Source organism: Xyrauchen texanus, chromosome 11 (assembly GCF_025860055.1).
Source record: "Xyrauchen texanus isolate HMW12.3.18 chromosome 11, RBS_HiC_50CHRs, whole genome shotgun sequence".
Classification (NCBI taxonomy): domain Eukaryota; kingdom Metazoa; phylum Chordata; class Actinopteri; order Cypriniformes; family Catostomidae; genus Xyrauchen; species Xyrauchen texanus.
This window is the reverse complement of record NC_068286.1, coordinates 18,466,248-18,538,336: the sequence shown is the minus strand read 5'-3', so window position 1 is coordinate 18,538,336 and position 72,089 is coordinate 18,466,248. Positions and strand designations below refer to the sequence as shown.

At 40.0% G+C, this 72,089-nt stretch overlaps 1 protein-coding gene across 1 annotated transcript; it reads right to left on the bottom strand.

Moving 5' to 3' along the window:
* Positions 1-44,498: 44,498 nt before the first annotated feature.
* On the bottom strand, positions 44,499-56,536 carry LOC127651190 (F-box only protein 8-like). The gene is made up of 6 exons (XM_052136903.1): positions 56,339-56,536; positions 49,257-49,605; positions 48,153-48,279; positions 47,474-47,592; positions 47,106-47,302; positions 44,499-46,294 (listed from the first exon to the last, which is right to left on the bottom strand). The coding sequence occupies exons 2-6, from the start codon at positions 49,595-49,597 to the stop codon at positions 46,107-46,109; spliced, it is 972 nt and encodes a 323-aa protein (XP_051992863.1). The 5' UTR covers positions 49,598-49,605; positions 56,339-56,536; the 3' UTR covers positions 44,499-46,106.
* Between the last annotated feature and the right edge of the window lie 15,553 nt (positions 56,537-72,089).

Here is a 72,089-nt window from a genome sequence, read left to right as displayed (position 1 = left end):
CAGGACCTCACAGAAATGCTCAGCAAATCTGCAAACCTGTTTCTGGGGGTCGGAGATTGGATCACCGTTCTTTCCCCTAATGATGGTAATAGGTGTGGCGCTGCAAGTAACTTTTTTGATAGAATTAAAGAGCGATTTGTGATTGTGGGCCACTGAGGCAGACTCCATCTCCTCAGCAACCCGCGACCACCAACCATCCTTGCAGCGCCTCATGGCTCTCCGAACCTCCGAGCGAAGGCTGCGGTAAGCCTCCTCATTCTCTGACGTGGGATGCGGTAGACCAGGGGTGTCAAACTCAGTTCCTGGAGGGCCACAGTCCAGCAGAGTTTAGCTCCAACCCTAATTAAACACACCTGAAGCAGCTAATCAAGGTCTTCGGGAGTACTTGAAGATTACAAGGAGGCATTTTGGAGCAGGGCTGGAACTAAACTCTGGATGGCTTCGGCCCTACAGGAATTGAGTTTGACACCCCTGCTGTAGACTATGAGAGTGGGCCTGTTGCTTTTTCTCAGCCAGCCTGAACACCTCCTCCGTCAGCCAGGGTTTCTGAGGAGGTCTGGACCGTGTGCCCAAAACTGCCATTGCAGTTACATGAGCCACAGTCCTAAACCTCGCCCATTTCCCCTCGACATCCAGAGGAGTGGGGGATGATGCCAACCCCAGCTGCAAGCGATGCTGAAATTCTCGCTTGCAACTTTCATCAGCCAGCCTAGACCAGGCCACTATGGGTTTGAAAGGGGTCCTGGGTTTACACTCACCACCGGAGTGGAAGAATGGCAGGCGCATCTTACAGATGACAAGTCGATGGTCAGTGGGCAGATCAGCTCCACGGTAGGTCCTGGTGTCAAGGACATGGGCTCGCATCCGCTGTTCAGTCACTATGTAGTCCAGCAGATGTTCTTGCTTGGACCCGGCATGCATCCATGATGTTGTGTGGATGCGCCGATGCTGGAACAGTGTGTTGGTAATTACAAGCCCATGGGCTGCACAAAAATCTAGCAGCCTCTTGCCATTGTTATTGAGCTGATCAGGCCCATGTCTTCCAATCACTCCTGCCCAGGTGCTAGCATCATGACCAACTCGGGCATTGAAATCACCCAACATGATGATTCTATCCTGAGGGGCCACTTTAGCCAACACCTGTGACAGGAGGTCATAGAAGGCATCTGACTCATTGGACTTTCCCGCATCCCTCCACGGATGTTCGTCTTCGGTGGGGGCATAAATAACCACGACCACCACTCCTCGCCTCTGGTTGATGGGAAGGCGAACCCAAAGTAACCTGGGGCTCACAGCTTCCCACACCTCACCGCCAAGCTCCCACGCTGCCTTCATTCTTTTGTTCAGAAGAAGAGCCACTCCCTGTTGTTTGGCAGTCGCCTGCCCCGAGTAGAGGACAGTTCACCCCTCATAGTGGCAAGAGCCAGAGCCGGTCCACCGGACCTCCTGAACACCACAAAGATCCAGGCGGTACCGGTCCAGCTACCGATAGAGTAGTGGCAGCCTCTCCTCCGCTGTGAGTGTTCGAACATTCCACGTGGCCATCCGTAGCGGCTTTTTGTTGTTTCTGGAGGAGCCCCGAGGGTGAGGATTCAGTCTCCTGGCTCTGCCTGAAGGAGTTTGGCCAGGAGACGTCATAGATGCCTGTCCCCCCAGGGCCTCCGGCTCTAGCTTAATTATAGCTTTACTTCGTGGTTTAGTGGTAATTAGTTGAAGGTAGAGGGGCTACCAGCCCCTCGCACCCGTCCAGACCCCCCATTTGGCCGCTGTAAAGCATCATGACAGAGAGGAGAGGGAACAGTCTTTATTGGCCCTCCCCCCATGGCACTGACCACAACGTTGACCGTCCGGCACCACACAGAGGTAGGGGGTTGTTTAGCCAGACCAGTGCACACACACACACACACACACACACAAACAAAACCCCCTTTCCACCATGCTGCTCATGCAAGAGTGACAACTGACAACATTACAACATAACCAGCCCACAAACGCACACAGCGCATCGCGGCCTTTGTTTACAACGAGGCTGGAGCCGTTGTGCAAGTCAATTGCAGATGAATGAGAAGCAAGTAGGTAAACAATCACAATATTTCAATATTTTGAATCACAATACACTAAAAATAACGAACACTTACTTGTTCTTGAGGATTACAATGACCAAAGAATGGAAAACACTAATATGCATGGATGAATCATTCATAATAAGAGCAGTTACGTGCATTGAGAAAATAAATAGGGTCAATGTTAAATATATGTTGACTTTAAACACACATAAAGTGACACTGTGTGAAAAGTTATATGTGAAACATCTTAATCAACTAAAGGATTAAATTAAGCCTTAATTTAACTAATTAGGCTCTTTTTTAGTATTTATTCAACTGTTTGAACAGAGTGCTCTCTGAAAAACTAAACTATAATAAGAAATATATACAGTGAAGATAAGACAAAGATATTTTACATGAAAATCAGTTTGGGGTATTTTGTCAAATTTTTTATCGGGGCAGGTTGTCACTTGTGTTTTAAATGTCATAAATGTATAAAAAAATGTATAACAATATTTTGTTGGAAAAGCAATGTTTTGATTTTGTTCACATAAAACGTCTAGGTTACGTATGTAACCTCCGTTCCCCCATGGAGGGAACGAGACGTTGTGTCGGAGAAGCGACACTAGGGGTCTCTCTTGAGCGTCGATATATACCTCTGTTCTATGAAAAAAGCTCAATAAGAAGTTGGCAGACGGTATTTGCATATCCCTCCTCCAGACATACGGGCATTTAAGCGGGGCAAATACGGGAGTTCATTCAGGATTTTTCTGAGGAGCAAGAAAAGGTCCGGCCACAACAGTGGCTCGGCTCAGTGACGTGGCGGGGAAGACACAACGTCTCGTTCCCTCCATCGGGGAATGGAGGTTACATACGTAACCTAGACGTTCCCCTTCTGTCGCTCTCTCCACGTTGTGTCGGAGAAGCGACACTAGGGCTCCCACTTCAATCATGCCATGCTCTGAGCCGTGTACGTGAACTGCTGATACAGGAGCGGGCAGGTATTCTTACGTGCAAAGGCGACCAGCTGTATCAGGCTGCACGTACCCTTCCCCAATGCCCCATTAAAGTCATCAGAATACTGGGAGACAATGAGGGGAACAAGGTGAGGGGAACAAGGTGATGCTTGCCAACCTGGGAATGGGCCAAGCCTGGCTGGGCCTCTTTTCTCTCTATTTTTCTCGCATAGAGCAACTACGGCCGGGGCCCTTACATGCATTAAGGGAAGGGGGGTCTTACCCCATTTCCTATTCTTTCAGGGGGAGAAGACCCTGTGGAGAACACACCTACCCTGCAGGGGAGACAAAGAGTGGCGAATACATCACATGGCCGCTTAGGTCCTATGTGGGAAAGTTGGCGTGGTGGCAGATCCAGCCTCGTGGAGGGGGGAAGCTACAGCACGGCAACCGAGGCAGCTGGAACTGCCTAAGGGAGACACGGGAGTCCGCTCGTGAGGGGATAGTACCACGGAATTACACACAGGGGGAGTCTGAACAGGAGGCTTTAACCTGTGGAGCACCTATTCCAGTACAGGGTAGATTGAGTACCCGTAGTGGCTTGGGTCGGCGAGTTCCTCCGTTGAACTGCAGACCCAAAAGGGCTAGGGAGGAATCAACCAGGGATCCGAAAGATGGGGTCTCCTGGGAACAAAGGCGCACTATTTTACCTTGGCTGAGGGAAAGGGCGCTAGGCACAAACGATTCACCCGGCCAGATTGTCAGCATGTTACCGAGTTCTACGGGCTCGGACCTGAGAGAACACGGGATGATACTGACTCAATTCGGAGATTGTAGAATCTCGTGAAAGTGTTAGGTGTTGCCCACCCTGCTGCTCTGCAGATGTCTGCAAGGGAGGTGCCCCTGGCCAGTGCCCATGAGGACACAACACTCCTGGTTGAGTGAGCTCGGACCCGCAAGGTGGGGGCACGGCCTGGGTGTGATAAGCCAGTGAAATGGCATCAACAACCCAGTGGGCGAGCCTCTGTTTGGAGACAGCGTTCCCTTTCTGCTGTCCCCCGAAGCATCTAGAGCTCTGCGTGCGGTCCAGATAGATAGGCAAAGCACGTATCGGACACAACAACGAAAGGACGCTTGTCGTGACAGCGCGTCCGCTATCACATTGAGGTTGCCGGGGATGTGAGTGGCAACCCACGGCTGCGTGCCCGTAGCACACGGCGCCCCAACCCGATTTGGAGGCGTCGGTCATGACCAGGACGCGTCGGGACACCTCCTGCAAGGGTACTCCTGCCCGTACAAAGCAGAGGTCTGTCCAGGGTTTGAAGGTTTGGTGGAAGGCGGTGGTGATTCTCACACGGTGCATGCCGCGGCGCCATGCTCGTCTCGGGACTCGAGTCTGAGGCCAGTGCTGAGGTGGTCTCATATGCATCAACCACAGTGGCGCGGCCGCCGCGGAGGATGCCATATGCCCCAGGAGCCTCTGGAAACGTTAAAGGGACCACGATGCCTGGCTTGATGGAAGCGAGGCATTTCAGCACCGATTGTGCACGCTCATTGGAGCGGCATGCTGACATTGAGACTGAGTCTAACTCCATGCTGAGGAAAGAGATGCTCTGAACTGGGGCGAGCTTGCTCTTTTCCCAGTTGACCTGAAGCCCCAAACGGCTGAGGTGCCTGAGCACCTGGTCTCTGACCAGGCAATTTCCTCACGCAGGGACTTGACATGTTCGCGTATACTACGGAAAAATGGATGCCCGCAAAGGGGGGCGGAGGCCTGGCAAACTGAATTGCGTAACCGAGTCGAATGGTCCGGTGCAGCCAGCGTGATGGGTTGGGCAGCGAAAGCTACGCCTCTAAAGTACATGCTAGGGGCACAAAGGGGACGAATATTTTGGACGTACCCGGTGGGGCTTCGCCGCCGGTGCAGAACAAGTAATATGGCGTCGGGAGGCAGTGAAGCGTCCCGAGGCTCTGGTGTTGAGAACAGACTCAAAGCACTCCGCGCACCCGACAGGGGGCAGGTTTGTGACTGAGGAGGAGGTCTGATGTTGACATTCTCTGGACTCGTCTGAACTGGCCGGCCGGGGAACAGTCGTGTGGCTGAGGGCAGTGGTCCCGCTTTCAGGAAGCCGGGACTGTTGAGATCTGGAACCAAAGTGTTGTGAGAATGGCATTTGCGGGCCAGGTGACCCAGAGACAAAAGGAAATAGCTCTATTATTGAGAATGTAATGAATTTAACAAAAGATTCTCCTCCCGGCCCTCCACCGGGGAACGGAGCGGTCTTACCAGCTCCGGAGCTACCATCTCGGTCTCTGGGTCGGTCATCTCAGGAGCGCCTGGGAGCCTTCTGGGTCCTCGAAGGGGTCCGTGAGACGAGGGGCGTCCAACTTCTGCGGGGAGCTCGACGCTGGGGCTGAGAGCTGGGCCCACTCTCTTTTGTTAGTTGTGGCGGAGCACCACTTTCTTTCTTTCTTGAAAGCCGAAGGAGGACGCCCTCGGCGAGCAGACAGGGCATGGCCCCTGGTGGCAGGTTTGCGGCAGGGCAAGATGTGTGAAATAGCCTCCGTCTGTTTCTTCACCACTGAGGACTGCTGGGCGGAGTCGTCAAGTGGTGTCGCCGAATGGACGGAGCAGGAAGATTTTTGAGAAAGTGTGCTTTGTCTGCCTCCTGTACTGCGACCAGGTCCTGTCCATGTGTGGCATTTCTGGACCACGGGGGGTGGCCATCGCCTGTTCGAGTGCAGTTCCTGCGGCATGTCAAGAACAGGACTACCCAAGTGCAGATTTTTAAGTGCCTTGGCCCGGTGGACTTGCAGGAGGGGGCCATGGCGTGCAGGGGGGAGCGGTCTGGGACCGTTCTACCACCGAGGGTAGCGAGAGCAGAGGAGCGAGGAAGCTGGGCTTGCTCAGCTCGTCATGCACGTCCAGGAAGGAACCGGGGGGGGGCGCAGCTGTTAGCGGCGCACATGCCCGCGGAACCAATTAAGCCCGGGGAAGCATAACGGACCTCAGTTCGTCAGGCTCAGACTGGGCGGCAGACCCGAAGGTGGCGGCCCAGGCGAGTTATCCGCGTCAGACGCCGCTGTTACGCTCTCCGACGCAGCTGTGATGTCGTCATCCAATGCCGGGGAGCTCGAGGGACCGGACGGTAGGCCGTTAAGTGGACCGCACTAATCCCGAGCTCGGGGGAAGCAGGCAAGCGTGCCGGGGAGGCGTGAGGTTTCGAGGGGATTTACCCGGCGAAAGCGTCCCGTTATTCTCCCCAGATCGTCTTTCATCGCCCGCGGCGCCTGCCCTAATCCCGGAGGAAGGAGGCGAGGTGCGGGGGGCGGCTGAAGTGACTTTGTCTCACTACAAGAAAAAGCTGTTACCGCAATGCTGTCATGGATATGTTCTCGTACTGAAAACATAGACCATTCATAAAAACGCTGCCTGCGTGTGATCGCAACCCAGGCAGTTTTTATGACCGTCAGAGGTGGGGAAAAATCAACCGCATCCAGAAACTACACAGGGGCGGAAAAATCGTATTTAAAAAGACGCGTCCTGAGAAGGACGTTCAACGCCGCTGTGTTTTGCTCTTTTTAGAGCGAAATTACTCTTTTAGAATAACTCTTTTGAGTTGTCTGCGCTGTCGAAGCGCCCAGGGGCAACACATGCACAGCCGTGCAAGGAAGGAGAAAGCCGCCGTTATGTGCCGTCAGCTCCAACAGCATGCAGAGCGTCAGAGGATTAAACAGGAACTGGTGTGTGACTCGCAGCAGACTGCATGCACGACCATCGGCTCCGAAGACATTTTCTGAATGTACTCCCATATTCGCCCCGCTTAAATGCCCATATGTCCGGGGGCGGGATATGCAAATACCGTCTGCCAACTTCTCATTGGCCTTTTTTCATAGAACAGAGGTATATATCGGCGCTCAAGAGAGACCCCTAGTGTCGCTTCTCCGACACAACGTTGAGAGAGCGACAGAAAGGGAACAGAGGTTCTCAACCTATTTTTTATGAATGCCCTCTACTTCATTCCCTTACCCAAAATTGTATTTATATTCCCTCACTCCCCTAATGTACCCTCTGACAAATTTGATATAGCTGAAGTAGTGATTTGATAATATTTATTATCAGTATATTTCTGCCTAAAGTATAGTTAGTGTGTATTGTAAATTCAAGGGTGGTGATGCAGAATTCTGTGTCGAATTCAAATGGTTTCCGCTTCTCGTGCCTTGCTTCTCACTGATTCTCTCAAAGCTGCGAGTTAAAGAGCTCGAGCATTAAGAGCTTTGCGCTTGCGCTGCTCTGTCCATTGAGCCTTATCCATCTACAGACCCATGAAGGTTGCGCCTCCACCTGTATATTTGACGCTGATAAACCGGATTCTTCAGATGTGTCTCTAGACTTAAATTCAGATTAACCATGGAACAATTGTGTACCAACCTGTATAATTGAGAACCAACTGATAAACTCCAAGTCTAGATAAACGTTTGAATGCAAAGATGTACTTGACGATAGATTTGATTATTATGAATTTGTAACCTAATACCCCACTCTCTACTAATTTGCTCTCAACGCCCCTTGGCATCCTTTGAACGTCCCCTGGGTACCGCCCCCATTGAGAACCTATATACATACATAATATTCAACTTTGGCCAATTTCATGTCTTAGGGGTTGATTTTCATGGTCACATTAAATATTATTTTTTACCATGCCTTCGTTATATATGTTTTGGTACTTTTAATATACCTTTTATGTATAGATTAAATTTGTTTTTTCTTGTCCCAGACCCAGTTAACCAAGTTGATAAAAGTGTCATTGAAAAGCATGCAGGAGATGAAATATGAGACAAGGGATTTTTGAAGAAAACAAAGAAAAATCAAGGAAAATATCTCTTGTTAGCAGAATATTAATTTCCAATGAAGTTTTAACTTTGACAAGTTATACAAAAAGAGTAAAATATAATTTCAATTTGTGTATTTGGGTTAAATAAAATCCTAGCTATGAAAGTAGCCTAAGGAAGACAAAGGAGTCAGACATTATATTTTTAAATCTTTACAAAATGTCATCTCCATCACCATCATTTCCACCACAAAGTATTATTTAACATAATATAGAATTTGAGATGTGGTAGAAAAGAGAGTATGGTGGGAATTTTGATGACTTTCATGAAAAACTTTCCAAAAATTACTAGAATCTCCTGCGATGCATGTACATATACTTGTAGCTGTTGGGTTGCAAAGAAACAGCATGGATACAAAAATATATTTTGTGTTTTTCTTCTGACAGCTGTTGGCAAAAGTGAAAAACATCTGTCGATGGGGTCCATATATTATATATATATGGACCCCATCTATATATAAAATACGAAATACAGAATTGAAATGCGAAAATGAAATACAGTAGAGGCAAATGTTAAATGAAAACTCAAACAGGGCATTATTCTACCCATATGCCTCAACATATACTTAATACATTATATGCATTTAACACATGCTTAAATGCTGGAGTGGTGGTAGTGTAGTGGACTAAAGCACATAACTGGTAATCAGAAGGTCGCTGGTTCGATCCCCACAAGCCACCACCATTGTGTCCTTGAGCAAGACACTTAATCCACTCTAAAGCATCCTATGCATTTTTTAACCAGACTTTAAGGACATGTATAACAGTTTAATTACTAGAATTCTCATTACACACGTTTTCACATATGTATTACACTTATTCACTAAACTGAAAAACACTCAACACTCACTAAATCATTAAATAAGATATGAGTAATACTACATTTACATACCCAGTCCTCACATGTATGGTCAAACTCCACACATGCATCCTTCAAAAATAACCCATAACATTCAATCAATTTGAACATACAACTACTGAACACATATTTAATCCAATTTCTGAGCATTTTATGTTAAGTTTGGTATTTATCCAAAGAATTATCAAACGGTGAACAAAACCAGGAGCTATCTTGCACAATGTATGTTCTCACAGTGCTGAAAGTGCCCAAAGTTTACTTTTACCTTTTTATCCCATCAGGTGATATTATTATTTTATTAAATTTTATATAGGCCTATTACACGTTATATTGCAGTGTTCGTAAGATGTTTATGCATTTTCCACTGAAATCTAAGTGACATGATTTTGTAGTGAGAAACAAAACAATGAGATTTAAAAAAAAAATCTCAGTTAAAATCCACAGTAATCTCAACAATGCTCATTTATCCAAATAAAGCTAAAAAGCATTGTAATGAGTTGTGATGGTCTGTAATGGCACAGGATATCTTAAAGCAGATGTTTGGATTACTCAGCTGTCCTCACTCCTTGCCAGACTGGCACATTGTATACTCTCTTTGGGTAATACAGAGGCTCGAGCAGGGCCATTATACCTAGCAGAGCTGACAACTAACTGAGCCATTGCAGCCTTACTGGCATATTGCCCCTCTCCCTATTTGAACAACACAAGTGTAAACATTTCCTTAGTTACCTTGCTTGTTGATCTGTGGACTATTTCCATATTTATACTGCTCTCAAAACATTTATTGGAGACAATGTGAATGGACTGAGGTGTTGTTTCATTAACATTAACAAAATTATTTGCCCACAACTGCAAATAGGTTTCCATCCTGCAAAGAAAAATACATTTGTCCTGTAATTTACAGTAATTTAGATATATATCTGCATAGATATACTGTAGATATTTTACATTTGCACATAACCTTTCATTTTTGTTTGAGTAATTTTTGTATATGTTGTCCTTCTAAACCTTCGAAATGAAAAAAAAGAAATTCCGTGTTCTGCATTCCGTGGACCTTGTTTCCTGTTTTGACTTCATGACACGATACACAGTCCAGACCAAAGTCAGTTTAATCAGCAGCTCTATGTAATACAAACACTGTTCCTCTAATGACTCAATCCTACACAGAAAGAACTGACAATACAAATAAAAAAATATGATAAAATGTATCATATAACATCAATAAACATAAAAGATTTGTCAGAAAGATATATTCAACTTTTAAAATGTGTGTCTGTGTGTCTGAATTAGATTGTAAATTATGTGGATAAACACAAAAATACAGAATTTGTACCTTACAATCAAAAATGTTAAGATAATTTCATGGCACATATTTCAAATGTAAATCAAAGCAAAATTAAAAAAACAAATTGCCCAAATATAAATTTCCTCTGTCTCTGGACTGATGGTTCCAGAATACACAGAGCTTGGTGGCTCCTTCTTATCAGAGCCTTGCTGATCCCATCATCACTTTTAGGAACTACAAGGTGACCTTTGACCTCAGATCACTCATTTCTCAAAGATATGGATAAGTAACCTAGTTCTCCCAACACTACTGATAAATACAAACTTTTAAGAGCATACATTGACAGAAGCAGTGGGGTCTGGGAATTGGGGACTTATGTCTTCTCTTAAAAGTCAACAGATGCATTAGCCTAAATGAGACAACTCCACCTGCAACCCAGAATTTTAAGTATGGGGATTTGGATCGTACTATTTAAATAAAGGATTTAAAAAAAATAAAAACATTCTGAGATTGGAAAAAGCAACAATAGGCCATTAATTCAATAAATTACAGGCAGACCACATCACATGATGTGGAATCGACAAATAACAAAGTCAGCTATGACATTGTGTCTGTTTAACATTACGATTAATCATTGTATATACAATATAACTACATTATCTATTCTCTCTCCTCTCCTGTTCCAAGAACAACCATATACACTGGCATCAATTACCCATCCCAAAATTTGGTTAAATCGTCTTTGCACAAAGCCGAAACAAAGGCCGATGGCTACACAGAACCACACTGGGGCTGAGGCTAAACAGATTAGCACCAGGCCTGCTGGGTATCTGGTGTGTGTCAGCGGCTGCCTGGCCATGGTTTGAGTTTGTGAGTATGTGTTCACTGGACCGGCTGTGTATGTCCTCTTTCAAGTCCCGAGCCTCCATTCGCAGATGCATTGTTTTGTGGAGCTAGTTTTGAAATCGTGTTAGGGTGACAGGGAGAATATTCGAGCATTTGCTTGCTGATTTGATTTAGCGGGGGCAATCAGTCAGTCAGTTTCTCTGATTTATAGCTTCCTGCTTCCCTTGTGCTCTTCACGTTGCCCTATCACATACTGTATCATGCTGCTAGTGGAAGAGGGCACTCGTTCTGACCAAAAAACCCAAACACACACTACTTATCTGTGGTCATTAAACAGTGGGTCAGTGCTTACTGTATTTATTTAAACATGAAAAAATGCTTCCCCCACAGCAATTAGGGAAATCCTCAGTTACTTTATGGCTTAAGTCTGCTGCTGGGTCAAAGAAAAAAAAAGAAAAATGGTATGTGGGACTTCTCGACACAACAATATCATTTATTTCTAGCCAGGCAGTCATTTAGCCACATAATGGCGGCCTTTGAGCAGTGCCACCCGCAGACTCTACAGTGGAGATGAAAGCTGGCACGCGGCTAACCTTTGTATTTCAGAGAGATGATTCTCCTAATTGCTTGTGACTGCACGAAAAGTCATGGAGATGGCTGCAGTCACAGACAATATTATGGTGTGCCCAATATCTGTAAGCCCACACACACAGTCCTAAACAAAAGGCCTTCAGAGCAGGTGAATCCAGAGTGAATATTGTGTAGAACCACTCAGATGTACACATGGAAACATGCAGCCCCCCAAGCATCTTCCAAGAATGATTTTCAATGATTGCATTTCATATCCACAGAGACCACATCATGGCCAACAACTCCAGTATTCTGAGTTTTTTTATCATGACTATATCCATAATGCACTCTAATTTCGAGTGTACATTTGATGTACACTCGACAACGGTTAATTGCAGATAATCCACTGGGGAAGACGTACCAGCTGGGAGTTTACTGCTCCCTTCAATCCTGCAATATTTTATTTTAATGCTGAATGTTGTAAATTACTTTTTGACAAATCATTATTTGATTAAAATTACATAATAACATATAGAGAGGCAAAACATCCAGATACATTTTTAAATGTACTCTTTAATTGATCAAATGTGTTTACTCTTTATATAAAAACACAGTATATATTAAAAATGGCAATCAGAATTAAGATTTATTGTATTAATATATTATTTAATAAGAATAACAAGTAAGGCCGAGTTTTTTATCATGATTTTTTTAGTTATTTTGTAAATTTCTTATACAAAAAACTAAACAAAAACAAAAAACAGAACAAAGCATTTGATGTATGAATTAAATACATTTTTAGAAGGCATGTTTTAATTGTAAACACTTTAATAAGCTGTTTTTAAACAGATTATGATCACTTAACCAAGTAAACATGGTTAAAAATTATATATATTCGGTTCATATGTAATGCTTGTTAATTATGTATTGTATTATGCAAGAAACGTATTAACTAATACTGTATATTAAAAATTGATTACACTTAATTACATGCTATATACAGTATATAATATAATGTAATACAATATAATAATAATGTTTATACTGATATAGGAAAACACAATAGACATTGAAGATCCAGGCCACAAACACCAAAAACTGTGCGTAAATATTGTGGAAAGTTGAGTTACTTGGCTATATTCAGATCAATTGTAAATTGTACTGTTTTACTTAAAATCATTGATAATTTTATATTTTTTATTAATTAACACACATTATAATTATTTCTTCATTATTAGCAGTGAGAATACAGTATGAAGGTTATCTGTTCAGTGTTACCTACAAGCAAAAGAGCAATGGGTAGTCCAGTTATGACCCTTTAAGTGCCCTCTTATTACCCTTCACAGCTGTCCTCACCCCAGCCTGTTGTCCAGAATCAAGCCACCGATCAACCAGCTGGCCTTCACTGCCACTAAAGCCTCTGGTTTGGGGATATGTGACATCAAGGCAGCGGTGCAAATGCTTAATCATGTTACGTCCACAACCAGATGCTCCACTCATCTGAATAATCAAAGAGAAGAGCTCATTCAGAGAGAGGAGAGGCACTGTATGAGGTACTTCCTATCTATTTTTCTTATCTGTTCAGTCCTGTACAGCACCTATGCAGCATGCACTTAATGTGGCCTGGACTCACTCATTAGCCTCCACATGATACCTGGAATTTGCAGTGGGGGTGGTTTACAAGGCCTATGTTGATGGTTTTTCTAAAGGCAATAGGAAAACACAATTTGTTGAATGTATTATAAATATTATTAGGTTTTCAGTGATGTCTTATGTAGAAATTACATAAGTCTAGAAACCTGTTTTACTAAGAGTATAATATTTGTCACTGTTTACAGCCAAACCATTGTGCCCAAATGGAAATGCCTATTAGTAAATAATAACAATAAAAACTGAATTTAAAATGTTCTCAGTAGCTTTTGATTAGAGAGATTTGACAATCATCCAGTAATTATAATAGCAATGATGGTGTATCTATAAAATAAGGGTATCACTTTGCATTAATATTCCCTTTGTTAAGGGCTTATAAATGGTTAATTAATGACTAATAAGTCATTTACAAATGCATAATAACTCATGTGGGAGCTAGCTGGTAGATAGCTGTGCAGTATGTAAACCTCACTCCATTTCATATGTGATGTTTCTGCACCAGCCCCAGAGCTCCGACACTCTGTGTATACATCAGCATCACTCACTCATCTCGTTCACTCTTTGCTGAGATATAATGCTGGAGTGTTGGTGGCGTAGTGGCTAAAGCACAGGGCTGTTAATCAGAAGGTTGCTGGTTCGAACCCCACGGCCACCACCATTGTGCCCTTGAGCAAGGCACTTAACTCCAGGTTGTTCCCGTGGGATTGTCCCTGTAATAATTGCACTGTAAGTCGCTTTGGATAAAAGCGTCTGCCAAATGCATAAATGTAAATGTAAATGTAATGCACTAACTGACATTCACTATATATGAAATAGAAAATGAGTGAATGATTTCGGACACAGCCACGTTCTTCACCATACAATCGCCTCATGACCGCACATCTCAAACGCGCGCGCCCCGCGTACATCACTGTGCACGTGCAGAAATACTGTCTGTTCGTGCTCCAGTTGTCGATCACACGAATGGCAGAGCAAAATTAATTTATTCACTCTCAACTTGGATGTTTACATAGATTTATACAGTTAATCCACCTGTAGCAGCGATAGTTTCCAGTACCACCATGAGGGCGTGGGGTAAATGTGTAAATACTGCTCATGGCTTGCGGGACGCGGTACTGATTTAAAAATATACACTTAAAAATTTAATAAGAGGCTAGTTACATTATCACACTGAAAATGACCATCTCGTTACACAGAAAATCTCGTGTTAGGATTAGAGCCAAAATTTACCTCAGCGTGATGCCTGAAGTTGGAGCTGTTATTTTAATCTTGAAAGATCTGCTTGTCTTGGTGTTAAATGAAGACATAGCATGAGGAAACTATTCTTTTTTTCACTGTGCAGAGCGTGTTTCACTTTGAAGTGTTTGATTCAGCAGCAGTGATTGAGTGACACTCTCTCTGCATTTGTAAAAGTAATTATTTGTCATTGAGTAACACTTTTATAAACTCTTAACAATGGGAAGATTAATGTAAAGTGTTACCAAAATTAGTGCAGCGTTACCAAAATGTAAGAATTAAAATGACTTTTTTCCTTATCTTCAGTCATCAGTTTCGCAGCGTGGACAGCATTCCAGCATCAACAGTTATCAGAAACTTTTCACCAGGACTCATTTCTGCACAGAAAGAAGATTGCCCCTATCCTGGTGGTGAATGATGTCTATAATGTTAAGCACAACAAATGACAAAACCTTCTAGGCATGCAGATCAACACAGGGGTCAGGGAAGGTAAGGAAAAAGAGGCCCTCCATGACATCTACTGTGGGAAACGGGCTGTGGAGATAACCAAGCTTTCGTGTTTCATCTCTACTTCATCCCATACACATTATCACTGACCTTTCACCCCGCAATAAGAAATGCTATGTAACCCAGAGAAATGCACAGCCGTAAATCTCTTTGCCCAGAGCTATAAAAGTGCAGGATATTCAAATTATGTGAATTGTGTAGAAAAGGAAAAGAAAGAAAAGAAAACATTTGCTTTTTGACGAAAGGCATTTCTTCTTTCTCAATTCACAGTAAACTGTGTGCTAGCTCACTTTTTATGTATCGGCTGACAGTTCTACCCTGCAAAGCAAAAATGTGCCAGTGCTGAAGCTTCAAATGTACTTTTTGTTGGAATTTTTTATCCGTTTTCTCTGAATCTGAGCCAAACCTGTCTGTCACAGTACAGATATAAAGTCAAGACTTGATTTTGATCATAACTTGATTTTGACAAAACAGTATTTTGTCTTTGCACAGAAGAGTTTCGTCCTCGTTCGAGAATGTCCTAATGCTGAAAACATGTCCTTCTCTCTCTTTTACTGTCGCTCTCCCTGTCCCTCTTTTTCCTGCCTGCTGATAAGAAAGAATACTGGAGACAAAGGAGTGCATGATTAATCTTTGTTAGAAGGGACAACACAGTTAAAACCGTCAAGACGCACAACCACCATTTTCCTACAGGAAATCACAAACTCCACTGCATATACAAAACGCTTGCATACATACCCTACAGAGATAAAGAACAAAAATTTGTTGCCGGATTGTTTTGGTCCTTAGCCTAATGAGACAGTTTTCCATGAGAAATTATCCCAGCGTGAGAGAGGCTTAAAAAAAACGGACAGTTCTTTAGTGCACAATTACTGCAGCTGAAATGAAATACTTTCATAATTCACTATTTATAGGTTGTACAAATCTACATTACTGTATCACATGTCTAAAAAGCCAGTCAATACATAACACTAACCTATATGACAATATCATGGGCCTCTTTACAAATCTGAGGGGTTTCATTGAACTCCCTCATTTACTTGAGTTTGTCAAAGTGCAAATAGGAATCTTAAAAAATCTATCATAAACATTTATACTGTTTCTACTTATATGTAAACCACAAATCCAAACAGAAGTAAATCATGCCACTTTGTTCTAAAACACACTTTAATAAATTTCAATAAAACAAAAATTAAGCATGTACTTTTAAATGTCAAGAAGCCAGGACATAAACATGTATTACACAAAACATGCTTGTTTTACTTGTTACAAAGGCAGGTAAAAGTGCTCTGGCCTCACTCATTCAAATGTTTGGATGGGTTTTATTTCAGCTAATGAGGTGTGAAGCCTTACCCTGAGTGTGTGTGTGTGGTGCTGCTCATAAACCAAAAGTGAGAAACGGCTTGTTTGGTAGGAATTAGGGGGTTTACATTTTCATTTTTCCACTTACTGAATGGTTGTCCATGTCGCCCTCTTCAGAAGAATGATGCAACTTTGTGGAATCGCTTTGACATTCTAATGGTTTTTCAAACACAACATTCCAGTTTTGTGTAAATGTTATATCAATCATAGTAAAACAAACTGTAATGGAACTTTAATTTTTGCTAAATAATTTTTAAACAGCAGAAGTCTTGTAGTGGATCTTTGCCAAAGCTTGTCTTTACCATGTCTACTTTGAGACATTATTGCTCTTAGTGGCTGATTAGTTGCCTTTCCTCTGCACCTTATGGAACTTTTACACTGCACGGTTTGACTTGACTCTACTCACTTTACTTTTCTGAGCTTGCTTTTCCACTGCAGTTTAGTGCCGTCTAAACGTGGGTGGGATTATAGGCTGATCGTCATAGTTGCGCCACCTCTACCTTCGTGACATCATCTTAAATGCAACACAAAATAATAAACAATAACAAGACCGCTAGCTGGTTTTTTGTAGACCATTTCCACATTTCCTTGATGGTTCTGTAGTTATTTTTAAGTTTATTTTTTACTTTTCCCTACACTGTTGGTAGGTCCGGTGGTAGCCGTGTCTCATCTGTGCAGCCAATGGCTGAGACACTTACAGAAAGACATTTTCATTTCATTCGTCGCTAACGAGAGGAACGTCTGCACCTCATTTATTGACTACAGCAAGGTTTTGCCCATAGCCATTTCTTTTTACATTCGAAAGTCATGTGAAAAAATTATACTGCTATCACTGTAGCTAAATTTAAATCTAGGGGGTTGATGTCCCGTGTCGAAAATTCCGTGACGCTGGTAGTGACGATTCTCTCTGACCAATCAGTGATCTGCAAGGTTTTCAAGTCCCATTTAGCATCGACTCGGCTCGCTTGGAACCTCGACCGAGGTGGTACTAAAAAAAGTACCAGGTACCAGGTACTATCCACAGTGGAAAACCCTCAAAAAGTGAGCAGAGTTCAGTTGTACCGTGCAGTGGAAAAGCCCCATTATTGTCATCTTAAGCCTGTCTGTGTCTTGCAGACATGGGGCCCCTTAGCAATGCAGCCATTAAGCAAGGTCATTACAGAGAGAGACTTTGTCATTAATACCACATGGGTTATCCACGAGTCATGCCAAAGACTATGTTTTTTAATTATATTTTTTATTCGATTTATCTTTTTTCATTATTTATAGGCGAGACCAGGGCTAGTTGTCAGTCCAGAAATACTCTCAGGGTAGGTTTATTTTTTAAAGTCAACTTCTGCATACCTTATAGCCTTGGCTGCAAAACAGTTATTGAACATTTTCACTCTCATTGCTCAGGAACAGAGATACACAATTTTACCTTTTGTGACAACTTGCCCCAATAGTGGGACATGTTATCAAACTATATCACACTGTAAGTTGTCACAACGGAACCAGCCATTATATGAGTAGCGTAGAGTTCTTGTGAACATTTGAGGGAACACTTCTCTCCTTCTTCACAACCAACAACAAAAAAATCTATGCCTCTTTTTAAAACTACAGTATCCCAGCATTAATAGCCTATTATAAGCTTTTCAGCTACATGTATAAAGGAAACCAATTTGAAGGCACAAAACAATTAATGACACAACAAATAGAAAAGGTAAAAATCTATAAAAATATGACAACATGGCCCTACCTGATTTTCATAAAAAAAATACCTTTGTCCTAAGAACACATTTAAAAATGTTGGTAAAAATCTGTCTTCATGGTTTAGTTTACCCTTGCCTTAATGTATACCAGTGTGGTTTGATTTTGTGTGCTTGTTTACAAAAGTGCTAATGAAAACATATATTGATAGTGAACTTTTGCTTTGGAGGATTGAATTTACAAAAAATTACTCTAATTTAAGAGTGTTTTGACCTATAGATCTCTGAATACAACACAAAACCTCTCATTTGCACATTTGGACTTTTGATTTAAAATCTAAACATTACTGAATTGTAACCCTGTGTTAAAACAAGCCCCAGTCACCCCTATCCCTCTCACTTTTAAGATTTTCATATTTATGAACTTAGACTAATTTGAAGTAACATAGTATCACCGTCAAGTGTCTAGAGAGGTGTCTAGGTCAATGTCATCCACTCAGAAAAACATCCTTTTAGCAGCTCTTTGAATAAAGCACTGCTATTGTTCTGCTGTGACAGCACACACTTAGAACTGTCCATCAAATTGTCATGAAGGGCTGTATCGACAAATGCTGAGATGTCATTATCACTGCTAGTAATAAATCCAATGCAGTCTAATGTTTGCATTGCAAGTCTTTTTACAGCTATGTAATCGGTGTGACAGAAACTGCCAAAGCTGTTATGACATGGGAAAGTTGCCTTACCACCCAGGTGCTAACACCCTTTTGAGCAGCTCTGCTTAGCATTGGCGTCTCCTCAGCAGCTTTCAACAGGGCTGGTACTCAGACTCGCAAAGACCTCTGGTAGATGCAGTTTTTACAGCCTTTAAGAAACCAACAAGATATGAATTTCAATAATTATGCAAAGCTCCTCCTCAGAGTCTGATGTACTGCTATCATATTCAGATCATAGTCTTGAGGAAAATCACATGCTAAAATAAAAAAACGGATTCCTCTCCCTCACTGTTATTGAGCTGGTAAACCCTTTTTTTTTTTTCTCCCCAATGAATTCCAAAAGTAACCCAAGGGGATGGGCGAAGTCTGTGATTGGGTCAGCACCCTGTTGCTTCGAAGGACTGGTCTTTGTATCAAACAACTGCATGGTGGAGGAAAGACCCATGGCACTGGGGATGCTGTCATGGAAGCACTGACCTGGATGCGTGCCAGTAGGGAGTGTGTTTTATCTCTTCTCTACTTGTCATTTGCTCCTTTCCTTTTTCTATCCCTTCTCCCCTCCACTGTTTCAAAATTGCTTTCCTCTTTTACTTCTTCTCGTCCAACTGTTTTTCTATGAACTCATTCCTCTGTCACCAGATCCTGGCCATGGTACACACTTAAATTGTCTCAGAGGAGGTCACACAATGGAGAGTTTGAGCAATATGCCCTCTACCAAGCTCCTTGTCTTTTTAATCCTGTTGTCTTTGCATTATGGCCAAATACAAAAGTGACAGGTCTTTTAAACATGCCTTGAACTCAATTTGTTTTATCTCTGCCCTTTATTTCAGTCCGAATTGAAAGTCGACCTGTGTAACATTCATGTTGCAGTGTACCATAAAAAAGCCTCATAGACTCTCGGATTTACAACTCATGGTGTTCTCCCAGGGCATAAGCAGCCATGTTATACCTGTCTTAACAAAAAAGAAAGAAAAAAGAAAAAAATAGAACTCCACGTATTCCAAGCCAATAAGCGGTTAAGGCCCATAAAACGCCTAACAGTCTCTGCTGTGGCTGTTGGTGGTCTGTCTTGTTCCTTGGCCTTTCGATGGCAAAAAGGCTGTTTTTTTGACTGTCTGTGTGTGTGTGGGGGGGGTGGCTTTTGCATGGGACATCTGAGAGAGAGAAACATCAAAAGGCAACATAATCCAGGTATAGGGATTCACTTTTAACATTTCAGCAGCTAGTGTCTGAAGCAGCTATAAAATAAAACTGTGGCCAATGGGGTGGGAAAAGTGATTGATGCTGAGCATGGTTTGATCACTAAGAGATTTAGCTGCCTGTTCACAACATACCGAAATGGATCGCACTGTAATAAAATATATTAGGGGCTCTGGTCAGTTTTGCATTAGGTGACTGAAACTCGTTCGCAGATGTCCATAACTCTCAAATAGATATACGGTGATTGTATGTTGTGTATATAGAGACAGAAATATAGAATGATCATTCAAGAGTTCGCTAAAACTTTATTTTTAGAGTCCATGTTGCACGTATTACATGTTAAGTAAGATACATAACTATTATAGTAATGTAATCTAAAATTAGCTAATTCATTATAAATGTCATTTCTAAATTTAGTAATTAATTTGGTAATTTATAATTCATTGTGCTGTAGTGTTTTATTTCACACAAGTAGTAGCAATACTTAAAACGGTTACAAATGTTTTACAATATGTTTTCCCTTGTTGTATTTGCCTTACAGTGAGTATTTGTGTATGCAAGTTATTTGTTCAGTGTCCCTTTAATTCGGGATGCATTTCCCCTGTGGAGGGAAAAAGGTTGGAAGTGGAACGGCGCTTACGCGAGAGTCAGGCTCTCTTCTTGAATGTGCACCGAGTGCACAGGTGCTGCTGTTATTGCTGTTTGGGCGGTACTTCTAATAAAGAAGATAGGTTGAACTACACTGTTGTAACCCGTGTTTATTTTATGTCATTCACGCCTACGGGGACTGGAGTGTTCACGGACGCAGAGTCGCAAAATAAGGGTTACAGGCTGGTGGCAGCAGTGTCAAGTTCATGTATTTCGAAAAGTTTATAGGCCAATGCATCCAACTATGACAGCGCATTTTTTAATGCACCGCGAAGCAACGTGGTGAGTGAACTTTGACTAGATAACAATTTCGTCAAAAGAAACTCTTTCATCGCTCGCTTCGTTCTACGTTGAACAGTAATCAAATCAGTTAAAATGGACGCCGCAGGTGCTTGGTCTTCAGACGAGAGGGACGCTGTTGAGTGTGACGATTCAGAACAACGTGCAGAGTGCGCGGTATACCACACTACAAAAGTGTTACACTTCGAAGTGGATTTGCCACCGTGTTTTCATGGAGACGGTAGGGATAAAGACAGTTTTTCATTATGGAAAGCACGTTTGGAACTTGCTGTTAATGCATGTGCTGATACACACAGACAAGATTTAGCTGCCATTTTGCCTACCAGGTTGAGTGGAGATGCATTAGCATACTGGCTCTCCCTGTCTCCTGAAACACAGCAGGACTATGAACTGTGTGTTGCTGCTTTAAATGATGTTTTTGGAAAGAAACAATTTTTACTGCACTTTCAAACTTTTGTGAATGCCAGGCAGCGCATGCCCAAAGAGCCGCTGGAGGTATTTGCTGCAGAGATTACAAGACTTGTTTTTGAGGCATTTCCAAATTATGGTGAGTCAGCCATTGCGATGGAAAGTGTAGCAGCCCTTCAATTTGGAATAAACAGGCTTGGGAGTGTTTCCATACGGGTGTACTTTAATGGACGAGCGTGCTTTGCACCAACACTGTGCTCAGCGTCAACACCAACACCGTGAAAACTTAAAGGGAAAATAACAAAAGCAGTTTAGTCAGATACAAAATAATCCTTTGACAAATGCACTTTAGCAAGATAGCATCCATTGATAACAGCATAGCAGGTAACAACCATCATAAAATAGTACATTACAATGAACCACATACCTCGCTCCGCATATCAAAGGGTGCTAAAAAGTGGTGATCCAGGAAGCTGCCGCCATTAACTTAACTTGGACGTTAGAGAGCTAGCTAGCAACTTCGTAAACTATTCTCAAACTATTTCTGCCAAACAAATAAGTACAGAGGAGTAACACTTCAATGTAAAAACACTTTAGTTGAAGGTTACAGTAACATTTTTCTCTAAACTCTAAACATGCATTGTTATATCGTGCCTTCTTGTGTTTACCCTTTTACGAGTGAGCACGTGAGCATAGAGAAAATAGTCCCCCCTACAGATAGCATGATGTCAAAATAAAAGTCACATGAAATAAAAATATAAAAAACAGGATAATCATAATAAAACACTGCTAGTGGTCATCTATACTCCCACCACTCATGTTATGAAGAGTGAAGACAAGGATCAACCTGACTGAACGGCTCATACTTGAGGCTTATGTTTGTATCAGTGTTTCTAGATATGTGCAGGTTAGTACTACTTAATAACTGAGAGTAATCTATGTCATAAGAGGATAAAGGAGTCGACAATTAGACTGATCACTCACTCTCAAGGAGGAGAGCTAGTTTCTGAATAGGCCTTTCTATAGTCAAAGGTTTGGTAGGACAATCTTGTTTCACTGACGTCCTTTCTCCTACTAACACCTTGACGCGACGCACTAGTCCATCGCTCTCCTTTGTGGTTTCAACCACTCGTCCCAGGTGCCACTGATTTCTAGGAGTATCTTCCTTTATAATGACTAAGTCATCTACCTTAAGGTTACGTCGAGTCGTATGCCACTTTTGGCGTGTGGAGATGTTCATGAGATATTCTCTCTTCCACCGGCTCCAGAACTGTTCGACGAGGTACTGGACTCTTCTCCACCTTTTAGTTGCATAGACATCCTCCTTCTCAAATTTGCCAGGTGGTGGAAGGGCAGTCTTGGCCTTCATCAGTATGAGATGGTTCGGAGTTAATGGCTCGAGCGAGGTAGGATCATTTACCCCGTTTACGGTTAACGGACGGCTGTTCACAATGGCCATTGCCTCATAGAACAGAGTTTGAAGGGAAGAGTCGTCGAGTCTGCCTGAGTATTGACGGAGTGTGACGTTTAGGACATTACGGACAGTCCGAATCTGGCGCTCCCAGACGCCTCCAGCGTGGCTTGCTGAGGGAGCATTGAGAATGAACTCACATTGCCTTTCTGCTAGGAAGCTCTCGATTGTTTTGGTGTCGCATTGCTTCAATGCTTCTTTGAACTCATTTTTAGCTCCCACAAAATTGGTTCCTTGATCGCAATGGAGCTGACGAACGGCTCCTCTGAGACTGATGAAGCATCTTAAGGCGTTGATAAATGCATCTGTGGATAAGTCCTCAAGCATCTCAATGTGAACGGATCGAGAGGCAAGGCAAGTGAAGATCAAGCCATAGCGCTTTTGCTCTTTGCGGGCTTTCTTAGTGATGAATGGGCCGAAGCAATCGATGCCGCAGTATGTGAAGGGAGCAGAGACTTCTACACGCTCCTTAGGAAGCTCCGCCATGCGTTGTTCTTCTGCAGGTCGTCTGAGTCTTGTACACTTCACACATCTGTGTATCAGCTTAGCAACTGACTTACTTCCACCGATGACCCAAAACCCATTGGCTCGAAGTTCTATTAGAGTTTGATTCTGTCCTTGGTGACAGATCCTCTCGTGGCAGTGGGTCAAGATCAGCTTGGTAATATGTCCTCCTTTGGGTAGAATCAAAGGGTGTTTGACTTCTAGGCTTAAGGATGACTGACCTAGTCTCCCACCGACACGAAGTGCTCCTCCTTCTAAGATGGGATCCAAGTGAAACAGAGGGCTGGAATTTTGAAGACCCTTTCCCTTTTGAAGTATCTTCATCTCTTGGGAGAATGCTGCTTCTTGTACAAGCCTCATTACTGATTCGGCAACTCTCTCGCGCTCTTCCACACTCACAGGTTCGCCAGGACGGGTTTGCTTTGAATTCAGCCTCTTGATTCTTGCGATGACCTTTAGGAGTTTTGACCAGGAGGAGAATCGATTTAGACGGGTAAGAATGTCTGACTTGGAAGGTTCTACTTTAGTTGTAAATGCCTGCATTGACCTGACCTCAGGATCACCAACAAGCAACTCAGGAGTGAGGTGAGACTCTGGATGTATTTCTTGTTCCCACAGGAATTTGGGTCCAGTTTGTTGAGGAGATGTCTACTGCATTGAGACCCCTCGACGCATGGTCAGCAGGGTTTTCTGTTGTGTCTATGTAGTGCCACTGGCTGGGGCTGGTGTGTTCTCTGATAATTTGCACACGATTGGCAACGAAGACATGGAACCTTCTGGCTTCATTGTTAATATAAGCCAGGACAACTTGTGAGTCAGACCAGAAAAATTCTGCATTGATTGGCATTTCAAGCTCGTTTCTCAGCATGACACTTGATCTTGCAGCGACCACTGCTGCTGAAAGTTCCAATCTTGGAATGCTTGTGAGTTTTGTAGGCGCAACTCTAGCCTTTGCCATCACGAGGCTGCAGTGAACTTCACCATCTTCATTCTTGCTCCTCAGATAGGAACACGAGCCATATCCTATATTGCTGGCATCCGAGAAGTGGTGTAGCTCCCTCGTGACAGTTTTGCAGAAGCCTTGCGGTTGGTAGCACCTTGGTATTGAGACTTTGTAGGTCGCTCTTCCATCTCTCCCACCGTGGACTTAAGTCTTCGGGAAGTGGGTCATCCCATCCAATGCCTCGACGGCACAGCTCCTGGAGGATGCACTTTCCGGTTAAGATAAACGGAGCCACGAATCCAACTGGATCGTACATAGAAGCAATGACGGATAGGATGCCGCGACGTGTGGGGGGCCTGGTCTGTGGATTTACATTGAAGCTGAAGGTGTCATGTTTAAGGGACCACTGGATACCAAGAGCACGTTCTGCTGAAGCTGCATTTATGTCCAGATCGAGGGGTTCAGATGTGACTGCTCTCTCAGTTGGGTCCACAGAGTCCAGAACTGACCTTTCGTTTGAATTGAACTTATGTAGACGCAAACCTCCTCTCTTGCACAGCTCTCGTGTTTCAGTGATCAACTCCTTTGCTTCTTCTACGGAGGGGACGCTGATAAGCCCATCATCGACGTAGAAGTTCTTTTCAATGAAGGCTGACGCTGATGGATACTCTTCCCTGTGTTGGCGTGCTATGTACTTCAGACCAAAGTTGGCACATCCGGGTGACGAAGCGGCGCCGAATAGGTGCACAGCCATTTGATACTCTTGAGGCTCTGTTTCGAGGTCTCCATCCTCCCACCAGTGAAACCATAAGTAGTTCCGTAGTTCAGGAGAAACGTAAAACTGATGGAACATTTTCTCGATGTCGCATATGATGGCTACAGCCTCTTTCATGAAACGACAGAGCACTCCAAGGAGAGAGTTGATCAGGTCAGGACCTGCACTGCAAAAAATGATTTTCTAGACAAGTATTTTTGTCTTGTATTCCTGTCAAATTATCTAAACTTTCTTAAAACACGATTTATTTACTTGTCAAGCAAAATGGGATAAGATATTAAGTCTTGTTTTAAGATAAATCTGACTAAATTTAGTGAACTTTAGACTCAAAACAAGAAAAAAAATCTGCCAATGGGATAAGCAAAATAAACTTGTTTTCCTTTTAAATTAAGTTTATTTTGCTTACCACATTGGCAGATTTTTTTTCTAGCTAGCAACTTCGTAAACTATTCTCAAACTATTACTGCCAAACAAATAAGTACAGAGGAATAACACTTCAATGTAAAAACACTTTAGTTGAAGGTTACAGTAACATTTTTCTCTAAACTCTAAACATGCATTGTTATATCGTGCCTTCTTGTGTTTACCCTTTTACGAGTGAGCGCGTGAGCATAGAGAAAATAGTCCCCCCTACAGATAGCATGATGTCAAAATAAAAGTCACATGAAATAAAAATATAAAAAACAGGATAATCATAATAAAACACTGCTAGTGGTCATCTATAGAAAGGTTCAGACGGTTCATAGCTGGCCTTGACCCTGTTCTTCAAGCAAAATGTCATGAACATGGTGCTACAAGCCTAGAGGAAGCATTAGCTATTGCCTGTAAATGGGAACGAGCACAGGAAGTTCTCAGGCTTGCTCCCCTTTCCCTCTCTAATCAACACACTACTCAAATACCGCAATTATCTACAACTACAAACTCATCCAACATTGAGTCGCTTTCAGCGATGGTGTCCACAAAGACTGTGTCGACCCCAGCGGACTCCTCTGAACTTATGTCAGTGCTTAAACAGCTAACTTCTGATGTTAAGACTCTCCGAATAGAGGTCAGTCAATTAAAGAGACAGCATGAGCATTCACCACATGGTTTTCAACGTGATTTTTCTAGACCGAGATGTTACTCACCTGAGCGTGGTAGAGATAAACACCGCCATTCTCCACACTCATCCCCAAGGAGGTATGCACACTCGTCTACATCTCCTTGGCATTGCTCCTCCTCCCGTACTGGCTATTCTGTCGGCGGTCCTCCACCTGATTATACTAGACGACGCAACTCACCCTCACCTGCTTCCTCTCCACATCGTATAGATGACCACTATTCGTCCATCCATTGGGATGCCGACAGATATCGGAGCTATGAAAACCGTCATGTCAGCCCAGCTCCCCATCATCATGAAGGACACATCAGCCGAGCTCTTCATCATCGACATCGTCACATTAGCCCGACCTCCAATCAGCAAGATCATCGCTGCAGTTCCAATCAGGGGGATCATCACAAGGCAGGCTGGCACTCCAACAGGTTATCCAGAGAGACGCACAACCTACAGCTTTCCAGCAATCATTCGCCATCACCCAGTGATCGTCATCACGTCAGTTTTGACGATGACGACATCGATCGTCAGGGAAACGGCTGGTAGCAGGTACTACGGGCCAAGTGTCTGCTGAGCCTGATTGTGGGCCCAAACAAACTGAACTGGTAATGTCTGACCTTCCCACACCTTATGTTTTTGCTGTCATTGAGAACACTGCCATACAAGCCTTTGTAGACACAGGTTCAGAAATTTCATTGATTAGCGAATCACTGAGAATGTCCATCCCTTCTCTCATGAAAAAGCCAATTCAAAAGTCCTTTCTCTTGGCAAAATTAGTGACTGGTGACTGTCTGGACACCACTGGTATGCTGCCTATTACCATTAGGCTGGGTGAGGGAGTTTTCATTCATAATGTCCAGGTAGTCAGAAATGCTACACAGTCAGTTATCCTTGGATGGGATTTTCTTCAAAAACATCATGCTGCAATTGATCTCAGAGAGAACCAGTTAAAACTGTGGAACTGGACTGTCCCTCTTTTATTTTCACAGCACATTGCCCCTCTTAAGTGTAATGCTATAACATTATCATCTGTACTTATCCCTGCCATGTCACAAATGAACATTCTGGTGAAAATTCAACCCCCTACGGGTGAGCCAGAACGCCAATGCAATTAAACAGGACTTTTGGACCCTGAAACTCATACAGTACCAGGTCTTTTTGTAGCACGTACCGTAACCCCTGTCAAAGCTGGTGTAACTTCTGTTCGAATCATGAATCCAACATGTGAGGATTGTCATGTCCCCAGTGGCACTAGGTTAGGTGAGTTTCATTCCTTAGTCAGTCAGACAGGGGAAGAATACGCAGTGTTTGAACCTACTGTAGCTCAAGTACAGACTGAAATTGAGCCCTACCTGAAATCAAAGCTAGACTTCAGTCAGTCGGCAGTGGACCGAGAGCAACAAAATCAGCTGGAGGCTCTGGTTTCAAAATATTCTGATGTTTTTAGTATGCACGACAATGATTATGGCCGCACTGATTTGGTTTCCTTACTGGGGATGCGCAGCCCATCCGGCAGAGGGCATACAGGACATCGCCACACATTCGAGCTGAAATAGACCGGCAAGTTCAGCAGCTCCTTTCTCAGGATGTCACTGAAGAAAGTTGTAGTCCCTGAGCTTTTCCTGTCGTTTTAGTTAAAAAGAAAGATGGCAGTTACAGATTTTGCATAGATTTTAGAAAACTAAACGCACTCACTGTTAAAGATTCTTACCCCTTACCACGGCCAGCAGATGCTTTAGACAGCTTGTCAGGTGCATGCTGGTTCAGTACTATGGATTTGTCAAGTGGCTACTGGCAAGTTGAGCTAAACCCAGACGATAGGGAGAAAACTGCATTCAATACAGGGCGTGCTTTATATCAGTTCAAAATGATGCCCATGGGTCTTACGAATGCCCCTCCAACGTTTCAACGACTCATGGAGCTGGTGCTTCGTGGACTCCATTGGAAAGTTTGTCTTGTCTACCTTGATGATGTTCTTGTATTCAGTCAGATGTTCAGTGAACATCTTAGCAGCCTAGAGGAAGTGTTTAGTCGTTTCCGGTCTGCAGGTCTTAAGCTGAAGGTCAGTAAATGTCATTTTGCTTGCAGTCGAGTGTCTTACTTGGGTCATGTTGTGTCCAGTCAGGGTCTCCTGCCAGATGAAAAGAACCTGGATAACCTCTTAAGAACCTTGCCATTTTTGGGGATTTCCGCCTGGATTTGGCCTACCCAAATTAAAAAGCTTCCCATTCCCACATACTTTGGCCTAAATACACAGTTTTGGTGTCATTTTACAGGAAACCCTTTGAAGTTGCATAAAACACTGCTAAAAATAAAAAAAATTAAATATATGTTGTCTGAACAGTAATAACCCTCCTAAAAAAGAGAGGCTTTTTGATTTTTTTATATAAATTCATTTTTGAAAGTGTATAACTCAAGCCCTGTAAACCCTAGCAGCAAGCAGACAGTTTTGGCTGTTTCCACATGTCAGCAAATACCTGAAAAAGGAATTTTGTCTGTATCATGTTTTATTTAATATCTATTTCAATTTATTTGAAGGGAGGAATATTACCTTTTTTGGTGTACTTTCCGCCTACCCAAATCTAAAGTCTCCCCATACCCATATACAGTGCTATAAATGCAAAATCCCAGTGTAATTTTACAGAAAACCCTTTGTCATTACATAAAACACTGTTGAAAGTGGTAAATATGCGCTGTGGTGTCTGGTGAGACAGCGTCTGTGTGTTTTGGGCACGTAACCTACCCAGTGATCACTTCACAGTCTGGATGCAATATCACAGCCCCTGATTGGTCTATTTGATCTTGAGAGACATTGCCGGAAGCGGAGGGTCTAAGCTTTACGGCAATATATGCTTTATCCGGATCGGATGTTTACATATTTTCCTGGATTGTTGAATATCATATAACATTACTTTGTGGTGTTTCTGCACTCGTGTGACATATCGAGGGATTACTTGGGCACACAACCACAGAAAACACTGAAAAATGGCTCATTTTGCAGAGAATAACCTAAGGTAAAGGATTATGTAGCATTTGTGGCTAACTGTGCTGTCTAGTGCGAGTAGCACGGCAAATATTCAATAATTTCACTTGTATGATTGTATACTTCATGATTCATTCGAAGTGTATTAGATATGTGATTATACCTCAATAAAAAGACTTATTGGAACTTCTTACTGGCAATGAGAGCTTTCATTTGATACATGGTTTGTACACGTGCGTCATATTTGAGTGATATGAGACATGTATTCAAAAACGCACATAATTATGACATGACTTTTGAAGGGTGGAACTATGTAATTTATTGTAAATAAGTTACTTAGTGTAAAACAAATGCCAAAGTGATGCATATCTCAAGAAAGTAGACATTCTAAGCTTTCAAATGGTACCAGATATGAGCTCATAACTCCTCCGCATACATTTAAAATTGGAAGTACATTATTACAGACGTAATTTTAAATCCCGGAACCGGGATCGTGGATTTTAAGATAAAGTCCGGTCTTGGCCTACTCCCAGAACTTTCACCGAAGTGAGAGCCTTTGTTGGTCTCTGCTCCTATTATAAGATGTTTGTAAGAAATTTTGCCATCATTGCCATTCCCCTACATGCACTCACACAGAAAGGTGCTGTTTTCCAGTGGTCGAGTGATTGTGAGGATGCTTTCCAATCATTGAAGCACTCCCTCACTAGTCCCCCATTGTGGCTCATCCTATATTTACACAGCCTTTTCTGTTGTACACAGATGCCTCTCAGGACTGTATAGGTTCAGTGCTGGCTCAGGTTCAGGATAAGAAGGAGCGTGTCATTGCATACGCAAGTCACACTCTCACTCCTTCGGAAAGGAAATGGTCAACTTATGACCGTGAGCTTTGGGCTGTGGTATGGTCAGTCAGACATTTCAGACATTTCTTGTCAGGAGCTCCGTTCAAAGGTGTCACTGACCACAAACCCTTGTTGAATTTGAAGAAGGCCCCAGTTGATAATGATCCAACAGGTAGAAGAGCTCGTTGGATACTTGAACTGGATGTGCACGACTTCACCATCATTCACAGAGAAGGAAAGCAGCATAGTAATGCTGATTCCATGTCCAGGCATCCTAGCTCATCTGTGAAAAAATCAAAAGCAGTTCAGTGTGTAATTTCAAGCCCCAACATCGCTGTAGAAGTCCCCTCTTCTGACAAAATTCAGAACATTAGTGATGTTCTTCCTGATACTGGTCTGACACTATTGGTTGACTTAAAAGAGTTGCAAGCTCAGCAAAGGGCTGATTTTTGTCTAAATATGGTCATAGACTGGAAAGAGAAAAGTAATCAAAGGCCACCATTAGGCAGACTTAAGCATTCCTCTGCCACCTTGAGAAAGCTCTGGCATGAATTTCCCAAATTGTCAGTGCAAGACGGAATTTTGTGTCGTAAAGTGAAACCCTCTCCTCATAGCTCACATGCTTACCAAATAGTCTTACCTGCTGTACTCATTCCAACTGCTCTTAAGTGTTTCCATGGAAAGAAGTTTAGTGGACATTTAGGTGCTGAGCGCACTTTACTGAGAGCCAGGAAAATCTGTTACTGGCCTTACATGTCTCGAGATATCCAGAAACACTGTGCTGGATGTTTGTCCTGTCAGTCCTGTAGTGCTACCACTCCTCATGAAAGGGCCCCAATGCAGTCCATTCACGCAGAGAGACCATTCCAAAAGATTGCTGCCGATATCACAGAGTTGCCTGTTTCTTCACAAGGGAATAGGTATGTGTTGGTTGTGATGGACTATTTCACTCGCTTTGTTAACCTTTATCCTCTGAGAGATCAGCGAGCTACAACTGTTGCACAGTGCATTTTCGAGGATTACATCAAACAGCATGGGATCCCTGAGTCAATCCATACTGACCAAGGTAGACAGTTTGAGTCTGATTTGATTAATCATTTATGCAATCAACTCGGAATCAAGAAAACACGCACCTCTCCCTACCACGCACAATGTGATGGTATGGTCGAAAGGCTAAATCGCACATTGAAAGATCAACTTTCTAAGTATATCTATGAGAGTGGAGGTGAATGGGATAAATATCTGCCTCAAGTGGAGTTGGCTTATAACTCAAGTGTTCATTCAAGTACTGGGTTTTCTCCTTTCTTTCTGGCACATGGAAGGCACGTTTACCTGTTGACATCCTCTTGAACTGTAGTCCTGCAGTGACCTCCTGTACACCAGGCACACCAGCAGAATATGCCCGTGCTTTGACCACACATTTGTCATTTGCCTTCAGAGATGCGGCTGCACAGTGCATAGCGGTTAAGCTGAATCAGAAACAAAAGTATGACAAAAGGACATTTTTCCACCCACATAAAGAAGGTGAACTTGTGCTTTTGGATGATCCAGCTCAGAGGCAGAATAAGCTGGCTCCAAAATGGAAAGGGCCATATATAGTTCTGAGACGTATGGATAAAGAAAACAGCCCAGGTGTAACTTATGAGATCACTGACCCAAAGAATCCCCAGTCAAAGAACTGGGTAGTTCATCACAATCGCTTGAAGCCTTACAAGGGTTCTTTGTTGAACATGCCTGCCAGTTCCTCACAAGTATCGGTGCCTTCTGAGGTTTGCGGTACAAATGCCCCTCAGCATTCTTTTCCCCTCAATGCCCTGTCAGGAGCTTTGCCTTTTCGACCTCCTACTCCACCTTATGTGCCTAAGCGAACTGTAAAGCACACAGCTTCTGCTGCAGGAACTGAAAATTCAGCTCAAACTGTTTCTCTGTCTCAGCCTGTGCCAATGCCACGTCTACATCCAAGCACCTTGCTGTCCCCTGGTACGGCCCCTTCCCCATCAGTAGATTCATCTCAGTTTATCCGTAGTGGCCGCACAGTGAGGAAACCTGAAAGGTTCAAAGAATTTGTTTATTAATGCCTATTGATTCTTCTTTGTACTTGTACATTGGAACAGTATATGCTCACAGTGGAGTTAGTTATAAAGTGTTGTGTTTAAAGAATGTGATGCTTAAAATCTGCAATAATTGTTGTTCCAGATTATTTGACTCTGATAATTGTGTATTGCACACATATTACTGCTTACATGTTCATGTTATGTTCTATGATAATGTGGTGAAAGGTATTAAGTATAATATGCCAGAAACGAGGACGTTTCTTTTGTAAGCAGGGGAAGACTGTAATCTAAAATTAGCTAATTAATTATAAATGACATTTCTAAATTTAGTAATTAATTTGGTAATTTATAATTCATTGTGCTATAGTGTTTTATTTCACACAAGTAGTAGCAATACTTAAACGGTTACAAATGTTTTACAATATGTTTTCCCTTGTTGTGTTTGCCTTACAGTGAGTATTTGTGTATGCAAGTTATTTGTTCAGTGTCCCTTTAATTCGGGATGCATTTCCCCTGTGGAGGGAAAAAGGTTGGAAGTGGAACGGCGCTTGCTCGAGAGTCAGGCTCTCTTCTTGAATGTGCACCGAGTGCACAGGTGCTGCTGTTATTGCTTTTTGGGCGGTACTTCTAATAAAGAAGATAAGTTGAACTACACCGTTGTAACCCGTGTTTATTTTATGTCATTCACGCCTACGGGGACTGGAGTGTTCACGGACGCAGACTCGTAAAATAAGGGTTACAGTAATAACAATAGCAATATGTATGTACAAGGAACTCTATAAAATAATAACATAAGTACACGTTCATTAGTTTTACTCTGTAATAATGTAATACATTATATCACGTAATAATACAGTGTAAAAAGAACACTGTAATTAAGGGTTTAAATATTATTGTGTTGCTTTTATAGTTTCTTGTTACAAGAAAATGCCATCTATTTATTTCCTTTTTATTTCCTTTTTTAATTATTTTCATGTCCTTTTGGCAGTTGTATATTGAACAGGGGGCGTCAATGAGGGAATGGGCTGGGATGATCAAATAGCATTCATGTGGCTACCATTGTTCCTCTCAGATCCTACCAGTTCACGCACAGTGCACTGGGTGAGTGAGGCGGCTCCTTGGGATAACTCTCCCTGCATGTGGTTATTGCAAGAGACATGGAGAGAAAGCTCTTTTGAGGACAAATGTAAAAGAATGGAGAGATTGTGCCATGAACTAAGATGAGTGAGGGGGTAGAATAGTGAAGAATAGCTTATACTTTGGGGGCTTCTGCATGACCTGAGGAGAAATTTATTGCTCTGGATTATTGAGAATGAAATTCCAGGTGAAGAGCATGCAATTCTTTGTATTGATGGTTGCTTAACATTCGTTTTTCAATGTAATTTTTATGCATGTGGTTTTGTGTGGTGACCCCCATACAAATGTTTTTTCATCGCCACCTAGTGGTTGGAAAGCCTTAATGCTACAGGTGAATTCTTCGCAGTGAACCTGAGTTAGACAGGCCTTCCTTTGTTTATGTCTTTGTGTTTTTAAACAGCAGTTGTGAAAGTTAGTGTAGCAGTTAAAATAAGATCACTTATCTACTATAAAGCAAAGTGGCTTGAGTATTTTAACTTGTAAACTATAAATAATATGACAAAAAAAAAAGAAAAAAAAAAATTATACCAACTATTTATATCGTGTTTTTCCTATCAATAATTAATTAAGAATGTGACATAGGCTATTGTAATAAATCAATAGAATGCAATTTGTACTAATACTGCGTATTTCATTTTCAAGTGATTCGAGAATTGCTTTAAAAGAAACTAAATGTAACCTGTGAGTGAAAAATGTCAAAATCCTTTGTCAACAGAATGCCAATATTTGGTGTACTTAGTAGCCTACACTTATTATGTTGCTATAAGTCAGTATTCTATTTTATGAAGAATTCGGCACAAATTTGTAGGCATGAATACATTTACACGATATTTCTTGTTTAGACGTGGACTCGATTACCTTTGAGTAATTAATATGGGTATTTTATAATCTTAACATAATCCGGACAAGGTGCTGGGAGGCAACCAAAGTAAAGGGCAATGATCTTGTAATTTCCATTAATGGCCCGTTCAGCCTTATAATATCTCAATGTTCCAGTAATATTGCATATCTTTTTCTGGTTCGATTTTTATTAAGTACAGTAAAAAGTACGATTTTGTATGAGATACAGAAATTCGTGTTTTATGAAAAGATTGTCTAAATCGTTTGATAAATAATGCGCAAACTGTGACTTCTCCGTCTTAGAACAAAGAAAGAAAGAAAGAAAGATTAGACTAACATATCTCTTTATAGGCCCAATGCATTTTTGTTCATTAAAACTTAATAATAATAATACAAAATGTGTTTATCAATATACCGAATGTTAAATTAAATAAATGGTCAATGTTAATTTACCCGTAGGGCCTATAATATTCGTTAAGTAGGTTATTATGGCAATTTTAATCTTAACAAAATATAGTCACCTGCAGCACTCTTATTAAAATGTAAAAACAAAAAAGAAAAAACTTTAGTGTCTTTAACCCCAATGCTCAAAGTAATTAGTTGTATTGAGTAGGGAATTTTTTAATAATTCAAATTAGATCAAATAAATTAATCTCGATGAGTATTTAGAACCCTCTTTCTTTTGAGTTCACGAAACTGGCACCTTTTAAGTAACCTGAACTGTATTATTGTTTTGAGTTTTATTTTATTATTATTATATTTTTTTTTGTAAACTCAGGCAGGGGATTTCTTGTTCCCAGAATGCTTTGCATGGGACTCGATAGGGAATGTAAATGTTAAAATGTTAGTGTTATTTTATGTGTTTTTGCTACATTAGTGCAAAGGGGGGAAACTTGTTAGTGTTTAATGTGTTGTTGTGTTCCATTTAGAAGAGTTTCTGTTATGTTGGAGTTTTGAGGGTTACCATATGGTGAAGAGTGGAGCATGAGCTTTGGTTAAGGATTTAAGTTGTATCTTACTTCCTGCTTTATCCAATATTAATCAAGCCACTAGTCAAACTTAACATGGGTGAATAAAGTGATTGAAATAACTGATTTGTATTGCATTAAATAAAATGAATAGAATTCTGGTGGTTTGCTCAAAATGTAAAGTTGTGTCATCAAAATGTGTGAGATCATTTTTAAAGTTAAGAGCAATTAGCATGCATAACGATTATAAAATCAAAACCTGACAGTTCAACTTACAAAAAATATGATTTTATCAACTTAAAAAAATTACCTCACATTTTTCTACTTTGGGTTTACATTGTTCCCTGTCAGGACAAATTTGTCCTTTAGTCGTTTTAATTCAGTTTGTTCTCTCATAATTTGCAGTCTACACTACGGCATCATTGGCGATTACGGAATGATCTTGCAGTCTTCATCTTTGGTGATAAATGTTTTAGACAAGCCACTCTTGACATTCTTACTTAATATCCTCGATGAAGCCATGAGGAGTGAGCTGGAGCTGCAGCCGAACCTGTTCTTTCTCAATACACATTGAGGCTCCTTAACTGTAGAATGATGGATCCCCAATCCAAATTTACAAATTATAAAATACAGGTTTACAGGTGTCATTCATAAATGTTGATTAACAGTTGAAGAAAACACGAATAGCAATGATTTGTTCGTTTTTGCCGAAATGACAAGCAGCAGATCTTCGTAGATCCACACCTTGTATTTCCTTTTAGCTTGCTGTGTCATGTTATAGACAAAGACAAAAAATAAAAAAATAAAAAAAAGGCTGATAGTATTTTCAACAAATAATATGATTATAACCTTCTAAAGCCTATATATTTAAAATAATGTATAAATTACGGTCATAATCGTGATCAAAATGGTTAAGAGAAGAGCCATTCTTCATCATTGGCGCTCTGTTCTAGTGGCGTTGTATGAATGCGTTTTTCTGCACTCACACCACAAGAGTTTTATTATCTAGTTTTCTTTTCTTCTTCTTCTTTTTTTTTACAACGTAGTAACGGGTGAAAATAAGGAGAGCCCATTCATTTAAGGCTAGACTCAAATCTCCATAGTGTTTCGTCAACTGACACAGAGAAAACTCATTATAAAAGAAAAAAAAAGAAAATCAATAGCAAATACAAAATGCACAAAAATACAAATAAAACCAAAATTCCAATGACATCGAAACGCTGAACTGAATTGTCATTGTCGAGCTGCTATTGGCAGATTAGATAAGCATAATTGCAATCATCGGCGTGATGAGGAAATGGGTTAGGCTATTAAATTAAATCTGTTATAAGTAGCTACAAAGTTAAAGAGGCTGAGATTGAGTACATAAAATATAGCAAGACAAACAATAACATTGCAGTAGTAGTCATAGGATGTGAAGTCCTCAGGATCATAACAAAATAAGTGAATACAAAACAAATAGCAAAAACGTGCAATTATGGCAAAAATAGTACGATTTCAGGGATTCGGGGCGACACGACAATGGCTGTGGCTGTTTTCCAAACTGTGAATTTTGAATGCGAATATACGGCTGTGTTTCTCCAGTAGTGTTGCCACCAGAGATCAAACAGTTTGACACCGGCTCATTTAGCGCGGCTTACGAAGGGGATCCGAGTGCTGTGCTGGGTGCTGGCTTGGGAAATGTTATTATCTTGTAACTGGGTATTGGACAGATGCATTATCCAGGCTCAGCGTTGGAGCCACTGGATATTATTGTAGCCAGAGAGCCGGAGGGCCAGACACCTACCATTGGAGTGAGGGGATGACCCTGCTGGCCCTGCGCTGCCATATTGCACATTTAAGCAGGGTTTTCCCGAGTTCACTGGTGCTGTTCATGAACAGACTAACTTTAAAGGGATAGTTCACCCAAAAATGAAACTTCTGTCATCATTTACTCACCCTCAAGTTGTTCCAAAATAAGATATTTGGAAGAATATTTGTAACCAAACATTTGTGGGGCACCATTGACTTCCATAGTTAAAAAAAAAAAATACTATGGAAGCCAATGTTGCCCCACAACTTTTTGGTTACAAACATTCTTCAAAATATCTTTCGTTGTGTTCAGCAGAACAAAGAAATTTGTACAGGTTTGGAACACTTGAGGGTGAGTAAATGATGACATAATTTTCATTTTTGGGTGAACTATCCCTTTCAAAATTGCTTAAGCAACACTATTATTTAAACAAACTGAGTTACTCTCAAGTGAGTGTAAGCAAATTAAAAGGTTTTATGGTCTGGTTTAGCGGCAGCATACATATGAACTAATTTCACTGTACTGCCATTTAAAGTGTTTATGGATCATTCTGTGGACAAAACATAGATGCGCTTGCATGAATAAGGTCTATTTCATTGCCCACAAAGCAGGTATTTGGCTACATTTTGAGGTACAGAGCAAGCCCCTTAAGAGTCATGAAAAATAAAGGCAAAAATAGGCTTTATATAGTCTGCACATCCTTATGTACATTGAGGAGTTACCAACGTCAGAAAGTGTAGCACACCTAAAGTTCAGAATGGTTTAATGGTCATCAGGCTTTATTATATATTTGCTGTAAATTAGCATTAAGTCCTGAAAAACGTTTTTGCAGAGGACTTTGTGCAACTATAGGCATCTTTACACAGCCGAATTAAGGCTACTCTGTGCCTGCTCAAAATTCTGTGTAGAGATGCAATGCCGCATAATAGCCAGACTAAACTAAGCCGGCTCTGGCCCACCTCAGCCCCTAGTACCAAAGGCAGTTTTGATGCTGCTTTAGCTCTGTATACATGAAATGCAGCACCAGAGCAGCCTTAACTACTTTGTTGTTGTCATGATAGAGCATATATGTCATAATTCAGTTAAAAGTATAATTAAAAGCTTAATTTCTTATTTTTATTCATTTCACATTTCTATATTTATCATTTTGTTAAAATAATTAATCTCATTACAATATCAATGCAATTGTAATTGCTTTGTAAATACATTTATGTGTGTTCTGAACAGCATAAAACAGTCTGTTTAAATACAACATTTTAAAACACTTAAATAATGCTTCAAATGCAGTTTCTGTGCCACCTCTGCAGTGTAAAGATGTCTTAAAGGCAAAACCATTCTTTTGATATCAATGTAACAAGAAAAGAAACAACACAAGTGAGTCAAGACTATTACAGTATTCATCTAAACACAAAGCAAACTGTAAAAAAAATGGCATAATCCCTTAGTCTCACTACAATAATCTATATTTTCTACATGTAACAAATCATGAATTAGGGCATTTCATGTTTTTTTTATTAAAATAAGTACGAATGACTGTGTTTATTAAGCATTTATAACATATAATAGCTAAAATCCTCGATATTTTGGAAGTATTAGATGAAACTTTCCATTTTTAGAAATGTTGCAATTCAAAGATAATTTATAATGCATTTGTAAATGAGTAAATGTTAAACCATCAACAAAGGAAATATTAATGTATAGTGTTACTAAAATAAGATGAGTTATGAATTTGATCATATTTCTTTGTTTTAATCATTTATCCTACTTATTTTCATCTTTGCCTATTTGATGCAGAGAATGATTGGATAGGAAATTGTAAAGCTACTTAGAATTATAAAGAATTCACGTGAAGCAGTTTAGTAGTCAGTGCAGTGGTTGGCCACGTCTATGACATGCTCTATGCATTAATGACTTATAGCATTCTGTATGGCATAATGTGACAGTGGACAGCTGCTCTCAAAGCAAGGTCTCATGCATATACAAACCATAAAACATATTTCTGCAATCACAACCTCAGGGATATTTAAGATGGTTTACAATAACTCTGCTCAATTGTGGAAAGTGTTTGAGGAATGGTGTCTCACATGAAAAACTCACCTTGTACAGGTAAAGTATCAGCCTTCAGGAGTGTTTGATGCTCATTGGATTTGGCACTAGCTTGCAGCTGTGGCACACCTGTGGAGAACTGTGAGATGGACAGATTGTGAAAGCCGTTTCTAGTGTGAATGACAGAAGACTCTATCTGAGCATCACGGTCATGGAGACATCTGCAGATAATTATAGAAGCCCATCTTACACTTGGGGTTTAATTTGAGCTAAAACAAAAAATTTTACCCCAAAAATCTAAATAGGCTACATTACTGTGAATTTTCCCCATTAACAGATAAACATACAAATTGATATAGGAATATTCCGGCAGAATTTGTGGCATGATGTTGATTACCATAAAAGATAATTTCATCTCGTCTCTCTCCTTTTCCTTAAAAACAGTTGGCTAAACGATGACACTTACAAGGAAAGTGAATGGGGCCAATTTTTGTAAGGATTAAAAGCAGAAATGTGAAGATTAATTTGATAAAAGCACTTATATTAATTCTTCGGTTAAAATTTGAGTATTATTTTTGCTGTAAATTTGTTTAAATTGTTGTTTTTATAGTAGTTTTAAGGTTTTAAAGTCGTCATAGCAACACAGTTGTAAAATTGGATATAACTTTACACAGAAAAGGTTAGCAAGTGATTTTATAGCATTAAAATCAAGTTAACAAACAAATTGTTTACATGCTGTAAATATATCCTACTTTTGAAACAGTGAGTAGGCTATTTCAGCATTTACGGATTTAAATTTGTATTTAACGGATTTGTTTTATAATGAAATAAATTAATATTAATAATATTTTTTGTCTACAAAACTAATTTTAAACATTTAAGCACATGCCTTCAGATGAAAAGATTTTGAAGATCATGAGAAACATTTCAGTCAAGTGTTTCAAAACTTTCAAAACAGTAGTGTGTGTGTGTGTGTGTGTGTATATATATATATATATATATATGAAAAAAAAAATAAGAGACCACTGCAAAATTATCAGTTTCTCTGGAGTTAATTTTTATAGGTATGTGTTTGAGAACAATTTAAAAAAAAAATGATTCTATAAAGTACTGACAACATTTCTCCCAAAATCCAAATAAAAATATTGTCATTTAGTGCATTTATTTGCAGAAAATGTCAACTGGTCAAAATAACAAAACTGATGCAGTGTTTTCAGACCTCGATTAATGCAAAGAAAGCAAGTTCATATTAATTTTTTTTAACAACACAATACTAATGTTTTAACTTAGGAAGAGTTCAGAAATCGATATTTGGTGCAATAAACCTGATTTTCAATCACAGCTTTCATGTGTCTTGGCATGCTCTCAGTCTTTCATATTGCTGTTGGGAGACTTTATGCCACTCCTGGTGCAAACATTCAAGCAGCTTGGCTTTGTCTGATGGCTTGTGGCCAACCATCCTCCTGATCACATTTCACCCACAGTCCGATGATATAAAAAAGCTGCCCAAAAATATCTGTGCCACCATAGACTGATCGCTTGCCCCTGCCTGGCCACCCTTTTGAAAAACTCCTGGCTCCACCCCTGAATGGAGATCTGGAGAGGCCTTCAAGCCACAGTGTCCCGCTGTGAAATTTAGTGGAGGATTGGTGATGATCTAGGGGTGCTTCAGCAAGGCTGGAATCAGACAGACTCATCTTTGTGAAGGACACATGAATGAAACTACAAGGATATCCTGGAAGAAAACTTGCTTCCTTCTGCTCTGACAATGTTGCCCAACTCTGAGGATTGTTGTTTCCAGCAGGACAATGCTCCATGCCACACAGCCAGTCAATCAAGGTGTGGATGGCGGACCACCAGATCAAGACCCTGTCATGGCCAGTCCAATCTCCAGACCTGAACGCCATTGAAAACCTCTGGAATGTGATCAAGAGGAAGATTGATGGCACAAGCCATCAAACAAAGCCACACTGGTTGAATTTGTGTGGCATAAAGTCACCCAACAACAATGTGAATGTCTGGTAGAGCGCATGCCAAGACACATGAAATCTTCTGAACTCTTAACCTAAGTTAAAACATTAGTATTGTGTTTTTTAAAAATTAACTATATATATATATATATATATATCGAATACATTTTATTTTTATACAATTTATACATAAATCATCGAAGGGAAGATGACGCCTTAAAATTTTTTAACTTTTGTTTGTTCAAAATTTTGTTTACTTTTGTTTGTTCAAAAGGCATTTGAATAAACAAAAGTTAAAAAAAATTTAAGGCATCTTCCCTTCGATGATTTATGACTAAGGAAGTCAATCAACCTAGTCACTCAGAAATTCTTGATTATTTAGTAGAGCAACCTATCGCGGTTGAGGCGGTGGTCACTGGGGGGAGTGCAGGAAACAATTATCGATACAGGGGAGCTCCCATCCTCCAGCGTAAAGTCTGGATTATACCCGCATTATAGAGGAGGACACCTGGAGAGAAGACCAGCCTAAACAACCTTTCCGTTATCACACAGAACACCTTTACCTGACGTTACTGCACTGATTACCCATCAGCTGCTATAAGAGTCACAACATGCATATTTATATTTATATGTATGCTGTAGGCCTATATTTATTTATGGGCTAGGCCTTTACTGGATTGTGAACAAAAGTCACACTTAGGTGCGCTGGCAGTTGAGACCTGAAACAATGCTTTTGATGTAGACTATTATTTTGTTTGCCGTAAAATTATTTTCCCAGCATGCTTTTGAAATCAAATTAAGTTATTTCTAACAAATATAGACGATATCCAGGGAAAAATCAGAGCACAAAACTTAAAGAACAGACACACTGTTTGTAACCTTGTCTCCGTTGGATCTGTCCGCTACAATAGCTCTGTCCCTCACACACAAAATTGAAATTTTAGCGACTTCAGAGACTGCAGATGTGCGTCAATGTAGCCTTTTCCATGGCACTGGCCATAAACGTTAATATTAAACTAAAACCAAAATTCCAATTACTCAAGGCATTTGCTATAAAACTGGAGACCTTTGGGTTGGCAATCTTTGGTTTTAATTTTTGAGCATCATGAATTTTGGCATCTGCTGGTCATTCATCCAGTCGACAAATAATTGCTTGAGAGAAATCGGCTACTATTAAAATACACCAAAGCACATACACGGGGGAAGAAGCATTTATGGTGATTCCTCACCAAAATAATAATAAGAGAACAGACATGCTCTATTATTCTCCTTGATGCCAAGGTAGTGCAGCCTCCGATATTATTCTACTGTAATAGGCCTACATATCAGAGAACTCTTCTAATTTAATTAATGATAAAACAACATCAGCACCAACCGCGTAATGTGTATTATACTTCATTAATTTAGTGTAAAATAGGCCTCCATAAATTAGACTGTTATTAGGCTATTATTACTATTGTTTGTATGGCTATTTATAAGAATGTATAGCCGTTACGTATTTGTATATATGGCTGTTTATAATAGCCTGCTGATACGCCAACATATATCCCCATCACAGAAGTGTCAAAATCACAAGGTCTTTGCATTTTCTATATGGTGTCAGGTTGTCCAGACGCAGTTTCAGGCGTCAGAGAGGCTCGCTTTGTCGTTGAGCGGGTTGTATTGATGAAATGCAGTCATAGCGAACGCAAGGACTTCATCAATCATGCCAAATTATAGCCCAAACTCTGCCATTAGACCTGCAACATAACGTCACCTCAGATAAACAACCTTTAAACGACAAGCCTTTGATATCCATGGACAAAGCAGAAAAAGAAAGGGGTTGGGAGGTAAAAAAAATCCCATTGCATTGACTAAAAATCCATGTTACTTAACTAAAATCTGTGTTACGTCCCGCTATCAATTAGACTACTGCTATAATAGCCTTCATTTTGTATTTTCATACAAAAATAAAATAAAAAATAAATAAATATAGACCTACTGTTTTCAACGCTGAATATTTGATGGAATATAAAATGTCAAACAAAGTAAATGGATTTGTGGTTTTAAAGTAGTAGCTAATAAGAAATAGGCGATTATATGCCTCATAATAAATAAATAAATAAATAAATAAATTAGGTTACATTAGATTCGTGTTGGCACGCTCAAATTGCTCCCTCCTTCCGAAATGAATTAGCTCATTAAAAATAAGGAGCCTATTTAAAATAATCCTTTAAAATTGCTCGCCTCAATCGTCAACCGAACGCTACGCTGAACTCAGACAACGGCTGTGTCTCATTTGGAAGGCTGCGTCCTCCGGAGGTCACATTTCTCGGCCGCATACGTCATCGAGACTGTCTCGTTTCATAAAAGCGAGTAGCACACTTCGAATGCAGCCTTCGAATGCGACCGTCTTTCACGGGAATTCGGACGCATGAGGTGTTTCCTTCGTGTCACTCACAACCCACAATTCTTTGTTTCAACGGAAATGTCTAAAATGCAAATATAATGATAATTCCCAAGTTGAAGTAACTCAGTAGATGGGTGCAGACGAGTATATCATATGTATTATTATATTAATATATAATTAAAATAAAGCATTTGTCTAAAGTATACATGTAAAATCTATTTTCTTTTCTCTTTACATCTTTATATCTCTCCTAAAATGTACCTCATACATTCCCTCCTAAAGGGACTTTGTTGCCGTCTCACTCCAAGGGCTGGAGCTTGTTAAAGAGTGGCGTGCTGTCATAGCAACTATGTTATGTTCCATTTCTGTTTGTCCTATCGTTTAAACGAGATTTGTTTAAAGGAGGACGTTCTGTAGGCCTATACTGCAGCCTTCAAAGGACACGTCCTACCAAGCACGCAGCCTTTGTAACAAGCCACAGCCTAAGGCAGCCTACTTTACACTGATAAGCACATCTTCTAGATTCAAATTAATTGGGAAAATTTTACAAAGTGTTTGAACCTATTTTTTTTTTTTTATATTACTGCACATAAGACATTTCAATAGCATTTCAATGCTAGTGGTCACTTTTTTTCTGAGAACAGTTTTTAATTTGTCTGTCCAGTACGCAATTTTTTTTGTAATTGCTGTCTAATTTCAAGGAAGAAACTGCCTAATTTGAATAAGATCAAAGTCATTCTATCAAGTCCGTTCACTGTCGGCCATCTTTAGAAGGCTTCCGGGAGACTTTTTCAAGTCATGCTAGTGCTATATAGCCTATCTGAATGGGGGAAAACCGAACTCTCGAAAACTACTTGCCAAGCTTAGGTTTAAACAACATATTTCAAATCAGCAGTAAAATCTGACAACAATGTAGCTTCTCAACCTTATATTACGGTAAAAACGCATGTATAGAGTTGATTGACAGGCGACGTCTGTCTCTTTTACCTGTGAGGCGGAACTTCCTTTCTACATCTGTTGGGTGCTTAAAGCTCTTTGGTTGGGCGTTCCAATTTCTCCCATTAATTTTAATAGAAGTGTCCCGTCTATGAATAATAATAGTCTCTGATAAGATTCAATGGATTTGAAATTGATTAATTTCAGTTTAAATATGGATGGTGTTCACACAGTTTGTGAATCTATGACGTTTCTTTTTTTTTAATGAAGGCATCTGCTAAAATACTAGTACTAATGTTACGTTTTATTACCAATTAGCATCTCTGTTAAAGCATTTATTTTTAGAATATGCTATCACATATTATGCACATGCCATACAAATATCAACAAGGCACAGATTTACTTGTATTTTTTTTTTTTAAATATACAATCTATAAGTGTGTTCGTCCAGTGTTATCATTCTGAAATCTATATTAAACTAAACTTTTCAACTATATAACCAGAGGTAAGCAGATTTGTTCAAATAAAACAACATTTTCTGGATAAATATGTACTGCTCAGCATGGCAAAAAGAAAGACCAATAGAACCAGGGAAAGATGAGCTTTAATCCATTATTAAGATTACAGTTAATTCCAACTGGACAACAATAGTCCATATTTTATAGGTTAACCTTTGTTGGGACATTTCATAAAATATATTATGTCACACAGTTTGCTGAGTGGTAAAATATGGCAAAAAGTGCAAAAGGAAATTCACTATTAATTTAGGGAAAAATCACAACTCATAATTAAAATACTCTGAAATAAAATTCAATGTTTATGCAAGATATATATATATATATATATATATATATATATATATATATATATATATATATATATATACACACACACACACACACACACACACACACACACACACACACACACACACACACACACACACACACACACACACACACTTTGTGCAAATAAAATATTCTACTTTAAATTAAACTATCCAGAGCTTGTTAAAAGTTCTCCATATTTTTTTGTAATGGTAGTTTTTAATATGTAATCCTCACTATTGGCAACTGATTTAAAAAAAAAAAATAAAATAAAAAAAGAAATCTGAATAAAAAAAATAAATACCCACGTTCATGAGTTGGGAGCATATTCTTAAGTAATTTCCAAAGTATAATTTGAGAAAAAGCTTTTCTAGATTAAAATACTCTGATGTAAATGGACATGATTTATGTTATTCTCAAAGTGATTTTTTAAATGTTTCCACTGACAATGAAATCAGTTTGGAATGCTAAAACAACAGATGATAAATAATAAATGTTCAGTGCTTACAGTGTCTCACAGGGTTTTACTCTTCTCAAAGAAGATGAGACACATATGACAAAGCACACACATATATCCTCGTAAAACAACAAACCACACACACATTAAAAATAATAAAAAAATACAACACTTTGTTCATTATCATTTTTAGTTTGTCAATCCTTTCATATTACAGCAGCTGTAGACTTGCCTAATTTGCTTAGAGTATTAAAAGGTGGTCTAGGTGTAAAGACATTGTAATGCACCGGAATAATAATAATAAAAGAATATATCTTCTCACCACCATTAATTTCAAGATATTTTTATATCCAACCCAGAGTGAACTGGTGTTATGCTATTGTAAGAATAATGAATAAAACTGACTGACAGAAAAGGAGATTAGTGGAGTTTGTGAATTTGGGAAGAATCATCTTGGAATGCTACTGTAGATATGGCAAAATAAAAAAGAGGTGACATTCACTGGATAAACACGGCAGGTTTCAAAATTAGAACGAAGAAGAAAATAGATGTCTTGTCAATTTGACCCTAACTTTAACTGACTTTACAGCATATCTCATATCTCTTCATGCAGCTACATGATTCTGTATGGTAAGCGATTTGTGGTAGGTTAAGTTTGTTGCGATCTCTGCCAGTATGTTAGCCTGCTAACAGCTGACTAATTTTGTCGATTCTTCACATTGTGGCTGTTCGTGTACTCCAATCCTTTGCAATACACTGCAGCACATCACATCAAGCTTAACTTATATAACTTCAGTTTAAAATGACCTGCAATGTTCTGACAGTGTTTTTCTTCCAAGTGCAGTATCCTTCCAAGTGCAGTTACCAATGTTTTACGTGCCAGCCGACTCTTTCTAATGCATCATGCGCTGTAGTGCCTAGGCTGCAATGTGGCCGATCAGATAGATGTTGTCATAGAGGTGGCCTACAAAGTCCTCACTGATGTTCTGAGCAGCCCGCCGTGTGTTTCGAATAAACTCCCTCTTGGACATCTTGTTCTTCACGTGGGGGCTGGTGAGGTCGATGGAGAGAAGGATGAGAGAGTAGCAGAGCACGTACACTGCATCTGCAAACCCAGAAGAGAGAGGTGCGTTTTTGCTTCATGTTGTAACTACTAACTTGCATAGCTAGCTTTTTCAGCAGGCTTTCACAGCTGCATCCATTAGATATATGGCAAAAGTTATCTTCCTTTATCATTTACAGCTTTAATCTTTAATGTTATGATCAGAATGTGAAGAGTAAAAAACAAAAAAAAAAAACAATGTGACTTAGAAGGGATAAGGTGTTTAAATCTTGGCACGAGTCTCATATAGTAGAAACACTGATGTTAGCATGCAGCAACTCCATCGTAACATGAGAGGAGCACATCTTGGCTCTTTAACTGTAATTTACAATACATCATCTAGATTCTACAGTAGCACACATGCACCACAAGTCACGTGTTATTACAGAGGGAAAATTTGATTGGTTGGAGCAGGGTACTCTTTTGCTAACCCTTTAAGCCAGTGGGCTTAGCTTGGATTTAGAGGCAAATGATAGTGTTAGTACAAGGATTTCTCACATCTAGCTCCATGCAAAGACAACATCACACACATCTTTACCAGAGGGTTGAGGATGATTCAAATGAACACATTACAACGCTAATCTTGTAATTTGTGATTTGTTTGTACCAATCTTGGAACCAGTATTTCATCTTAAATCATTGCCTGTGGCAAAAATCTGAGAACATCTCTTATGACCTGCTGTACACTTGTGCACCTGCAGTTCAACCAACAGCAAAGCAAATTACTGTGACCTTGGTGTCACAATAAAAGTACCAGACTAGAGAAGTGCTTTTCTGACACGTTTTTATCTGTGATCTGTTGCAGTTCACTCACCAGGACTTAGGCCCACTTCTCGCACCAGAGTGGGATTGCAGGCACAAAAGCGATGAGAGAATTTGGTGATGAGGGTCTCCAGGTACTCACCCCTCTCCTCTGGGGCATGAATGTGTCTGAAGAAGTCCCTGAGTGCGTTAGGGAGGAACTGGTTGCTAAAATTATGAAGTGTGACTAGCTCATCCAGTACATCTCGCCTGCAAATGCAGTAATTATAATCACCATTAAAACATAGTCATTTTCAGCTGAAGCAACATAATATAAAAGAACCTAACCTGTCTGAATCACTGAATTACTGAATGTAGCTCAGGTATAGACAGAACTACAGTTAAAAAACAAATAAAAAAAAATCAAGAAAAGGTACAAACCGCTCATCAAGATAAATCCGCAGCATTTTCCAATTCAGCATTCTGGTATAGAATATAAACTTGGCAATTTCCTTCGGGTGGTCCACCAGAATGCCTCTGGACATGAAATAACTGATACCCTAAATGAAAGAGCCCACATAAAACAGGGTGTGGGGATTAGGGAAAAGAGAAGGAGGGGGGCACAGTTTTTGCCAGACACTGTGGTTTAGTCCAGAGCAAAGCTATCACATGTCCTTTAAGTGGACAGCTAAAGCTTTGCTAATCTAACCTAAGACATGGGCGAAAGGGAGTCAAAGACATTCAAATGCATTTTGGACAGAAGTGATATTTTAAGAGCAACTTGCATGAGATAAAAACCATCAATTTAATGTTAATCTTGCAACATGGGTTGCGGTCTGCAAGGCTATGTCATGCACTATTATTCATTCCAGGTGAATTTGTTAAAATAATTTATTTTGTTTTCAGTAGGAGCATTGCTGGGATATGTGGAAATTTACAAGGTGGAGTGGGAACCAGTCACATTAATCTTAGCTAGGGTTAGTCAGAATTGTATTTCCAAAGCTCATTACGGGTACCATATTTTCTCTGATCCCTATCCATTATTACATTAACTGGCTTGGCAACTAATTATGAAGACGTTAGTGTGGTAAGACAAACAAAAGCTTGTGATTTGTTGTACCTCTTGCGGGTTGGCGTTGAACGTTAGACTTCCTTCATCTAATTCCATGTAAAGCTTTCTATAAGAAAATCCATGTGGAAGCCTTCGATTGTATATGGAACAGTGACCCCAAGTGGATTTACACAGGCTAGAGGGCAGACGAACAAAAACAAGAAATTGAACAGGACAAATGCTGAAACAAAAGGGCACATTTCTTAAAAGTGAGAAGAAAAAAATACATATATATATATATATATATATATATATATATATATATATATATATATATATATATATATATATATATATATACACACACACTTGTCTACAGATAGACAGACAGACCAATAGAGAGAGAGACACACATATATTGAACTTTATTATTGCAAATAGCTCATTTAAACTTGTTACGAAGTTAAGGCCATCTAGTTGACTAACAGATAAGGTTTTACTGAAACTGTAAAAATTAATTTTGTCGTATTAGTAAGAATGGTTTTAAAATTAATACAATGTAATATTTTGCATCCTATGTCTATGTTGTCCAACAAAGCTAACTCATTTGAAAAAATATAACATATTGGAAAAATATTAATTCTGGTACATATACTAACAATAATACATAGCAAAATACATTGTGGAGGGGCAAGATAAAATCTGAACTACTGGCCTGACCAGCCAGCATAAAGAATGTGTTACCTGCATTACCTGAGTTATACTGTATATTATATATTATCTTTATAATTATATCATCTTTATTTGAAGGCCCTTCTCAGCAAATGTAAATAAATTAGATTCATTTGATTAATCAATCAGAACATTTTGTAATACATTTTTTAATCGATTGACAGACCTATTTTTTTTCTTTATTTTAAAGAACACATCCAATATTATACAGTATAGTTGGAAATCTAAAAGCAAAATAAAGTAATTACATTTCTCTGTACTGTAGTGTAGTTTTAATAAAATCCATGAAGTTTTGTCAAGTGCTAAAGAATACCCTGTTTCCCGGCTCTTATGCAAGTGGCAATGAATTATAATTGAGAAAATATTTCTAATCTTGAAATGAATGCCAGCCTCCCCACTAACTATAATGATTTTATATGAAAATTAAACATCCAAACTAACCCCTGCCACAGGTACTCATCATTGCCCAAGTCCTGCCACACGCAGGAGGCCAGGCACAGTTCGGTAGCATTCAGGTATGAGAGGATGGTGATGCTGAGTTCGGGTGGTAGCATCTCAAGGTCAATGAAGCCCTGCTCATCTTTGCAATTGCGGGCATGGAGCAGGTGGCTGATGTCTGTACCAGGGACCAGGCATTGTGGTGTATGGAGCTGCTGCAGTGGCTCAGTCAGTGGGGACCCCGTCCTCCAGCCCTGCTCTCTCTCCCGCTGGAGGAAGCACTGTTCACTGTACTGCTGCTGCAGCTGCTGGTTCCTCGCCACCCTCCACAGACCCTGACCCATCTGCAGATCTGAAGAATAGGGCAACATTACCCAAACCTTGTAGCATTTTCCATATAAGAAAGGCAGTCAGATTTGTTTTCTGTATAAGCCAGCATGACTGGATTTTAAGTTATATGTGGGTACCATTTACTATTTAGGCTTAAAATAGTAAATGGTCCCCATATATATATATATATATATATATATATATATATATATATATATATATATATATATATATATATACATACACACACACATACATACATACATACATATATAAATATACACTCACCTAAAGGATTATTAGGAACACCTGTTCAATTTCTCATTAATGCAATTATCTAATCAACCAATCACATGGCAGTTGCTTCAATGCATTTAGGGGTGTGGTCCTGGTCAAGACAATCTCCTGAACTCCAAACTGAATGTCAGAATGGGAAAGAAAGGTGATTTAAGCAATTTTGAGTGTGGCATGGTTGTTGGTGCCAGACGGGCCGGTCTGAGTATTTCACAATCTGCTCAGTTACTGGGATTTTCACGCACAACCATTTCTAGGGTTTACAAAGAATGGTGTGAAAAGGGAAAAACATCCAGTATGCGGCAGTCCTGTGGGCGAAAATGCCTTGTTGATGCTAGAGGTCAGAGGAGAATGGGCTGACTGATTCAAGCTGATAGAAGAGCAACTTTGCCTGAAATAACCTCTTGTTACAACCGAGGTATGCAGCAAAGCATTTGTGAAGCCACAACATGCACAACCTTGAGGCGGATGGACATTCATAGGTAGAGTCAGAATTTGGCGTAAACAGAATGAGAACATGGATCCATCATGCCTTGTTACCACTGTGCAGGCTGGTGGTGGTGGTGTAATGTGTGGGGGATGTTTTCTTGGCACACTTTAGGCCCCTTAGTGCCAATTGGGCATCGTTTAAATGCCACGGCCTACCTGAGCATTGTTTCTGACCATGTCCATCCCTTTATGGCCACCATGTACCCATCCTCTGATGGCTACTTCCAGCAGGATAATGCACCATGTCACAAAGCTCGAATCATTTCAAATTGGTTTCTTGAACATGACAATGAGTTCACTGTACTAAAATGGCCCCCACAGTCACCAGATCTCAACCCAATAGAGCATCTTTGGGATGTGGTGGAACGGGAGCTTCGTGCCCTGGATGTGCATCCCACAAATCTCCATCAACTGCAAGATGCTATCCTATCAATATGGGCCAACATTTCTAAAGAATGCTTTCAGCACCTTGTTGAATCAATGCCACGTAGAATTAAGGCAGTTCTGAAGGCGAAAGGGGGTCAAACACAGTATTAGTATGGTGTTCCTAATAATCCTTTAGGTGAGTGTATATACACAGTGACAAAGAGACACAGTGACCTAAACATTTTATGTTATATATATATAAAAAATTAATAACGATATATAATTATTTCATAATTATACATAAAATTATTGTTATATGAGGGGCTTTTTCAGCAAATATTTGTATATGCGATTAATTAATAGGGACATCATATAATTAATTTGATTTAAAATTTGATTAAAAATTGTAATCGATTGACAGCCCTAATATATCATACTGTACAAACAATAGTATGCTAGTAGTAGTAGTAGAACTTTATTGTCACATAGTAAACCAGTGAAATTGGCCATCGACCTGTCCATACAAACATACATATGACAAGGGGGTAGACAGGACAGGAAGACAGGGAATTAGAAAGAAATACAGCATGACATGAGGAGAGATGAGGAGAAAAAAGGCAGCCCCAGATTATGCTCCTTAAGAAGTACAGTGTGGGAACAGCAAAAAAAAAAACACCTCAGCAACATTTAGCACATAATCAGTACACTCTACAACATGAACAAGACTTGCAACAGGGGAGGGGATTGGGGGGTGGAGGTGGCCCAGCACAGGCAAGCAGCCATCTGGATCCTGCAGCCACATTCGGCGCTGGTCACAGACCCACATACAGATGTATAAACAACATGGGACCATGCAGCCATAGGAAGGAGACAAATTCTGTCTCCCTGAGATGAACCATAGTTTAGTGTGAAAAGTGCAAATCAATCTCAGAACAACAGGAAAGGACCTTGAGAAGATGCTAGAGGAAACAGGTAGACAAGTATCTATATCCACAGTAACATGAGACCTATATCGGCATAACCTGAAAGTCTGTTCAGGAAGGAAGAAGCCACTGCTCCAAAACTGCCATAAAAAAGCCAGACTATAGTTTGCAAGTGCACATGGTGACAAAGATCAGAGAAATTTCTTCTGGTCTGATGAAACAAAAATTTAACTGTTTGGCCATAATGACCATCGTTATGTTTGGACGAAAACGAGGGAGGATTGCAAGCTGAAGAACACCATCCCAACTGTATCACTTCCAGGACAGCGACGACACGTGGCACATGTGGCAGGGCATCGATGCCATCACCAACTACAGGACAACATCCGTTGCCTGTGACAAATATGCCTCCCTTCCAGATGCACTGAACGACTTCTACGCTCGGTTTGAGGTGCAGAACGACGTGGCGGCCAGGAAGTCCACCCGTCCTCCCAATGACCAGGTGCTATGTCTTACCACGGCTGATGTGAGGAAAACTCTACATAGAGTCAACCCACGGAAGGCTGCTGGACCAGAGAACATTCCTGGCAGAGTGCTCAGAGGATGTGCAGACCAGCTGGCAGATGTTCTTACCGACATCTTCAACATCTCTCTGAGCAGCGCCTTTGTTCCAACCTGCTTCAAGGCCACCACCATTGTCCCCATGCCGAAGAAGTCATCAGTGTCCTGCCTCAACGACTACCGTCCCATCGCACTCACACCCATCATCATGAAGTGCTTCGAGAGGCTCATCATGAGGCACAGACCCTGCTGCCTCCCTCACTAGACCCACTGCAGTTTGCGTATCGTCCCAACCCTTCAACAGACGACACCATCACCACCACCCTTCATCTGGCCCTCACCCATTTAGACAAAAAGGACTCATATGTTTGAATGCTATTCATAGACTTCAGCTCAGTATTCAACACAATCATTCCTTAGCACCTCATTGGAAAGCTGAACCTACTGGGGCTGGACACCTCCCTCTGCAACTGGATACTGGACTTCCTGATGGGGAGACCTCAGTCTGTCTGGATCAGGAACAGCATCTCCACCACCACCACACTGAAGCCCCCCAGGGCTGTGTGCTCAGTCCACTGCTGTTCACTCTGCTGACTCACCACTGAGCAGCAATGCACAGCTCGAACCACATCATCAAGTTTGCCGATGACACGACCGTGGTGGGTCTCATCAGGAAGAATGATGAGTCAGCGGCTAACGGACTAGTGTAGAGTCAACAACCTGTCTCTGAATGTGTACAAAACAAAAGAGATGGTTGACTTCCGGAGAGCACAGAGTGACCACTCTCCACTGAAAATCGAAGGCTCCTCTGTGGAGATCATCAAGAGCACCAAATTCCTTGGTGTTCACCTGGCGGAGAACCTCACCTGATCCCTCAACACCAGCTCTATTACCAAGAAAGCCGAGCAACGTCTCTACTTTCTTTGAAGGCTGAGAAAAGCACATCTCACATCTCTTCAAACTAACAACATTCTAAGGTATTTAAATATATAGAGGTAATTAGGGTTGGGCGATGTTCCCTAAATTGGCAGTTGACGATGTTGACAGTAAAACATCGCGATGGACGATGATATCGTCGGTGGGGCGGGGCGGGGTTATATAATTTCATATAATTTTCAAAAATTATATGACAAATTATAATTTCGTTATTTTACTAACCCAACTAATGACTCGTCGGCGCTTTATCAGTAGGTTGCACGACACGTGAAGCATTTTTTTAGCTTTCACTTAAGAAGAGTTGTGCACTTTTTATTTTAATATATCTCTTTACATAAATACTATTTTCCACTTAAAAACTATAATTTCGTTATTTTACTATCCCAACTGACTCATCCGGCTTTCCAATAGGTTGCACGTAAGGGGAAAAATATTTCTTCCACTTAAGAAGAGTTGTGCACTTTTAAGCACTTTTTATTTTAATATATCTCTTTACATAGATATTTTTTTTCTACTGAAAAACTATAATTTCGTTATTTTACTAGCCCAACTAATTAGTAGCCTACTCATCCGGGCTTTTTAATATATTGCGCCTAAGAAAAAAAAGTCGTCTTTGGGCAGCCTTCTTGCGAAGAGAGCAGCCACAGCCACGCTCACTGATTAGCAAAAGGTGGAGGCAGAAATTACCATGTACCTGCAGGAAATGGCCATTGATGGGGAAGAGGACCCGCTGACTTGGTGGAAAACGAACGACAAAAGGTTTCCGTTCATGGCAATATTAGCACGGAAATATCTGTGCATATGTGCTACCAGTACTCCATCAGAGCGGGTCTTCAGCACAGCGGGTAGTGTAGTTACTCCAATCCGCAGCTTATTAAAACCAGATAAAGTGAATATGTTGGTATTTCTGGCCAGAAACATCGAAATTTAAACATGGTCTATGGTGAAAGATAGTAGACTTCTTTACGCATTTTTACGCCATCCGTTCTGGAGCTATTCGATTTTGCATATTATTTTTTAAACGTTCATTTGTGTAGTTCATATGACCACTTTACAATATTTCAATAACATAATTTATTTTGTAGCCTGTGCTGAAGTTAATTGTGCTGCTAATTATAAGTGAAATGTTAATGCTGAGTTTCGGTCTGAGTGTTGTTCCCGTTTTCTTGTTTTATTTGTTGTTCTTCTATGTTTTAATAAATGTGTGTTATTCATATTCACCTTGTTTCTTTCATTTGATTTGACATTATGGATTTATGGCCAAGGAAATTTTTCTTTAAAAGTATTAACCAGACAAAAGTTATTTGACGTTCTCTGGTCTGGGTTTATCACTGCCGCTCATACAAGAGCTATGTGACAATGAGCAAGATTTTCTGAGACACTACAACTACTAATAATTAATTAATAAAGGCTATTTTCTTGTAGCCTACAACATAAAATATTTTAATCTAAATGTACAGTGTAAGACATGTAAAAAAAAAGACGAAGCTAACAATCAACATTTGTGTAGCCTGCCTGACACGGTATTTTCACAGACTAACACGTCACGTCTCTGGCATATACTACAGTATTTAAAATAGCATATATGCATTAGTTATATTCTCAATTTAATTTACAGAGCAATCCCTGCAAAGTTTTTGGGTTAACTATAGAAGAGACTAGGATTAGTGAGTCACACTAGCAAGACTCGCAAAAGGGGGCGTGGCATCACGATGGTGGCTCTACATCGTGATGTTGGTCAGCCATCACGATGGACGATGATATCGTCCATCGGCACAACCCTAGAGGTAATTTGTATAAATGAATTAAAGGAGTAGAATAAGCAACAGGAAATTACCCCCTTTGTAGTATTGCATCTATGCTGAGTCTCTTAAAACAATAAAATATGTTAAATGCCACACATTTATATTAAGGGTTCTGGTCTTTGAAAAGTTTCTGCCTCTGCTCTCTTGTGTAATAAATCCATATGAAGCAGGAGAATCTGATGTAATCTCAGCACTCTTGAGTCAATTGATACGCACAAGTCCTATGCAGCTTTTATGATGTCCATCAAACTGAGAGCTTTGTAGAACATATAATCTCTTATTGTATTTATTTATTTACTATTACAGGATAACTTTGAGCATAAAGCCTTTTATCCATCTGACTTCTGTTCCTATAAACCAAACTGGAGTAATCCTCAGGCTGCAAGCTTTCAGGACTGTTTTTTAGAGCTTCTATTTAGTTTTCTGAATCGTAACCTCATCAGACAGAACAAAACAGCCCTTGGGAAACTGTTTTAGTGCTAGTGTGCAGTAGTCAGCTGGGAAATAAAACCCCTGATGGCAGCTTTATCTCCACCGCAGTAGCACTAATCCTCTCTCGGAGATATGCATTAAGCCTTTTTATGTGGCCCTATCCGACTCCCTCCAAGGGCCTCCCTCCTCGCAATCCCGGAGCCTGGCTTTTTACTATATAATGGAATCATGAATGCTCTCGTTGTCGCTGAATCACTAACATGACCCATTTCTCATAGCAACTTGTTTTTCATGTGGTAAAACATATCTGAACCCACTTTCACATTGTTCTATCAAAAGTGAAAGTGAACCGGCCTGGGCACCCTGTGTATGTTGCTCTAATCTTAATCCTGACAGCAAACTGTATACTGTAAATTCTGACATAGCACAAGCTGAAACAACATAAAAATAAAAGCAACTCATATCAACACAGAATTCTATTTATTATACCTAATGATTGCATTTGAGGTCACCTGATCACGCAAAAGGTACATTCAACTTAGTGCAGCCCTGACCTAAATTCTCTGCCTACTTCGTCTATATTTGCATACTGTACCAGTAGATTTGCGGATTTATGCCCAAACAAAGGAGAACTCATCTGAGACATTACATAATTATTTTTGCAATCGGATAGATCTGATAAAACATTTTAACAGAATTTAAGTTTCAAATTTTAAACGTATGAGTGTGATTACTGACACAGAAATCTGCGTGTGATACAGCCGAACATTGTTTTAAGCTATATCATGTTCGGCTGACGCACAAAGTCCCGCCTCGTTTAAAATGATTGGTTAAAAAACAATTTCGCATATCCACTCAAACTCTGATTGGATGTCGCGCACTGTGACGCTCAAACCCTTTTGTTTTTATTTTCCCTGCATCGATCGCTCAAATGACCATCACCACCCACCTCTGTGTATGTGAAATACTTCTACCGCCGCCGCGACGAAATAACTTGCTGATCTGCCAAAACCTCACGGATGAAATTAATTAATTCCTTTATCAAGAGCCCGTGACAGCCATCTTGACAGCTCTGACACTGAAAGCTACTGCTGCTCGAGGTGAGACAGTCTTCCGCTCCTCCTGTCTGTCTCCCCGCCTCCTCGAACACCCTGGCCAAGCTGACGTTTCTTGTTATTGGTGGAAGTGACGCAAATCGCTCAGCGTAAGTTAGAGAGAGGAACAGACAGCAGCACTTTCGACTGAAAGTTCATCAAATGCATCGTAAGATCACACGAATAAATTAAATCGAGATTTAACTTTATTAAATGCATTATGCATCACGCACTAATGACGAATAATTTTTTATCAGATTTTATTAATCTTTATTAATGTCAATGTACAAAATTAAAAAATCTTATTCATGCACGTTTGTTGTGATTGGTCTCCATGCACTGGAAACGACGTATAGAGACAGAGCGTATTTAGGCCACGCCCACACCGGGGGAGGCGCAATCCAACTGTCTCCATTGACTTTGCATTGCGAGAGGCTGCCTCTTTGTCATTTATGGCATATAACAAAAGACAGAAAAATGCCTAAAAGCTGCGGTGTGACAAGGTGTACAGAAAACAAGCTAAAAAAAAAGCCAGAAATAAATTTTTATAAGCTTTCGAACCGTAAAAACCAGCTTTTAAGGAGACAAAAGTGGATACAGGCAATAAGACGTGAAGCATCAGCAGGAAGAATGGGTAAATTGTGAGATCCTGACAATACAATTTAACTTCTCAATATATCTCCTCCTCTCAGGTTCACATAGGGTGGTAGAATAAGCAATGGACATGGTTATAATTATCAATGTTTTTTTTTTTGTTTTTGTTTTACAATATCATGTCGCGTTCCAGTGGGCGTAGTTCTCAAGAGTCGTTCGAGAACTAGTTGCGCTCTGTCTCAATTGATCCACTTTTATGTCCTGAAACAAACCGTTTTTCTGGGTCAACAGCTTATAAAAAATTATTTCTGGGTTATTTAGCTTGTTTTCTGTACACCTTGTCACACAGCAGCTTTTAGACATTGTTTTGTTTTTTGTTATAAGTCATAAATGACAATGAGGCAGCCTCTCGCGAGGCAAAGTCACCCCCCCCCGGTGTGGGCGTGGCCTAAATACGCTCTGTCTCTATACGTCGTTTCCAGTGCATGGAGACCAATCACAACAAACGTGCATGAATAAACACCTCTTTAGCCACACAATTCAAAGCCTGTTAAGATACAACGTTGTTAATGAATTACACACATAAAATACTAATTACAGTCAACCTAGGCAAATGGTACAGTAAAACTAACTGACATGTTTTAAATTTTGTTACACTGCATGTGAATGGTGCATTGACCGCGAAACAGGTCAGATTGAGATTTAAGGTCAGATAAAATAAATAAATAATAATAAATTACACTTTATATTCATAACATAATTTAACACACATTTTCAGTACTGTTAATAAATTCCACAGTCTTCGTGATTCCATTTTTAGAAAACTACCGCTGTTTGTAGATTTTCTCTGGTAGTGCTATAACAGCTGTTTGGAATGTCATTTAATACTGGATTAAGCATGACCAAATTCAGTTGTCATATTATCCTGCATGACCAAATAAGGGTAAATTAAAGTGTTCAGGTGATCACTGTGCCTCAGACTCTCACTGCAGTTTGCTGAAGATGTGTATCTTAATTTAGAAAGACTATTTGAAATAGGAAAAACAAGCAAAAGCAATACACATTTTCTGTTTCTTTTCTCATCAGTATGTGCATTTATTGTGCTATAAATAAAAGCAAAACACAGACATGACTGTTTATCTCTGTGTTTTGCACACACTGAAATACAACATTGCTTTTTTCTTAAAGGGATGTTCCACCCAGTAATGAAAATTCTTTCATCATTGACTCACCCTCATGCCATCCAAGATGTGTATGAACTTATTTCTTCTGCTGAATACAGTAATGATTTTTTGAAGAATATTTCAAGTCTGCAGGTCCATACAATGCAAGTGAATTGTGACCAGAACTTTGAAGCACCAAAAAGCACATAAAGGAATAATAAGTAATTAATATGTGGTTAATCCATATCTTCTGAAGTGATATGATAGGTGTGGGTGAAAAACAGATCACTATTCAAGTACTTTTTACTACAAAAGTCCACTTTCACCAGCCTTCCTAAGCACTTTTCTATCCTAAGAGTTTTTCTCTTTTTTCACATTATATGTGCATATCACCACTTACTGGACAGGGAGGTTAATTAATTGTAAAAAAGGAATTGATCTGTTTCTCATCTACAATCTATCATATGTCTTTAGAAGATATGGATTAAACCACCGGAGTCTTACTTTTATGGTGCCTTTATGTACTTTTGGAGCTTTAAAGTTCTGGGCACTTGCATTGAATGGACTAACAGAGCTGAGATATCCTTCTAAAATGTTAATTTGTGTCCAACAGAAGAAAGAAAGACATACACATATGGGATGGCATTAGGTTGAGTAACATATGAGAAATCTATAATGAAAAAAAAATTCCATGCCATTTTGGAAAATCCTCTGAATAAGCTTGCATTTCACTCAGGTGCCTTCTTAAAGATGACACAGTGAAATTCAATGTATAACATTTTCAACATGTTCCCCATTTGCTTTTATTTAGGCACTGGAAATCCAAACTAATAATCTTTTCCTCTTAGATTTAACTAATACTTTATTTTTGCATGACCCTGATCATAATTTTGATTCTCACAGTTACATCTACTTGATTCTTTACCACCAATGTGAAGAGCAAATTAGAAGGTTTCAAATTCTGGCTGTTTTACAGGCCTAAAAGTTATGTTGCAACATTTTAGATTCTGCTGGAGTACTTATGTGGCACATATGGGCAGACCAGCAAAGAATGAGTAACAATAATATATTCATGAGATTACTATTTGCAGTCAGGGTCAAAGAAGGATCTGATTGTCCTTATGTTGGGCAGCATAAAATAATAGTACTAGGCAGTTGTAAAATTATCAAGGATCAGCTGATAATTCAGGATGAGTCCTAGGATAGGCCTTTTATGTTGGGTGACAACATTATTCTTGCCTGGTGGGGAAGTGATGAAAGTCCAAGTTAAGTTGATGATCAGCTCTCAGAGGGGCAGTCTGAGGTCTTCATTCCAGAAATGGAAATGAAAAGTAGTGTGGTGTGTGCCGTTTTAGCAGTAGTAAGAAAAGCCATTTGATTCCTAATAGCAGTGGTCACAGGAGCACACTAGACTTCAATGGATCTGTTTTGCTGGATCTGTTTTGTCTACAGTATCTCTGACAGTTGTGTTGTGGAAATCTATAGCCAACATACTTGACAAGTGAACTGCAGTATTTGTAGATTCAGCCTGGTTTCATACAATGTATTTGAGCATTGCAATGGTTTTGAAAAACTGAAATTACAGGCTTCATCACAAGTTTTGACTGCAGTTTTAAAATGAAATGTCCAGCGGGAGGCACCAAAAGAAAGTGAAAACGCACAATCTAACCTAAAACTGTACTCTAAACCTAACCAGTAGTGTCCGAACAAAACAGACATTCTTACCCAACACATAACCTTAACTAATAGTATCTGAAAAGATTAATGTTTTTCTAATCATGCACTAAATTAAAAGTGTTTTGATATCATAACATAGTTGGCTGTGAGTAATAAAGTGAAAAAATTGGCAATTGTACTTGTGATTCGTGTGACAATGATTAAACCACACAGTTGATGTAGCGCCCTTGTGTGCATTTCACCAGTTAACTGCAGCAAAATGTAGAAAGCGGCATGTACAACTCAGTCTGCAAAAATTTATATAGAGTATCGTTCATTCTATTAGACCAGGTTGCGTAGATTCTTATTGGTAAACAAAAGGACAAAAGTGTCCTTTTGTCCTGATACTGAATGATGAGATGTGAATTGTTTTTAGTCCTCAAAAATGTATTTTCCCATGAGCCTCAATTTAGTAAATAAAGGAATCTCTAATAGAATGTGACCACAGAGACAAACTTAGGATTTGTAGATACAAATAAATAAATCTCTTTCCCTTTCCAGTACTCAATCCAAGCTTTTCAAATCCATAGCTATTCTGAATAATTTTTTCACATACAGTCTGCAGAGATGATATATGTGGGATGTAATTAATTTGATGCTCCCCCCACCCCCCCGAGGCTGATTCTTATAAACATCCAAAATGAGGCTCTGCCAATGTTTCATGTACCATATTTTGTTTTGAAGTTTGGAAAGATGAAGACTTGTCCGGAGCCCCTCCAGTGCCGTTCTATTTTGTAAACAGGCTTTACATAAACCAGCTCTGTTCCTCCACCATGATCCCAAGCTGCACATCAGATGCTCGGTGATGAGTTTTTGATGTGAGATACATCAAACACAACATGCTGTCCAGAATGACAGATCGGTTTGGCTTGAATATGCTGGGGATGATCCAGAAAGATGACTTAATTTGTCTCCAGCACGACACACTCAAGATGGCTTGCAGACAATTTGAGGATCTTTTTTGTGATGCCACATTCTAAATTAAACCTTTATATTTGACATTTTTAACATGTTTTTTGTCAATGGCAGTGATGATATTTAATAATGTATCAGATTGGCTGTGGGAGATCCATCAGCCTATTGTGAGCTATGCCTGCAGTTTCTTCTCCCCATCACTCATAGAGCATCTGGTCAAATGAACTAACTGGCGTGGAACTAACTGGAATTACTGATCTACGATTTATTGAGAATGTTTACAAGGAGACTCTTAATCCTCCTATTTCTTATGTAGGTTATTAAAGAAATAGTTCACCCAAAAATGAAACTTCTCTTATTTTCTCACCCCCAGATTTGTGTGACTTTCTTTCTTCTGTAGAACACAAATTAAGATTTTAAGAAGAATTTCTCAGCTCTTTTTGGTCCATACAATGCAAGTGAATGGGTGCCAACATTTTGAAGCTACAAATATCACAGTTAGTAAGTTAGCATAAAAGTTATCCATATGACTCCAGTGGTTAAATGAATGTCTCCACAAGCGATTTGATGGGTGTAGAATCGGAATCAGAATCAGCTTTATTGCCAGGTACACATACAAGGAATTTATCTTGGTGACAGGAGCTTCCAGAGCACAACAATACAATACAGCAACAAGACCAAGATAATTATAAAATTAAATAAAAATTGAATAAAAAAGAAGATTGAATACAAAATAAAGTATATATAAAATACACAATAAGATATATCTATATCTATCTATCTATCTATCTATCTATCTATCTATCTATCTATCTATCTATCTATCTATCTATCTATCTATCTATCTATCTATCTATATATATATATATATATATATATATATATATATATATATATATACATACAGTATTGTGCAAAATGTTGCATAGTGAGGATGTCTTCAAAAATAATGACATAAATAGTTTTCATTTATCACTTAATGTCATACAAAGTCCAGTAAACATAAAAAAAGCTAAATCAATTTTCAGAGTGACCACCTTTGTTTCTAAAACAGCACTAATTCTCCTAGGTACTCCTGGACACAGTTTTTATTGGTTGTTGGCAGATAGGACGTTCCAAGCTTCTTGGAGAATTCACCACATATCTTCTATGTCTCAATTGCTTCTGTCTCTTTATGTAAACTCAGACTGACTCGATATTCAATGGGGGGCACTGTGGGGGCCATGACATCTGTTGCAGGGCTCCTTGTTCTTCTATTTTAATATTTTCTATTTGCAAATGTAATGTTTTTGAGTCTAACATTTATATTTCCTATTGACACACTAATGCTGAAGATACAAATAACCATCTTAAGACAAATGTTTTTGTGAAACATCTTATGTGCCTAAGACTTTTGCACAGTACTGTATATGTACACATGCAGAGCAAATACAAATCTGTTATATACAGTGCAAGGGAATGTAATGGAAGAAGAGGTAGGATGTGTTGGATAATATAAAAGACTAAGCTGTGAATTGCACATAATTATTGCTCAACGGGGCAGTTTTATCTGTTCATGAGATGGATAGCCTGATGGAAAAAACTGTTCTTGTGCCTCTTGTGCCTGTTTCTGGTGCTCAGAGCTCTGTAGCGTCGGCCAGAAATCATCATTTCAAAAAGGTAGTGGGCAGGGTGAGTGGGGTCCAGAGTGATTTTTCCAGCCTTTTTCCTCACTATGGAAGTGTACAGTTCTTAAAGGGAGGGCAGGGGGCAACTAATAACCCTCTTTGCAGTCTGAACTGTTCATTGTAGTCTTCTGATATCTGATTTCATAGCTGTACCAAACCAGAAAGTTACTGAAGTGCAGAGGACAGACTCAATGACTGCTGAGTAGAACTCTAACAGCAGCGCCTGTGGCAGGTTGAACTTCCTCAGCTGGTGAAGGAAGTACAACCTCTGCCGGGCCTCTCTTGTGAGATGGTAGTGCCCAGGAACCTCAATGACTCCACTGCTGCCACAGTGCTGTTTAGAATGGTGAGGGGGTGTTCCTCCTAAAATCCACAATCATCTCCACTGTTTTGAGCATGTTCAGATCCAGGTTGTTTTGACTACACCAGTGAGCCAGCCATTTAACCTCCCTTCTGTTTACAGACTCATCGTCATCTTGGATGAGGCCAATGACAGTAATGTCATCTGCAAACTTCAGGAGCTTGACAGAGGTGTCCTTGGTGATGCAGTTGTTTGTGTACAGGGAGAAGAGTAGTGGGGAAAGCACACATCCCTGCGGGGCCCCTGTGCTGATTGTACAGGTGCTGGAAGTGAATTTCCCCTGTCTCACTAGCTGCTGCCTGTCCGTCAGAAAGCTGGTAATCCACTGACAGATAGACATGGGAAAAGAGAGTTGGTGTAATTTAGTCTGGTGAATAGCTGAGATGATGGTGTTGAAAGCTGAACTGAAGTCCACAAAATGGATCCTTGCATATGTCCCTGGTTTGTCCAGATGTTGCAGGATATGATGCAATCCCATGTTGATTACATCTTCCACAGACCTGTTTGCTCGATAAGCAAATCGAAGGGGATCTAGAAAGGGTCCAGTGATGTCCTTCAGGTGGGCCAACACCAGTCTCTCAAATGATTTCATGACCACAGATGTGAGGGCGAGGGGTCTGTAGTCATTTAGTCCAACCTTTGGGCCTTTGGGACAGGAATGATAATTGAGCATTTGAAGCAGCATGGGACTTTACACTGCTCCAGTGATCTATTGAAGATCAGTGTGAAGATGGGGGCCAGCTGGTTAGCACAGGATTTAAGACAAGCGGGTGAAACACCATCTGATCCCTGTGCTTTCCTTGTCTTTTGTTTTCAGAAGACACATCACCTCTTCTTCACAGATCTTAAGTGCAGATCTTAAGTGTAGGTTAGAAACAGATGAATATTTAAGCTATAAATTCTTCTCCCTGCTCAGTCAGGCTGCACTTTAACTTGCACATTCTTCTTCTTGTGTTTTTGGTGATTCACATTCTACTTGCATATGCCACCTACTGGGCAGGAAGAAGAATTTCAAGCAAACATTTACTTAAATAATTATCTGTTTCTCATCCATAACTATAAAATCACTTCAGAAAATATGGATTTAACCACTGGAGTCATATGGATTACTTTTATGCTGCCTTCATATGATTTTTGGAGTGTAAAACGTTTGGCACCCATTCACTTGCATTGTATGGACCTGCAGAGCTGAAATATTCTTCTAGAAACCTTAATTTATGTTCTGCAAAAGAAAGAAAGTCATACAAATCTGATGATGGCATGAGGGTGAGTAAATGATGAAAGAATCTTTGGGTGAACTATTGCTTTAAGTCTTTTTAATATCCAAAACATTTAAACATTAGCGTTTAAGAAATATTCATCCAGTTCATGGTTTAGGGTTGGATACTGGACAATTTGTATTTGAAATCAACACCACCCCTCTTATAATTATTATTTAGTTTTTTAAAATAGCAGCCCTCTGCTTTTATATTGTTTGCAGTTACATTAAAGAGTTAGTGGATTTGAGGAGTTGGTTGATTTAAATGCATTAAAGTGATTGCAGGTGGCCTTGTCTCAGTAATGAGGCAGAATGCCAAAATTTCATTTTTGAGGCCATCTACCACATTTAAGCGTATGACTGATGTATTGGTACTGTTTTTCTCTCAGCCTTTATTGAGATGGATTACTTTTTGAAAAGCAATTTTGCTTGTAACAAATTTTTACAGAGCCAGGCTTTGTGTTGCCTTTCCTAATAGCCTTATTTATTGGCATTGTCCATGATCTGGGAGAGCTTAACTCCCACTTCAGAAACATGGGTCTCTCCAGAACTGTGTGATATGGAGCATCTGTAGCTCCACTCTCCAGCATAGCACTCAGAAATTTAAATCTGCTCACATCTCCTGCAGTGCGAGAACAAAAAAGTAGGCTGGCCTTCATGTTGGTCCAAGTGGTCTGATCTCAGATTAACTCAAAGCTGATTCTGTACATTTAGCCGTGAGGCTGAAGCGCTGCTCTGTCTTTCGGCACATCCTCCTGTTCGTTGACCTTACGTGCCATTCTAAAAGAGTTCTGGCCTTTGTCCCAGGATCATCTGCAGCTCACCTGAAATATACTGTGAGTAATAGTGGTCCTATAATATAACTTTTGTAAACATATTCACCTGTTGTGTTTTGAACTTGTTCTGTCCACTCACACACTCTCACATGCTGTCTCTTTAGGAATGTGCTTTGAGAGCAGGCTGAGGGGGTTGGAGGATAGTGTTGGCAGGCTGAAGCAGCGACTGGCACAGGATACAAGCTCTGGAGAAAAGACTGGCTGGCAAGATTGTCATTGAGAGCAACCAGTGGGAGAACATAGAAAGTTGTGTGCTGCTGTTAGAGACAAGGCATGCACTGACCTCAGCGCAGGTACAAGAGTTTAAAATCTGTTTGGAACTTTGGCACTGTTGAACAGAAATTCAGTTTATTGCAACAGTGGTGTAATGCAATGGTTCTCAACTCATTTTTATTTACTTTGGCCAAGTGGCACCCCAAAACAGTACCAATATTTGTTGTACAAAAGTAAAAAAAGTGCTCATAAAATCAAACATAAAAATGCATTAATATTACAATGAACTATATCCAAAGATTTGCAGTTATTAACACGAGTAACACTTTATAAATGCAACAGCAAAGCTCTCATATGTGCTTGTTTCGAAACTGTGCTAATAGGAAAATACATTCAGAAAGTGCGATGTTGTAGGAAAACTTTGTACCCACTTTAGGGGTCAGATGCATGTATGCAGCAACTAAGGTGTTCAAGAAACTTAATTTTTGTTGTGATTTATCAACCTAATCTGATGCATTATTTTACAGTGTCTGTTTAAAGTGGCAGCATTGCAGCCCTTGAGAAGTAATTGATTTTTGAATACAAGATGTTACATTTCATGGAGAATACAATAATGTGTTTTATGGTCACAAAGAGTTTTCTCTACTTCTGTATTGTAGAGGCGAACTTCAGAAGATGGTGTTTGTGTTGTCAGCACTGTCAAGGGTGAATCCATAGAGGAGACAGGAACTCAGCAACATTTTAGCTTTAAATGTTCAATCAGTTAATCAAAATGGTACATACCTAAAATATAAAATTGTCTGTTGTCAATTTTTCAAAAACAAAATTTTTTAAGTGTCTTCGCATGGCTTTTCCACTGTTATCCGACCACAAACTGAGATCAGTGTTACTGGGTACACTGCAGCCATTCTTCCTCCGACAGCTCCAGAGGTGAACATCCGTCCGTCCGTCCATCCATCCATCCACATTGCTTACAATATTTTTCATGCAAATAATTTGATGCACTAGTTAACTAACTATGATTATTTATTAGAATATTAAAGAAAGGCTGGAGAGAATAGTTAATATGTAAGTGAATTTATCAACTTTATGGCTGAACAACAATCCTTCTTCTGAAGGTGTGTGGTTGTGCATGTAGTTAGCTATAGTTTGAGGAAAAAATTGTCCCCAGAAGTTCGTACAAAACCTCTATTTTTGGAACATCCAGGAATATCCTCAATTGTATAAATAAATAATTATTTAAGAATGCAAATGTTTTCTTTTAGAACTAGTTTTGTTTAGTAAGTTAACTATAGTAATGGTTCTATAGTAAGTGCAGTTCTTTTTTAATATAAGCTGTGGTAACATATACAGTCTATTATTGTTTCTAATTTAGATAACTAAGATAACTGACTCTCCTGTTATATTGACAAAAAAGTTGGGCCTCGTCCTCTAGATGTCACTGGAAACCAAGGAAAATTTTAAGGAAAATTAGTCTGTGTCGCCACCTAAGGTAAGTTTCTTGTATTACACTGTCCCAAAAGTAGAATAAGTCCGTAGTCACACAGCAGAGGTGCATTCACTTGAATATCAGATGAAGTAAATGTGTATAATGACATGATGATGCCTCTGTGTATTAATATGGATGTAATGTGTTTGTTATTGTGTTGATGATTCTTCCTTGATGATTTAGATGCTCTGAAAGAGATTAATAAAGTGTGAAGGTATGAAGTTTAATTGAGTGAGTTTAGCTTGTTCAGAACCCTTAGTTATTGCAGTCTATAGTATTTGTGTTGCTCCTCTGTATGTGTAGGATTGCTCCTGCCCCACTGGGATTTGACACATACTTTTGTAAATAATTCAGATATTGCAGTCCTCCACGTTCATTTACATTCTCAACTATTTACCCCATGATATTACTTTGTCAGCCACACTTTAGCACCTCTATGGTAATACAAGGTTAAAGCCCTTTTCAGTGGTACAACAGTTGATGGTATTGATCCAGGTGGGGAGTCTGGGGACATTTCTTTAGCTCATGGGTCACTGTTACCTGGATTCAAACATCCAGCATTTGTGTGACCAAGATTAGTACCACCATGTTAACTTGTTCAGGTTTAGATCAGAACAAATTAGAGACATATTGCAAATATTTATTTTGAAGACCAGAGGTATGATTTTATTATTGTTGAGGACATTTTTCATTTGGTGTTCCCAATGTAAAGAACTCTTATAATTATCATTACAAATTCCTCTAGTGGTTGTGAAACAACTCCTAGACTCCTGATATAGGACAAGCTTGTAATGTATTTGACATTTATGAGAAGCTGCCAGAGCATTTATGTTTATTAGTAATTTATTACATTTCTGAGGTCAAGTTTCCTTTGGATGAGCTCATGGTACTGAGTGTCATTGCATAAAAGAAAAAAACTATCAGATTTCCATTTGAGTAAGAAACATTAATGGTCTGCCTGTGACCTAACAATATCTCACAAGAAGACATCAGATGCCTGACTAGTTTGTCTCACAGGGCAGTTTTATGTAGCGGGTATTAACTCACTAATGGACCAGGAAAATAAAATCAGAAGACTGCACGATACGTAACGGAGGTGGTGGTGATGCTGAGAAACAGTCAGAGACAAAAGGTATGTTGAACCATAAAAGGTAGCTTTACTTTGAGTACTTAGTGTTTTTTTCCTCTTTAGTATTTTTCTTTTTACCTCAATCACAAAATAACAAAACACAATGACAGGAAAAAAAAAATACAATAAGCTATATATCTCCTGGGTGCACCCTCTAAATAACTTTTCGTATATCAATAATCACAATCACATCCAATGTATTCAAGTGAACACAAATGAAAGACAAAACAAAATCACCAGTGGTATTACATATAACTCACTGAAATAATTTCTTCAAGTTCAGATGGAATATCAATTGGAATATTGATCAGTGTTAAACTTTCCCAATTGCACTCTTGAGATGCTTCAGTCCCAAGGGAAAAAAATATATCAGTCTCTGAAAATGTTCTCTTACTTATCTGAGTAGAAATAACGAAATGAAAAATTGTCCTTTCCTCTAAGTTCGTGATCCTTCAGAATCGAAGTGGGAGGCTCGCCATCAATTAGGGAAATCCATCTTGAAAGAACATTCACACACAAGAAAAAAAACCTGGCCTGATCACAGACCAGAATATGCATTCAATATTGTATATCAATAATGATTTACAATTAAATATATAACACAGGAAACAAATAAAATACATATATATGCATACCATCATCCTAACAAATGACATTGTACTCAATTACTTGTCTATTCACTTTTTCCTCTTTTTTTTTCTTCCACAGGCACGCGCAACCAAAATGGCGTCAGCAGTGAACACTTAATACACCATGCGGTCTGACACAACCACACGAGTCAAAATGTAAACTCTGAAGTGCCCGATTGACACAATCACACTGGATCATCCACTATCTTGTAGTTACCCTCTGATTTATTCAGTTTTTGTGAACTTTGAACAGTTTAAGAACTATATTTGTTCAATTTTAACACACTCTCGTCGCCAGATCAGATATCTCTGTCCCTCTGCATCTCTCGTCTAATCTGCACAATGCTATTTGCAAGCAAGGGCGCGGAGCCAGCAACCAAACTCTCCGATTGGTGGATACTCATCTCTTAACTCAATTCAGATATATATTTATAAATATATTTTCTTTTAGAATTTCACATGTATGAATAATCATAACATTCCATTCAAGCTACATAAAAATAAATAATATCTGTAAAACAATTATTTAACCAGGGTTACACTTTCCCCCCCTGAAATCATGCAAGCCCCTTTGCATGCTCTGAGTAGCTGATTAGTCACTACATTTGGTGAAACATCAGGTAAAATGGAAAGGGCACCTGGATTTTCAACACCATTGAGGGAGCTAACAAGGGCAGTGCTCAAACCCTGAAACAAAGACTGAACAACAAACGACAGGGGGTTTCCAAGTTGAAAGTAGGTAAGTCTCTCAGGTTCCCCTCTCTGCCTACTAGAGCATCTGAGCGGAATATCCGAATTATGCCCCCCCTCAATTTCTGGCTGTTGTTCTCTCCCTTTAACAGGAACATCTGATATTTCAGCATAGTTTGTCACTTCAACTTCATCTTCACTTTGGACAGGAAGGTTCTTTTCTGTTTCAGTTTGGTCCTCGTCAAGTATATTACTTGTTTCAGGAACCCTTGGAGCATCAACAGGTGAATCGTCAACTGGAATATCAACAGGTAAGTATTCATCTGGGGCATCAACAGGTGAGTGTTCCACTGGATTATCAACATCAGAAGGTTCTTGTCTAGTTAAGTCAGCATCTAAAGGAACATCCACAGTTTCCTTTGATCTATAGATGTCATGGACTGTAGAGAACCGTACTGTTTCCACAACTGGTAAAGCATTATACCTTCCATTAAGATCTTCCTCCTCTGGGTCAGCGAATGAGTCATCATCCGATGGTGGAACACCAGGGTTCTGGCATGTTCTGGGTTTAGAAGTAGGTTTGGGCAAGGTAGGGCTTGAAACGTGTGGTGTTGGTAAGAACCCACAAGGGAGCAGAAGGTCTCTGTGAAGTGTACGGAGAGGACCATCCTTGCTCTCAGGACGAACTGTGTAGACTGGCAAGTCAGCTGCTCGCTTTACTACTACATACACCTCGGACTCCCACTTGTCTGCTAACTTGTGCTTACCACGCAGCCGAACATTTCTCACCAACACTCGATCATTGACTTCCAAGGAGGAATGTGTCACACCTTTGTCGAACCTGGTTTTGTTCCGCACTGCACTCTTTAATGCTCTACGGGAGGCAAGCAAATAGCTTTCTTCCAGATGAGACCTTAGATGCTTGACATATTCGGAATGGGATTTCTGTGGACTGTCTTGATATGGCAACCCAAGGACAAGGTCAACAGGCAAACGAGGTTGGCGCCCAAACATCAATTCATAGGGGGTAAACCCTGTAACTTCGTGCTTCGTGCAATTATATGCATGGACTAATGGTTTGACAAAATCCCTCCAATGAGTTTTGTCTTTCTCTTCTAATGTGCCAAGCATATTCAGCAGAGTCCTGTTGAAGCGTTCCACAGGATTTCCCCTAGGATGGTAAGGCGTTGTTCGAATTTTCTTAATGTCTGATATCTCACAAAGTTCTTTGATTGTGCATGACTCGAAATCTGGGCCCTGGTCACTATGAAGGCATTCAGGGAACCCATAGTGCACAATAAAATTCTCCCAAAGACACTTTGCTACTGTTCTCGCCTTTTGATTTGGGGTAGGGATTGCCACAGCATACTTAGTGAAAAAAATCTGTGATCACTAAGATATCTCTTGTGTTGCTTCTGTCTGGTTCCAATGAGAGGAAGTCCATACAAACTAATTGTAATGGTCTGGTGGCCTGGATGTTGACCAAGGGTGCAGCTTTTTGAGGTAAGGACTTCCTTCGCACACAACGACCACATGTCCTGACCTTCTGTTCTACCTCAGCAGCCATTTTTGGCCAGTAGAACCGGGATCCAAGGTTCTCTCCATCCCCATGTGACCCATACTATCATGTAAACTGCTCATCACAGTGGTTCAGGAAGCACTAGCTGGTAAGTGACGGAATCCTTATCTATCCGTCTCCTGTAAAGTGTTCCGTCCTTTACCTCAAGGCGGTTCCATTCTTTTAGGAAATAGGAAAGACCAGGAAGTTCCTTCCTTACCGTTGGTGAAGGTCTCTCTCCCAACTCCAAGTGCAAAATCACCTCTTGAAGAACTGGATCGGCTCTTTGTTTATCACCAAGGTCTTTTGAAAGGTGAGGTATAACAGGGAAACAATCAGAACTATCTTCTTGTTCATAACAGTCGGGTACAGCATCGGAACGTAGTGCAAGGGAGTTTACGAGAGCAATGCCTGGCCCGACATCAGCTGATTGCCTAACAAGGTGCTTCTCACAGATGGCCTTGACTACATCATTCGGTGGCGCTGACAGAATCTTCTGTGGCGGTAAGCTGATGCTGTATGAACTGTTGGATCCTTTCATGCTCCTTTTGTGACAAGGGGTTTTCTGGAAAAGGCTCCTGAGGTCGCCTTGAAAGGCTATCGGCATCAATGTTCAGCTTGCCCGCCCTGTACTGCAACTTGAAGGAGAAAGTGGAAAGAGCTGCAAGCCACCGATAACTAGTAGCATCTAATCTTGCAGTGGTAAGAACATGCGTGAGAGGGTTGCTATCAGTAATGACAGTGAATTGGCTGCCATAAAGGTAATCACAAAACTTTTCAGTTACTGCCTATTTAAGAGCAAGGAATTCAAGTTTGTGAGCAGGATACCTTGACTCACTGTGCGACAGCCCTCTGCTCGCGAATGCAATCGCACGCATCTGCCCACCTTGTTCCTGATACAGTGCAGCTCCTAAACCCTTGGTGCTGGCATCTGTATGAAGAAAGTAGGGGAGTTTGGGGTCAGCATAACCCAGAACAGGTGCGCTAGTTAGCTTCCCAATAATGGACTGAAAAGCTTCCTCACAAAGAGGCGTCCAACGACTCCTAAAGGGCTCCTTAGGATTGTAGTACTGACCCTTTTTATCACTCTTTTTACCACTTTTCCTTAACGGTGGATACCCTGAAGTAAGATCATTGAGTGGTTTCACGATCCTTGAATAATCCCTAATGAACTGGCGATAGTAGCCGGAAAAACCCAAAAATGATCTCAGTTCTTTTAGATTCATGGGACTCGGCCAGGTTTTTAAGGCTTGTATCTTTTCAGGATCTGTTTTTACTCCCTGCTCCGACACAATATGTCCTAGATAGCGAACGGAGGTTTGGAAAAATTTACATTTCTCCAGAGAAAGTTTTAGTCCGTACTCCTTGAGGCGAGATAGAACATTTAA

Coding starts and splice junctions, on each gene's coding strand:
- LOC127651190 (XM_052136903.1), bottom strand. CDS start 49,597: ATGGGTCAGGGTCTGTGGAGGGTGGCGAGGAACCAGCAGCTGCAGCAG. Junction 47,593..48,152: donor TCAACGCCAACCCGCAAGAG/GTACAACAAATC, acceptor TCTTTCATTTAG/GGTATCAGTTATTTCATGTC. Junction 46,295..47,105: donor AGAAGTGGGCCTAAGTCCTG/GTGAGTGAACTG, acceptor CTGGGTTTGCAG/ATGCAGTGTACGTGCTCTGC.